The sequence below is a fragment of the Hypanus sabinus genome, chromosome 5, assembly GCF_030144855.1.
Source record: "Hypanus sabinus isolate sHypSab1 chromosome 5, sHypSab1.hap1, whole genome shotgun sequence".
NCBI classification, from domain to species: Eukaryota; Metazoa; Chordata; class Chondrichthyes; order Myliobatiformes; family Dasyatidae; genus Hypanus; species Hypanus sabinus.
The window spans coordinates 179137816-179209347 of record NC_082710.1 but is presented as its reverse complement, the minus strand read 5'-3'; the positions used below and the strand labels follow the sequence as shown (position 1 = coordinate 179209347).

Sequence of the window (71532 nt, the reverse complement as noted above, 5' to 3'; positions counted from 1 at the left end):
AAAAGTGGGTGCTGTTACTATTACAAGAGAGAAGGTGCTCAAAAAGCTGAAAGACCTAAAGGTACATAAGTCACCTGGACCACAGGAACTGCACCCTAGGTTTCTGAAAGATGTAGCATTAGAGATTATGGTGGCATTAGAAATGACCTTTCAAAAATTATTGGAGTCTGGCATGGTGTCAAAGGAGTGGAAAATTCTTTAAGAAAGGAGGAAGGCAGCGGAAAGGAAATTATAGACCAGTTAGCCTGACCTCAGTGGCTGAGATGTTTGAGTCAGTTGTTAAGGATGAGGTGATGGAGCACATGGTGACACAGGACAAGATGGTATAAAGTCAGCATGGTTTCCTTCAGGGAAAATCCTGCCTGACGAACCTGGTGGAATTCTTTGAGCAGATTACAAGTAGGATAGATAAAGGGGATGTAGTGGATGTTGTATATTTGGACTTTCTGAAGGCCTTTGATAAGGTGCCACACATGAGGCTGTTTCCCAAGTTAAGAGCCCGTGGTATTATAGGGAAGTTGCTGAGGTTAGACAGTTGGAGGCACGGCTTCAGGGAGCCCAGATGCAGCACACGTAATTGTTAACAAGTACTGATGACCAGCTGCAGTTTTTGGCAATGGACCTACACAATCCAGTATGACCCTGGAAAATGGTTCACCAAACGCAGGTATCAGCCGAAGTGGTGCCTTAGGGATGGCCTGATTAGGTTTTCCCACCGCCTGGCACGTATGACACCCTCTACAGTAATTAACAATATCTTTCCTCACGTTACACCAATAAAATTCCCTCATCATCCTGTGCAGTTTCCTTTACTCCGAAATGTCCACCGAAAGGCATCTTATGGGCCAGGTTTAAAACTTAAGCCCTGTAAACTTTTGGAACCACTACCTGATGCACAATAGCCCAATCCTCACTTGCAGGCACAGTGGCTGATCTCCACTTCCTCATCAACACCCCATCTTTAAGGTAATATCCCACTGACTCTTTCTGAATTTCATCCTCAGAGAGAGCTCTCTCTTTTAAAGCCACAATTTCAGGATCTTTATTTAGTTCTTCTATAAATTCCCTCCTCAGTAAAGACGTCTTTCTCATCCTCCTTACTCTCCTCAGCCTTACTACCCTCTAAGTCCTGTTGGTTTAGGGACAGTAGGAAAGTCTAGATAAATCAATATTAGCATCAGCAGCCTTTTCCGACATGCTTCTAGTGACTACGCAGGCGGGATACACATCAGCATCTATGGGCGGGCTGTCAGCAGCAGCAGGCTCACTGGCTAGCTGAACTGCTGGGTAAACATCCCCACCTGCAAGGTCATTTCCGAGTACGAGATCAACATTGTCTATCGGTAGTTCAGACCGCACCCCTATTGTGACTGGTCCAGACACCAAGTCGCATTTCAGAATTATCTTATGCAAAGGCACGGTCTCAGTTCCGTTTCCAATACCTTTGATAATATTCACCACCATATAACCATATAACAATTACAGCACGGAAACAGGCCATCTCGGCCCTTCCAGTCTGTGCTGAACACTTACTCTCAACGCCGCCGACTCTCAAATCTCCATTTTAGCACCGAACTCCAAAACACTCTTTAATATCAGTGACTGAAAAGCTCCAGTATCTCTCCAGATTCTCACTGGAACCGGAGTTGATCCCTCCTTCACAGACACAAACCCATTTGAAATAAATCTCTCAAGTCCCTCTTGAACTAGGTCAGACCCCTCCTTCTTCAGCGGTGTTTTAACCGTCTGAACGCAGGCATTTGGGGTTTTCTCTCTCTCTGTCCCTTTTTCCCTTTTCATTGCAAAACAATTGGATGCCGCATGACCAGGCTTCCCACAAAAGTAACAAAAGGGGTTGCTGGGTGGTGGGGGTCATTGTAACTTGTCCCATGGTCAGGCTCGGATTAAATCGGGGGTTGCTGGGTGTTGGGGGTCATTGTAACTTGTCCCATGGTCAGGCTCGGATTGAATCGGGGGTTGCTGGGTGGTGGGGGTCATTGTAACTTGTTCCATGGTCAGGCTCAATTAAATCGGGTTTCTGGGTGGTGGGGGTCATTGTAACTTGTCCCATGGTCAGGCTCGGATTAAATCAGGGGTTGCTGGGTGGTGGGGGTCATTGTAACTTGTCCCATGGTCAGGCTCGGATTAAATCGGGGGTTGCTGGGTGTTGGGGGTCATTGTAACTTGTCCCATGGTCAGGCTCGGATTAAATCGGGGGTTGCTGGGTGTTGGGGGTCATTGTAACTGGTCCCATGGTCAGGCTCGGATTAAATCGGGGGTTGCTGGGTGGTGGGGGTCATTGTAACTTGTTCCATGGTCAGGCTCGATTAAATCGGGTTTCTGGGTGGTGGGGGTCATTGTAACTTGTCCCATGGTCAGGCTCGGATTAAATCAGGGGTTGCTGGGTGGTGGGGGTCATTGTAACTTGTCCCATGGTCAGGCTCGGATTAAATCGGGTTTCTGGGTGGTGGGGGTCATTGTAACTTGTCCCATGGTCAGGCTCGGATTAAATCAGGTTTCTGGGTGGTGGGGGTCAATGTAACTTGTCCCATGGTCAAGCTCGGATTAAATCAGGGGTTGCTGGGTGGTGGGGGTCATTGTAACTTGTTCCATGGTCAGGCTCGGATTAAATCAAGGGTTGCTGGGTGGTGGGGGTCATTGTAACTTGTCCCATGGTCAGGCTCGATTAAATCGGGTTTCTGGGTGGTGGGGGTCATTGTAACTTGTCCCATGGTCAGGCTCGGATTAAATCGGGGTGGCTGGGTGGTGGGGTCATTGTAACTTGTTCCATGGTCAGGCTTGATTAAATCGGGTTTCTGGGTGGTGGGGGTCATTGTAACTTATCCCATGGTCAGGCTCGGATTAAATCAGGTTTCTGGGTGGTGGGGGTCAATGTAACTTATCCCATGGTCAGGCTCGATTAAATCGGGTTTCTGGGTGGTGGGGTCATTGTAACTTGTTCCATGGTCAGGCTTGATTAAATCGGGTTTCTGGGTGGTGGGGGTCATTGTAACTTGTCCCATGGTCAGACTCGGATTAAATCGGGTTTCTGGGTGGTGGGGGTCATTGTAACTTGTCCCATGGTCAGGTTCGGATTAAATCGGGTTTCTGGGTGGTGGGGGTCATTGTAACTTGTCCCATGGTCAGGCTCGGATTAAATCGGGTTGCTGGGTGGTGGGGGTCAAAGGGCCGGAAGGGCCTATTCCGTGCTGTATCTCAATAAATAAATTACAGCTGATGAAAGTGCAGTAGATGTCGTCTCCATGGAGTTTAGCGAGGGATTTGACAAGGTCGCAGAGAGTTAGATCACATGGGATACAGTACGATCTGGAATAGGATGCAGAGTTGTCTGGGTGGAGTCCCGTGACCAGTGGTTGTTCTGCAGGGATCGGTGCTGGGTCCACTGTTTTACATCATTCATATGAATGATTTGGAGAGAATGTAGGTGACGTGTTTAGTAGGTTTGTGAAGGACTCTAAAATTGGTGGTTTCATGGACAGTGAAGAGGTTATTTATTTATTTAGAGACAGTGTGAAACAGGCTGTCCAGACCAATGACCCGCTCCACCCAGCACCCCAACTATTTAAAACCAGCCTAATCACGGGGCAATGTACAATGACCATTTAACCTACAAACCGTTATGTCTTTGTACGAGCGTCACAGAGTGATAGAAACTAACAGCACAGGCCCTTCAGCCCATCTGGTCTGTACCGAAGCATTTAAACTAGCTGCTCCCATCGACCTGCACCGGGACCATGGTCCTCCAACTCCGACCGTCCATGTACAGTCCAATCTTCTCTTAAATGCTTAAATCGAGCTGGCATGTACCACTTGGGCTGGCAGCTGGTTCCACACTCTCACAACCCTCTGAATGAAGCAGTTTCCCCTCATGTTCCCCTTAAACTTTTCATCTTTTACCTTTAACCCATGACCTCTGGTTGTAATCCCACACACCCTCTGTGGAAAAAGTCTGCTTGCATTTACCCTATCTATACCCCTCATAATTTTGTATACTATCAAATCTCCCCTCAGTCTTCTAAGTTACAGGAATAAAGTCCTAAACTATTCAATCTTTCCTCATGACTCAGGTCCTCCAGTCCCAGCTACATCCCTGGAAATTTTCTCCGTGCTCTTTCAAACTTGTTTACATCCTTCCTGTAGGTAGGTGACCAAAACTGTACACAATATCCCAAATTAGACGACCCCAGGTCTCATACTACTTCAACATAACATCCATCTACCTGTAACACCACTTTTGGTGTATTCTGGACCTGTGTTCCCAGATCTGCTGTGGAACAGAGTCCTCAGTGCCCGACCATTCACTGTGAAAGACCGACACTGGGGTCCTACCGAAGAGCAACAGCTCACACTTGTCTGCATTAAATTCCAGCTGACACTTTTCAGCCCATTTTCCCAGCTGCTCCAGATCCCACTGCAAGTAATGATGGTCTTCCTCGCTGTCCACTCCTCCCCAATGTGAGGGATGAATCGGGAGCACCCGGAGGAAATTTTAATTCAGAGAGATGAGGGTGTTGCATTTTGGAAGGTGAACCAGGACAGGATTTACACATCAATCGGGGGCCCTGGAGAGTGTTGTGGAACAGAGAGACCAGGAGCTGATTGTCTTCATCAGTCAGAATACTGAGTACAGGATCTGGGACGTCACGTTATGAGTGTACAAGACATTGGGAAGGCCACATTTGGAGCAGTGTAACACACACAAATTGCTGGAGGAACTCAGCAGGTCAGGCAGCATATATGGATTTGAATAAACAGTTGATGATTTGGGCCAGGGTTTTGTGTGTGTTGCTTTGGATTTCCAGCATCTGCAGACTTTCTTGTCTTTATGATTTTGATCACCCTGTACAGTTCTGGTTATCTTTCTACAGGAAGGATGTCATTAAACTGAGAGGGTATAAAACAGATTTACAAGGATGTTACTGGGACTGGAGAGTTTGGGTTATAAGGAGAGGCTGAATATTCTTGGTCTTTTTCCTGGAGCTCAGGAGGTTGCTAAAGGAAAATGTAGAGGTGGATACAGTTACAATGATTTAAAAGACATCTGGACAGGTACGTGGGTGGGAAAGGGTTAAAGGAACAATGGGCAAATACAGGTAAATGAAACTAGTTCATTCAAGCGAGTTGGTCGGCACGGATGAATTCTGCCTCTTTAAATGCCTCCAGTGTTTACTCACCCCATCCTCATCTGGATCCAGTTGTTGCTCCACCCCTTCCTCATACCTGTTTCCACTGCGATCTCCCGTCTTTCTTTCCGTTCGTGAGGTAATGTCTTGGCTTGACACACCGACTGGACATCTCCCTTATCACACGCTGCTTGACCGCTGAGATCCTCCAGAATTTTGTGTTTGTTGATCCTCCAGGTCGAGGAAAAACATCGAGAAGATGCCCGAGTCTCCCCCCGATCCCGGGGCCGCGCTGTCCGAGTCATTCCCCCCGATCCCGGGGCCGCGCTGCCCGAGTCTCCCCCCGATCCCCGGGGCCGCGCTGCCCGAGTCTCCCCCCGATCCCGGCGCCGCGCTGCCCGAGTCTCCCCCCGATCCCCGGGGCCGCGCTGCCCGAGTCTCCCCCCGATCCCGGGGCCGCGCTGCCCGAGTCTCCCCCGGTCCCGGGGCCGCGCAGCCCGAGTCTCCCCCCGATCCCCGGGGCCGCGCTGTCCGAGTCTTCCCGCCCCCCCCCCGATCCCCGGGGCTGCGCTGCCCTAGTCTCCCCCCGATCCCGGGGCCGCGCTGCCCGAGTCTCCCCCGATCCCCGGGGCTGCGCTGCCCATGTCTCCCCCCGGTCCCGGGGCCGCGCTGCCCGAGTCTCCCCCCCGATCCCCGGGGCCGCGCTGCCCGAGTCTCCCCCCGGTCCCGGGGCCGCGCTGCCCGAGTCTCCCCCCGATCCCGGGGCCGCGCTGCCCGAGTCTCCCCCCCCGGTAACCGGGGCCGCGCTGCCCGAGTCTCCCCCCGAACCCGGGGCCGCGCTGCCCGAGTCTCCCCCCGATCCCGGGGCCGCCCTGTCCGAGTCTCCCCCCGATCTCCGGGGACTCTCTAATTCTCTGCTTCTCCCCCCAGTCTCTGTCACCCTGGATGTGGAAACGGCGAATCCGTGGCTCGAGGTGTCTGAGGATCGGAAGAGTGTGAGACGGACCGGGACCCGGAGGAATCTCCCTGACACCGGGAAGAGGTTCACATACTGGGCTTGTGTGCTGGGATCGGAGGGATTCACATCGGGGAGACATTACTGGGAGGTGGAGGTGACGGGGAATCGGTGTTGGGATCTGGGAGTCGCCGCAGAGTCTGTGGAGAGGAAGGGAGCGGTCACACTGAGTCCGGAGACCGGATGCTGGACCATCGGGCGGTTTTATGACGGGATGTGGGTTTACACCTCCCCTGTGTCCCGTCTCCCTGCCGGTCCCATCCCCGGGAGGGTGGGAGTTTATCTCAGTTACGAGTCCGGGACAGTTTCATTTTACAACGCGGAGACCAAGTACCATCTCCACACCTTCACTGGGAATAAAGTCACGGAGAAACTTTATCCTTACTTCGGGTTTGGATATAAAAACCAGTGGCTGAGAATCTGTTCCGGTTCCGCTGCGGGTCTGTAAACGGGTCGGGTCCCGGGACCGGTGTCAGGAGTCAGTCAGTGTAAATATAAATGTGCGGAGAGTGAAATAAACACGATGTGAAAATTATCGATCCATTAATTTTAACTGGTTTACCGCATCCGTCAACGGAACAGAAACACTGCGGATTCAGCAGCAGCCGCGGGCGGCGGGTCCTGAGCTCCCCGGCTCCCCCGGGTGCTAAAGCCCACCGGGACTGACAGGGTAACTGGGGCAAGTGGGGGTGATACTGACTGGGAGAGGGAGGGCAGGGTGAAACTTGGTAACACGGGACTCCCAGAGCCTGGGTCTCCCAGCGTGTCCGGTAACATTTATGGAGGGAAATGGGCAGGTGAGGGGTGGATCCAGGTGAGGGGTAATAGCTGAGGGAGGGGTGACAGATGAGGGACGGGTGGAAATGTGTCAGAAATTGGGAGGTGAGAGGTGTCAGTAACAAAGGGCAGAAGATTTTGGAATCTGACAGGAGGGGAAAGTGACCCCAGAGTAAAGGGAGGGAGGTGGGGAGGAGTGTGTGGGTGATGGGCAGATGGAGAGGGTGGGGAGGAGTGTGTGGGTGATGGGCAGATGGAGAGGGTGGGGGAGGAGTGTGTGGGTGATGGGCAGATGGAGATGGTGGGGAGGAGTGTGTGGGTGATGGTCAGATGGAGAGGGTGGGGAGGAGTGTGTGGGTGATGGGCAGATGGAGAGGGTGGGGAGGAGTGTGTGGGTGATGTGCAGATGGAGAGGGTGGGGAGGAGTGTGTGGGTGATGGTCAGATGGAGAGGGTGGGGAGGAGTGTGTGGGTGATGGGCAGATGGAGAGGGTGGGGAGGAGTGTGTGAGTGATGGTCAGATGGAGAGGGTGGGGAGGAGTGTGTGGGTGATGGGCAGATGGAGGGTGGGGAGGAGTGTGTGGGTGATGGGCAGAAGGAGAGGGTGGGGAGGAGTGTGTGGGTGATGAGAAGATGGAGAGGGTGGGGAGGAGTGTGTGGGTGATGGGCAGATGGAGAGGGTGGGGAGGAGTGTGTGAGTGATGGTCAGATGGAGAGGGTGGGGAGGAGTGTGTGGGTGATGGGCAGATGGAGGGTGGGGAGGAGTGTGTGGGTGATGGGCAGAAGGAGAGGGTGGGGAGGAGTGTGTGGGTGATGAGAAGATGGAGAGGGTGGAGAGGAGTGTGTGGGTGATGGTCAGATGGAGAGGGTGGGGAGGAGTGTGTGGGTGATGGTCAGATGGAGAGGGTGGGGAGGAGTGTGTGGGTGATGGGCAGATGGAGAGGGTGGGGAGGAGTGTGTGAGTGATGGTCAGATGGAGAGGGTGGGGAGGAGTGTGTGGGTGATGGGCAGATGGAGGGTGGGGAGGAGTGTGTGGGTGATGGGCAGAAGGAGAGGGTGGGGAGGAGTGTGTGGGTGATGAGAAGATGGAGAGGGTGGAGAGGAGTGTGTGGGTGATGGTCAGATGGAGAGGGTGGGGAGGAGTGTGTGGGTGATGGTCAGATGGAGAGGGTGGGGAGGAGTGTGTGGGTGATGGACAGAAGGAGAGGGTGGGGAAGGAGGGGAAAGAGAGAGGGCGATGGGGCTGGTGGATCAGGAGGAAAGAGACAATTAAACAGGAAAAGTGACAGGGAACGATTTCCAGAAGTTTGAAAGTTCGATGTTGATGCTGCCAGGTTGCCGATCACCCTGACAGAAAATGGGGAGCTGTTCCTCTAACTTACGAGGCAAATAGAGTCGGGATCTCTACTTTGAATCAGATATTCAGTTTTGGACCCAGTTTATATGCAGGAAATGTGGGGAAAAACACAACAGGTTGGTCATGATCTGTGGAGAGAGGAACAGGCTTCATGTTCCACGTTGGTGACCTCTCCCGGAATTGATTCAAACACTGCCTGCTCTGTTGTGGGTTTCAAGTAATTTCAGTTTTGTTTTAGTTCTTCCAGCATCTGATTGAAGAAAAAACGGGAGTGCAGTGTAATTTCCTCCGGAAAGGGGGATAAAGAAGGAGGAATGTGAGAGGAGAGGGGAGTGGACCATTAGAGAAATCGATGCTCAGGTTGGAACTACCCGGAGAGGTACGGTGAAGGTTAGAGAGACGGGGACACGATATTTTGGAGCCGGAAGTTTGGCAACACAAGCAGGCTGATCGCAGCACAATCCTCCGGCAGACTGTGTTGGTCATTGACGCAATGGAGAAATGTAAATGGTGAAGCCCCCTGTGTGTATTTGTATATGGCAGAGACACAGAGAGAGTCTGAGATTTACTCCAGGCTCCCCAGGTAGATGCAAGGATGAAGTTTCTGGTAATGGGGGTGTCAGGATGAGGAGACACAGTGAGGGGACGACCATTCAGAGGCGAATAAATGTATTTACACAGCTCACAATCTAACAGGACTCTACACATTTACACATTAACTATGTTGAGGAGAGACGTGGATAGAGTTTTGGATACAAAGTGAATCAGTAGAAACAGCATGAGCACAGGGAAGTGGTATGGATCATGTCTAATGGGAGAGCAGGTGAGGGGCTGAATGGCCTCCCTGCTTCTGTTTCTGATGTTCTTCAGAGCAGTGCACAGACTGACCAGAGGGAGGATAGAAAGGTCCGGGGAATAAATAGAGGTGTAAAGCAGGAGGCTGAAAAGGTGATTAAATATCAATTATTTAAATTGTCAGGCAAATATCTTTGACACTGAAATGTGGGATCTTGATGTAAAGAAGATTGTGAGGTGTTGGATACACTGGGATTACTCAAACATGGATGCAGGAAAACTTCCTGACATCCCCCCTGTACAGCCCTCCTCTGATGTGAGGTCCCACTCTTCCAAATGAGACTAATGGAGGTGACAGCACACACACCGGCCCTTCGACGTAACATGTCCCTGACAACCAAGGTGGCTTCCTCAGCACGTCCAATTTGACCGCAATTGGCCAGCATTCCTCTAAACATTTTCAATCCAAATGTCCTAAAAATGTTTCAATTCTATCGGCCTCTACCATTTCCTCCGGCAGCTCATCCCATTTATCGACCACCGACTGTGTGGAAAATTTGCCACTCAGGTCCCCTGATAATCTTTACCCTCTGAGCTTGTCTATATCCTCTAGTTTTAGACTCCCCTCCCCTGAGGAAAGACTGTGACCATCGACCTCATCACGGCCCTGCAGGATTTCATTAATCACAATAATGTCCACCCTCAGTCTCCTTTGCTTCAGGAAAACAGTCCAGGTAGATCCAGATTCTCCTGAAGCCCTTGAGCCCCGGTAACATTCCTGTGAATCTTGTCTGCACACATTCCAGCTGAATATTATCCTTTCTACAGCTCGGTGACCAGAACTGCACCCAGTACTCTGAGTGTGGTCTCCCCAATGTCTTGTACAGCTGTAACACGACAAACCATCTCATGTATCCCCTGGGTATTTCTATTCTACAACACTCCCCAGGGCCCTGACATTCACTGTGTATATTCTGAAAATTTCAGTTTCTGTGCCTGTTCCTGTGCTGTACTGTTGTCACTTTGCCCAATTCCTACTTTGAACTCTTTCTGCCATTCCTTTGCCCATATTCCCAGTTGATTGAGGTCCTGTTGTAACTTTAGACAAACTTGACAGTCCACATCAGAAATTTCAGTTTCTGTGCCTGTTCCTGTGCTGTACTGTTGTATGTTCTCAGAGAACATAACATTCTCCTGAAGAATGAGAGGGGATCTCGGGGAAGCGCAAAATCGTTCAGGGCTCAACAGACAGGATGCAGGGAGGATGTGTCCCCTGTCTGAGGAGTTGAGTGTCGGGATCACTGTCACAGGATGGAGTGAACCCTCAGTGACTTCACACACTCTGGATCTTTCAATGATTTCACGTTCCCTGGCCCCGAGCATCTTATTTTCACTGTGGATGTCCAGTCCCTGTACACCTTCATCCACCAGCAGGAAGGCCTCAGAGCTCTCTCTTTCTTTCTGGACACTGTCCCAACCTGTTCCCTTCCACCACCACTCTCCTCCATCTAGCGGAACCTGTCCTCACTCTTAATAATTTCTGTAATTTCCACCGTCTCCAACAGGATCCCACCACCAAACACATCTTCCCCTCTCCCCCACTTTCTGCTTTCAGCAGGGATCACTCCCTACACGACTCACGTCCATTCGTCCCTTCCCACTGAACTCCCTCCTGGCACTTCCAGGTGAGGCGACACTTCACCTGTGTGTCAGGTGGGGTCATACACTGTGTTTGGTGCCTCTGGTGTGGCCTGTACATCGGTGAGACCCGACATAGATTGGGAGTCTGCTTCACCAGAAAAAGCAGGATCTCCCAGTAGCCGCCCATTTTAATTCCACTGCCTATTCCCACATGTCCATCGAGGGCCTCCTCTACTGTCGCGATGAGGCCACACTCAGTTGGAGGAGCAATATCTCACATTCTGTCTGGGTAGCCTCCAACCTGATGGCATGAACATCGATTTATCGAACTTCCAGTAATGGCCACCCCTCCTTCACCATTCCCCGTGCCCATTTTCCCTCCCTCACCATTCCCTGTGCCCATTTTCCCTCCTTCACCGTTCCCCGTGCCCATTTTCCCTCCTTCACCATTCCCCGTGACCATTTTCCCTCCCTCACCATTCCCCGTGCCCATTTTCCCTCCCAGAACAGTCAGTGTGATGTTTGATGGAAGAAGCTGCACTGGAGCCTGGGGTTTATGCTGCGGTACCACTTCCCGAATGGTGGCAGCTGGATTAGATTGTGCTCAGGGTGACTTGTGTCCCCAGTGATCCTACGGGCCCTTTTGACACACCTGTCCTTGTAAATGTCCTGAATCATGGGAAGTTCACAAGTACGGATGTGCTGGGCTGTCGGCACCACTCTCTGCCGAATCCTGCGATGAAGAGAGGTACAGTTCCCATATACCAGTCAGGATGCTCTCAATTGTGCCCCTATAGAAAGTTCTTAGGATTTGGGGACCCGTACCGAACTTCCTCAACCGTCTGAGGTGAAAGAGGCGCTGTTGTGTACAGACCACGTGAGGTCCTCGGTGATGTGGATGCTGAAGAACTTGAAGCTGTTTACCCTCTCAACCCCAGATCCAGTGATTCAATAGGGGTTAGCCCGTCTCCATCCCTCCTGTAATCCACGACCAGCTCCTTTGTTTTTGTGACATTGAGGGAGAGGTTGTTTTCTTGACACCATTGTATCAGAGAGATGACTTCTTCCCTGTAGGCCACCTCGCTATTGTTTGAGATTAGGCCAATCAATGTAGTGTCGTCAGCAAATTTAATCAGCAGATTGGAGCTGTGGGTGTCGACACAGCCCTGAGGAGCTCGTATGTTGAGAGTCGGAGGGGTGGAGGTGAGGGAGCCCACTCTCAACACCTGCTGGCCATCTGACAGGAAGTCCAGGATCCAGATGCACAAGGCAGAGGTTTCTGAGCTGTCTGTCGAGCCTGGAGGGAATTGTGTTGAATGCTGTAGTCCAAGAACATCATTCTGACATAAGCACCATTCTTCCCCAGATATGTAAGGACGGTATGTCGAGCAGTGGCTATTGCATCATCTGTTGATCGGTTGTGAATTGCAGGGGTCCGGTGTGGGTGGCAGCACGCTGCAGATGTAGTCCTTGACCAACCTCACAAAGCATTTGCTTATCATTGAGGTGAGTGCAACAGGACGTTAGTCGTTCAGGCATGTTACCTTGGTCTTGTTTGGTACAGGGACGATGGAGGATAATTTGAAGCAGGAAGGTGCTCCACACTGGGAGAGGGAGAGGTTAACAATTTCCAGCCCTGCAGATTTTCCCTCGTTTCTCGTTTCACGGTGCAGGATCCCCACCTGCTGCCGGGAACCGGTACTGCAGGAAGAGCAGAACACAATGCAATGTGGGCATTGGTAGCTAGGCCAACATTAACTGCCCACCGACTGCCCAGAAGAAAGTCGAAATGAGGAACTTGTGGCCCACTCATACACAGACAGATCGCAAAACCGAGGAAGGAATCAGAATCAAATCAGGTTTATTATCACCGACGTGTTGTGAAATTGTTAACTTAGCAGCAGCAGTTCAGTGCAATGGATAACAAAGAAGAACAATAAGTAAATAAATAAGTAAATCAATTACAATATATGTATAACCAAAAAACCGTATAACAATTATAGCATGGGAACCGGTCATCTCCGCCCTTCTAGACCGTGCCAACTCACCTGATCCCTCAGGCCCGCACTCAGCCCATAACCCTCCATTCCTTTCCTGTCCATATTCCTATCTAATTTTACTTTAAATGACAATAATGAACCTGCCTCTATCACTTCTACTGGAAGCTCGTTCCATACAACTACCACTCTCTGAGTAAAGAAATTCCCCCTCGTGTTACCCTTAAACTTTTGTCCCCTAATTCTCAGCTCATGTCCTCTTGTTTCAATCTCCCCTACTCTCAATGGAAAAAGCCTATCCCCATCAACTCTATCTATCCCCCTCATAATTTTAAATTCCTCTATCAAGTCCCCCCTCAACCTTCTACACTCCAAAGAATAAAGAACTGACTTGATCAGCCTTTCCCTGTAACTTAGGTGCTGAAACCCAGGTAACATTCTAGTAAATCTTCTCTGTACTCTCTCTATTTTGTTGATATCTTTCCTATAATTCGGTGATCAGAACTGTACACAATACTCCAAATTCAGCCTTACCACTGCCTTGTACAATTTTAAAATTATATCCCAACTCCTATACTCAATGCTCTGATTTACAAAGGCCAGCATACCAAAAGCTTTCTTCACCACCCTATCCACATGAGATTCCACCTTCAGGGAACTATGCACCATTATTCCTAGATCACTCTGTTCTACTGCATTCTTCAATGCCCTACCATTTATAATGTATGTCCTATTTGGATTATTCCTACCAAAATGTAGCACCTCACACTTATCAGCATTAAACTCCATCTGCCATCGTTCAGCCCACTCTTCTAACTGGCCTAAATCTCTCTGCAACCTTTGAAACACTACTTCATTATCCACAACTCCACAACTCCACCTATCTTAGTATCATCTGCATACTTACTAATCCACTTTACCACCCCATCATCGAGATCATTAATGTATATGACAAACAATATTGGACCCAGTACAGATCCCTGAGGCACACCACTAGTCACCGGCCTCCAACCTGACAAACAGTTATCCACCACTACTCTCTGGCATCACTCATCCAGCCACTGTTGAATCCATTTTGCCACTTCAATTTTAATACCTAATGATTGAACCTTCCTAAATAACCTTCCGTGTGGAACCTTGTCAAAGGCCTTACTGAAGTCCATATAGACAACATCCACAGCTTTACCCTCGTCAACTTTCTTCGTAACCTCTTCAAAAATTTCAATAAGATTAGTCAAACATGACCTTCCCCGGACAAATCCATGCTGACTATTCCTAATCAGACCCTGTCTATCCAGATAATATTGACTAGATTAAAAATTGTGCAAAAGGAATTATATTAAAAAGTTGAGGTAGTGTTCACAGGGTCAGTGTCCATTTAGGAATCGAATGGGAGAGGGGCAGAAACTGTTCCTGAATCACTGAGTGTGTGCCCTCATGCTTCTGTACCTCCTTCCTGATGGTAACAAGGAGAAGAGGACATGTCCTGGGTGATGGGGGTCCGTAATGATAGACGCTGCCTTTCTTAGGCACCGCTCCTTGAAAATGTTTTGAATACCATGGAGGCTAGTAGCCAAGATGGAGCTGACTAATTCTACAACTTTGTGTAGCTGCTTTTGATCCCATGCAATCACACCGTCCCCAAACCAGACAGTGATGTGGCCTGTCAGAATGCTCTCTGTGGTACATCTATAGAAGTTTTCAACTGGTTTAGGTGACAAACCAAATCTCCTCAAAATCCCAATGAAAAATAGCTCCTGTTCTGATTAGACCAGATTAGATCTTCAGAGATCTCGACACCCAGGAATCAATTGCTCACTCTCTCCACTTCTGATCCCTCTATGAGGATTGGTTCATGTTCCCTCGTCCTACCCTTTCTGAAGTCCACAATCAGTTCTTTGGTCTTACAGACGTTGAGTGCGAGGTTGTTGCTATAACTCCACTCAACTAGCTGGAATGTCTTTCCTCAGATTAGGGGACCAAAACTATACACAATATTCTAGGTGCGGTCTCACCGAGGCCTTGTACAACTGCAGTAGAACCTCCCTGCTCCTGTACTCAAATCCTTTTGCTATGAATGCTAACATACCATTTGCCTTTTTCACCGCCTGCTGTACCTGCATGCCCACCTTCAATGACTGGTGTACAATGACACCCAGGTCTCGTTGCATCTCCGCTTTTCCTAATTGGCCACCGTTCAGATAATAATCTGTTTTCCTGTTCTTGCAACCAAAGTGAATAACCTCACATTTCTCCACATTAAATTGCATCTGCCATGAATTTGCCCACTCACCTAACCTATCCAAGTCACCCTGCATCCTCTTAACATCCTCCTCACATCTAACACCGCCGCCCAGCTTCGTGACATCCGCAAACTTGGAGATGCTGCATTTAATTCCTTTGTCAAAATTATTAATATATATTGTAAACAACTGGGGTCCCAGCACTGAGCCTTGCGGTACCCCACTAGTCACTGCCTGCCATTCTGAAAAGGTCCCGTTTACTCCCACTCTTTGCTTCCTGTCTGCCAACCAATTCTCTATCCACATCAATACCATACCCCCAATACCATGTGCTTTAAGTTTGCAAACTAATCTCCTGTGTGGGACCTTGTCAAAAGCCTTTTGAAAATCTAAATATACCACATCCACTGGCTCTCCCCTATCCACTCTACTAGTTACATCTACAAAAAATTGTATTAGATTCGTCAGACATGATTTTCCTTTCACAAATCCATGCTGACTTTGTCTGATGATTTCATCTCTTTCCAAATGTGCTGTTATCACATCTTTGATAACCGACTCTAGCATTTTCCCTACCACTTATGTCAGACTAACTGGTCTATAATTCCCCGGTTTCTCTCTCCCTCCTTTTTTAAAAAGTGGGGTTGCATTTGCCACCCTCCAATCCTCAGGAACTAATCCAGAATCTAAGGAGTTTTGAAAAATTATCACTAATGCATCCACTATTTCTTGGGCTACTTCCTTAAGCATTCTGGGATGCAGACCATCTGGCCCTGGGATTTATCTGCCTTTAATCCCTTCAATTTACCTAACACCACTTCCCTACCAACATGTATTTCCCTAAGTTCCTCCATCTGTCTAAACCCTTGGTCCCTTACTATTTCCAGAAGATTATTTATGTCCTCCTTAGTGAAGACAGAACCAAAGTAGTTATTCAATTGGTCTGCCATGTCTTTGTTCCCTATTATCTATTCACCTGTTTCTGACTGTAAGGGACCTACATTTGTCTTGATCAATCTTTTTCTTTTCACGTATCTATAAAAGCTTTTACAGTCAGTTTTTATGTTCCCTTCCAGCTTTCTCTCATAATCTTTTTTCCCTTTCCTAATTAAGCCCTTTGTCCTCCTCTGCTGGTCTCTGAATTTCTCCCAGTACTCAGGTGTGCCGCTTTTTTTTGCTACTTTATATGTTTCTTCTTTGGACTTGATACTATCCCTAATTTCCCTTGTCAGCCACGGGTGCACTATCTTCCCTAGTTTATTCTTTTGCCAAACTGGGATGAACAATTGTTGTAGTCCTTCCATGCGATCTTTAAATGCTTGCCATTGCATATCCACCGTTAACCCTTTAAATATCATTTGCCAGTCTATCTTAGCTAATTCACGTCTCATACCTTCAAAGTTACCCTTCTTTAAGTTCAGAATCTTTGTTTCTGAATTAACTATGTCACTCTCCATCTTAATGAAGAATTCCACCATATTATGGTCACTCTTACCCAAGGGGCCTTGCACGACAAGATTGCTAACTAACCCTTCCTCATTGCTCAATACCCAATCTAGAATGGCCTGCTCTCAAGTTGGTTCTTCAACACGTTGGTTCAGAAAACCATCCTGCATACATTCCAAGAAATCCTCTTCCTCAGCACCCTTACCAATTTGGTTCACCCAATCTATATGTAGATTGAAGTCACCCATTATAACTACTGTTCCTTTATTGCACACATTTCTAATTTCCTCTTTAATGCCATCCCCAACCTCACTATTACTGTTAGATGGCCTGTACACAATTCCCACCAGTGTTTTCTGCCCCTTAGTGTTATGCAACTCTACCCATATCGACTCCACATCCTCCAGGCTAATGTCCTTCCTTTCTATTGCATTAATCTCCTCTCTAACCAGCAATGCTACCCCACCTCCTTTTCTTTCCTGTCTATCCCTCCTGAATATTGAATATCCCTGGATGTTGAGCTCCCATCCTTGGTCACCCTGGAGCCATGTCTCTGTGATCCCAACTATATCATATTCATTATTAACTATCTGCACATTCAATTCATCCACCTTGTTACGAATGCTCCTCGCATTGACACACAGATTCAGTCCTGGGGAGGAGGGCCATGCTTCAGGGAAAATGTGCAGGATGTAGAGAGAGTGCAGAAATGTTTGACCGGAATTAGTCCAGGGATGAGAGATGGTCGTTCCATGCATAGTCTGGAGACCCTGGGGTTATTCCACACGGAGCAGAAGTGGATCTGATAGGTAAGACCGTGAGGGATTGCGGGAAGGGTTTGGAGAGGATGCGGAAGAGGTTTACCAGGGTACTGCCTGGATTACACAACACGATAACAGGAGGCTGGGTTGTTTTCCCAGGAGCGGTGGAGTCTGAGGGGAGATCTGATAGAGATTATGAGAGGAACAGATAGAGTAGACAGACAGTATCTGTTGTCTAGGGTTGAAATCTCTAATACCAGAGGGCATGCAGTAAAGATGAGGGGGGTATTTTCAAAGGAGATGTGAGGGGTTAAGTTTTTTCTTACACAGGGAGTGCTGGGTGCCTGGGGTGGTGTGGGTACATATGGAGCTTTTAAAATATGTTCAGATAGGCTAATTTCTTTTCATTTCAAGATGGCTGGGGTCGTGTCAGTGGTCTACAGTTGCAGTTCAGACTATGGTTCTCCACGGGCAGTGGGTTCTCATCGTGTGGTCCCGCGTTTCAGTATCTCCAGGTGTGGCCTGGAAGACGCGCGCCATTGGACACGGCCCTGTGGGCCACCCGGTCCCTCGCTGATGTCACCGACTGCAGCGTTGCAGGATACTGAAACAGAGGGACGGTGGGCAGTGTGCACTGCTGTCGGAATGAAGAAAAATTACTTGTAAAGAGTTGTTGAAGGTGAGTCTAGGGTGTGGGAACGGTTCAGAGTTGTGGTGAGTGAGTTGTCTACGCCAGTTCAAGAGCCTGATGGTTGTAGGGTAACAGCTGTCCACGAACTTGGCAGTGTGGGACCTAAGGGATCTGAACGTCCTGTTCGATGGGAGTGGAGAGAAGAGAGCACGGTGTGGATGGTTGGAGTCCATGATGACAGTTGCTGCTTCCTTGTGGCAGGGCTCCGTGTAAATGGGCTCATTGCTGAAGATTAGAAAATTTGGACTGGAGATGGAATCTAGTGGGACAACTGTAAAATGTTGCACTTTGGTAGGGCCTACCTGAGTGAGGAGTGCAGCAGAACCAAGAGATCTGGGAATACAGGTCAAGTATTTTCAGTTTATTTTGAGTTATTTGAGCATCTGATTCAAATAAACAAACAAGCAAACAACAACAAATGGATCTGACAGACGAGAGTCTGCAGACACTGGAAATCCCGAGCAACACAAAATGCTGGAGGAACTCAGTGGGAACGGCTGCATTTATGGAAGAAATGTTTCGCTTCATCGGGACTGGGAAGGTGGGGGTTAAAGTCGGAATAAGACGGAGGAGGGTAAGGAGTACAAATGACATGTGATAGATACATCAGGTGAGTCTGGGGTGGGAAGAGGTGAAGGGCTGAAGAGAATCTGATTTTTTTTTTTCCCGGCACCCCCTGCAGTACCGGTGCCCAGCAGCAGGTGGGGATGTTCACCGTCAAACTGATCCTCGGACAGCTCACTATCCCCATCTCCTGGTTGAATGCGGTACTGCCATGAACTGAACGTCCAAACGTTAGGTCGCACAGGGAGGGGTGGGGAAGTGTTGGAGGCATGAGGTCTGAGGAAGGGTGCACAGAAGGTAAGGGGCAGGCGAAATCCTGAGGGAGAGGACAAGACGGATCAAAGTTGAGGCAGATTCAGAAGAAACTGGGTGTAAGTGTAAATGGAGACGAGCCTGTGGGTAAAGGTAAATGTCTGAGCTCACGCGTGTGTGTGTGTGTGTGTCTCACTCTCTCTCTGTCAGAGGCAGAGAAAGCGAGAGAGAGAGCCTGAGACATCTTCGCTGCTTTCCAGGTAGATGCAGGCTCTGCACTGGTCCAATTTTCCCATAACTATTTCAAAACAAATAGAAAGATGCTCACTGGGGCAAAGTGACACATTAACCACTTGGTCCCAGCCTCACTGACTGGGAGGCGGTCATCTGCACTCCCTTCTCTAGTCGAACTATCTACATATATCTTGTCAAAACATTATTCCCTCTGGGTAGCCTCCAATCTGATGGAAGGAACATCAATTACTCGAACTTCCGGTAATGGCCACACCCTCACCATTCCCCATTCCCATTTTGCTCTCTCACCTTGTCTCCTTTCCTGCCCATCACCTCCCTCTGCTGCTCCTCCACCCCCCCCCTTTCTTCCAAGGCCTTTGCTCCTCTCCTATCAGATTCCCCCTTCTCCAGCCCTTTATCGATTTCACCAATCTCTTTCCCAGCTCTTTACTTCACCACTCCCCCTCTCCCGGTTTCACCGGTCACCTACAAACTTATATTTCCTCTTTCCCTCCCCTCACCTTCTCACTCTGACTTCTCATCAGCTCGGGAGGGGAGTGGTCTGAAATCAATATTTCCCATCTCTGTTTCCCAGGGAAAACATCATGGAATCCATGGAATGAAGGAAACTGAACATTAACGTCTTGGAAAATCTCACATTACAAGAGAGTAGGTGCTGACGATCTTAAAGCCAATTAAGGTGGATAAATCCCCAGAGCCTGATCAGGGGCATGCAAAGACATCAGGACCAGGTCAAAATCGCAGGGGTCTTGGCAGAGAAATTAACCTCGTACTTAGCCACAGGTGAGGGGCCAGACGACTGGAGGATGGCTGAAGGACAGAAATTGAGGAGGGCAGGAAGGACAATCCAGGGAACTCCAGGCTGCTGAGCCGAACATCTGTGATGGGAAAATTTCTGAGAGACAGGATCGAACTGAGTTTGACCAGTAAAGCATAGAACATCGGAGCAGAATTACGCCATTCGGCCCATCAAGTCTATGCTGTCAACCCACCATGGTTGACCTATTTACCCTCTCAATCCTATTCTCCTGACTTCTCTCAACAATTTGATGGCCTTACTAATCAAGAACCCATTAACCTCAACTTTAAATGTACTCAATGACTTGGCTCCCACATCTCTCTGTGACAATGAATTCCAGTTTCACGAACTTCTGGCTAAAGAAATTCCCCATCACCACTGTACAAAAGGGATGTATTTGTATTATGGATCTGTGCGCCTTGGTCCTAGACTCTCCCACTGTTGGAGACATCCTCTCCAACTCCACTCTCTGTAGACATCCAATATTTGATTGGTCACAATGAGATAACTCCTTATTTTTCTAAACTCCTGCAAGTGCAGGCACAGAACCATCAAATACTTCTTCTCACTACCCCGTTCTTTACCAGGATCATTTTTCTGAACCACCTCTGGACCCTCTCCAATGTCACCACAACCTTTCTGATACGAGGAGCCAAAACTGCTCTCAATACTCCAGATGGAGTCTGACCAATGCCTTATCGAGGCTCAGCATTACATCTTTTACATTCTTGTCCCCTCAAAATTAATACCAACATTGCATTTGCCTTCCTGACCACTGACTCAGCCTGCATGTTAAGCTTTGGATAAAACTGCACCATAATTCCCAAGTTTCTCTGCTCCTCCGATTTCTGAATTTGCTGCATGTTTAATAGTCGATACCTTTATTCCCTCTACCAACGTGCATGAGCATGGACTTCCCTACACTATATTCCAGCTGCCAATTTTTTGCCATTCTGGAATCTAAGGCCTGCTGCAGACTCCCTGCTTCCAAAACACTCCCTACCCCTCCAGCTATCTTTGTATTATCCACAAAACCAGCAATTCTGCCACCCGTATCACTGACTGATCAAATAAAAAGAAGTGGTCCCAACACCAGCCCCTGCGGACACCACTCGTCACCAACACCAGTAAGGGAACTCTTTATTCCCCTCTTTGCCTCCTGAGAATCAGTCTATCTTCTATCCGTGCTAGTATCTTTCCTGTAATTCCATGGACTGTCATCTAGTTTCGCAGCCTCATGTGTGGCTCCTTGTCAAATGTCTTTTGAACATCCCAGTAAACAACATCTACAAACTCTCCTTTGTCTATCCTTCCTGTTATTTCCTCACAGAATGCAACAGATTGGTCAGGCAAGATTTCTCCACTGGGAAACCATGCTGATTTCACCCATCATGTCCTTCAATTACTCTGAAACCTCATCCTTAATAACAGACACTCGCCAACCAGTGAAGTTAGAAGTCACCTATAATTTCCTGTCATTTGCCTCCCTTTCTTTTTAAAGAGTGGAGTGGCATTTACAATTTTCCAGTCCCCCAAAACCCGCAGTGAAAACTGAACGATCAGCACTAATGTCTCCACAATCACTTCAGCTGCTTCTTTAAGAACCTCTGGGTCTCACTCATCTGCTCCGGGTGACTTGTCTACTTTCAGATCTTTCTGCTTTCCACGGTCCTTCTCCATAGTGAGTGACTCACTCCACACTCACTTCTGTACCCTGACACTCTCAAAATTCTGCCACACTGCTGGTGTCTTCCACAATGAAGACTGACACAATGTACTTCATGACTTTGTCCACCATTTCCAATGTAACTTTCTAGCGGACCGATATTCACTCTCACCCCTCCTTTACTCTTATATATCGGATAAAACTTTTGATATCCTCCTTTATATTACTGACCAGCTCATCTTCATATTTCATCTTTGTTAACCTGTCTTTTAGTTGCCTTTATTAGTTTTTAATACCCTCCCAATCCTCTGGCTCCAAACAGAGGGCCTGTTCCCTTCCTGTTTCTCACTTCCACCCACACTGACTCAGCAGACAATCCCTCCACCACGTTCTCCATTGAGGACAAGAGGAACCCTATCCCTGGTGGGGTGGCAGGTGAGGACAAGAGGAACCCTATCCCTGGTGGGGTGGCAGGTGAAGACAAGAGGAACCCTATCCCTGGTGGGGTGGCAGGTGAGGACCAGAGGAACCCTATCCCTGGTGGGGTGGCAGGTGAGGACCAGAGGAACCCTATCCCTGGTGGGGTGGCAGGTGAGGACAAGAGGAACCCTATCCCTGGTGGGGTGGCAGGTGAGGACAAGAGGAACCCTATCCCTGGTGGGGTGGGAGGTGAGGACAAGAGGAACCCTATCCCTGGTGGGGTGACAGGTGAGGACAAGAGGAACCCTATCCCTGGTGGGGTGGCAGGTGAGGACAAGAGGAACCCTGTCACTGGTGGGGTGGCAGGTGAGGACAAGAGGACCCCTATCCCTGGTGGGGTGGCAGCTGAGGACCAGAGGAACCCTATCCCTGGTGGGGTGGCAGGTGAAGACAAGAGGAACCCTGTCCCTGGTGGGGTTGAGAGAAGGGGATGTTGTTTTTACAAGTAACAGGGTGGGAAGAGGAATAGTCCAGGTAGCTGTGAGAGTCTGTGGGTTGATAATAGGCATCAGGAAATAAGCTGTCTCCAGAGATAGAGACAGTGAGATCGAGAATGAGGAGGGAGGTGTCGGAAATGGACCAGGTAAATTTGAGGGTGGGGTGAATGTTGCAGGCAAAGGTGATGAAATCGAGGAGCTCAGAATCAGTGCAGGAAACAACACCAATTCAGTCGTCGATGTAGTGTAGGAAAAGTGGGTGACGGACACTAGGGTTGGCTTGTAACATGAACTGTTTCACAAAGCTGAGAAAAAGATACCCTTGACAAAGCTGGGACCCTTGTGAGTGCCCATAGCTACACCTTTGGTTTGAAGGAAGTGCGAGGAGCCAAGGGAGAAATGAGTGAGAGTGAGGACCAGTTCTGCCAGACAGAGGAGAGTGGTGGTGGAGGGGAACTGGTTGGGTCTGCTGTTCAGTAGGAAATGGAGAGCTTTGAGGTCTTCCTGGTTGGGGGTGGAGGTGTATAGGCACAGGACATCCAGAGTGAAAATCAGATGATTGGGGCCAGGGATCGTGAAATCATTGAAAAGATCCAGAGAGTGTGAAGTGCCACTGTTGTAGGGAGGAAGGGACTGGATCAGGAGGGATAAAACAGAGTCGAGGTGTGTCGAGATGAGTTCAGGGGCAGGAACAAGCTGAAACAATGGGTCTGACTGGAGAGGCAGGTTTGTGGATCTTGGGTAGAAAGGGGAGGTACGGGAACTATGAGGTTGGAGGCAGTGGATGGGAGATCCCCAGAGCTTATAAAGTCGGTGATGGTGTGGGAGAGAGTGGCCTGGTTCTCCTCTGTGAGGTCCTGCTTGAGGGGTAAGTAAGTAGGAGGTGTCTGAGAATTGTCGCTGGGCCTCAGCGGTGGAGGTCAGTACGCCAGACTACTACAGCACCCCACTGATCCGCGGGTTTGAGGGTGAGGTAAGGATTAGTGCTGAGGGAGTGGAGAGCAGGGCGTTCAGAAGTAGTGAGTTTGGAATTGGAGGGAGGAGTGGGGAAGTGGATACGGTCGATGTCTCGTCGGCAGTTTGCAATGAAACGATCCAGAGCGGGGTGACCAGGGAGAGGAGGGGGGTTGAGGACGGCAGAACGGGTCATCGGTGCTTGTCCTCCCTCGCCCTTCAGTCTGTCGGATTGCACGGGAGAGAGGTGAGAGCACCAGAGATCCATCAGCAGCTCCGGTCTCCCAGCAGCAGGAGGCGGGTTCCCCGATCCCCGGCGGGGAAAGGCTGGTCACCCTCAGGCAGCTGTGGACAACAGGCCCCGATCCCCAGTGAGGAAAGGTCGGTCACACTCAGGCAGCTGCGGACAACAGGTCCCGATCCCCGGTGAGGAAAGGCCGGTCACCCTCAGGCAGCTGCGGACAACAGGCCCCGATCCCCGGTGAGGAAAGACCGGTCACACTCAGGCAGCTGCGGACAACAGGCCCCGATCGCCAGTGAGGAAAGGCCAGTCACCCTCAGGCAGCTGCGGACAACAGGCCCCGATCCCCAGTGAGGAAAGGCAGGTCACCCTCAGGCAGCTGCGGACAACAGGCCCCGATCCCCGGTGAGGAAAGGCCGGTCACCCTCAGGCAGCTGCAGACAACATGCCCCGATCCCCGGTGAGGAAAGGCCAGTCACCCTCAGGCAGCTGCGGACAACAGGCCCCGATCCCCGGCGGGGAAAGACCGGTCACCCTCAGGCAGCTGCGGACAACAGGCCCCGATCCCCAGTGAGGAAAGGCCGGTCACCCTCAGGCAGCTGCGGACAACAGGCCCCGATCCCTGGCGGGGAAAGGCCGGTCACCCTTAGGCAGCTGTGGACAATAGGCCCCGATCCCCGGTGAGGAAAGGCTGGTCACCCTCAGGCAGCTGCGGACAACAGGCCCCGATCCCCAGCGGGGAAGCTCCTGCCAGTAACTTTGTTTATCGCCTGTGCATGTAAACTTTGCGTTAATGAACTTGGGCACAGGTCCTCCAGACTAACACCACTGACCACAAGTCACCAGGAAGGACTCGATGTACACGGTGAACACACACAAAATGCTGGAGGAACTCAGCGGGCCAGGCAGCCTCTATAGAAATAAAGTACAATTGACACTTTGGACCGAAACGCTTCGGCAGGTCTGGGGGGAAAAAGGCTGAGGAGATTTAAAAGGTGGGGAGGGGAGAGAGAAACACTCGGTGAGAGGTGAAACCTGAAGGGGGAGAGGTGAAGTAAAGATCTGGGAAGTTGATTGGTGAAAGAGGTATAAGGCTGGAGAAGGGGGAGTCTGACAGAAGAGGACAGAAAGCCATGGAAGGAAAAAAGAGAGGAGGAGCACCGTAGGGAGGTGATGGGCGGCAAGGAGATAAGGTGGGAGAGGGAAAAGGGGGATGGGGAATGGTAGAGGAGAGGGATTGGGGGCATTACCAGAAGTTCGAGGGATCCAAGGAGACCTTGCTTTTTGGCTTGACCACAGAGAGCAAAGAGTGGTTGTAGATGGTTCCTATCTGTATGGAAGATGGTGACCAGTGGCTTTCAGCAGGGATCTGTTCTGGGATCCCTCCGCTTTGTGGTTTTAATTATTGACCTGGATGAGGAAGCAGAAGGATGGGTTGGTAAATTTGCTGAGGACACAAAGGTTGGGGTGTTGTGGATAGTCTGAAGGGTTGTCAGAGGTTACAGCAGACATCGACAGGATGCAGAACTGGGCTGAGAAGTGGCAGATGGACTTCAACTGAGGTAAGTGTGAGATGGTTCATTTTGGTGGGTCAAATTTGAAGACAGAATGTAATATGAATGGTAAGAATATTGGCAGTGTGGAGGATCAGCGAGACCTTGTCCAGGGGACACTCAAATCTGCTGCGCAGGTTGACAGTATGGTTAAGAAGGCGTATGTTGTGTTGGCCTTCATCAACTGTGGGATTCAGTTTAAGAGCCGTGGGGTAATGTTACAGGTATATAAGACCTTGGTCAGACCCCACTTGGAGTACTGTGTTCAGTTCTGGTCACCTCACTACAGGAAGATTGTGGATACTCTAGAGCAGTCGTTTCCAACGTCAGGCGTAGGCCCCATGGGGGGTAATTTGATTTTTAAGGGGGGCAATTCGAGAATGAGTTATTAGCAGTGAATTTTTTCCAGTGAGTCTGTGTGAGTATGAGTGTGTGTGCGAGTTAATACTTATGTGTATATACAGTATGCATACATAAAAATACTTGTGTGTATGTACATGTGTAATTGTGTATATAGTGTATCACCATCATTACAACCATCAAATGGCTTTCATAATTAAATTAATGAATTGACTGATGTAGGAAGGAAGGAATGAACAAGTCCAAACGCGTAAGAAACTCGTACGAGGTCGCGCCAACGCTGCTTTTTGCAGTAGCTTTCGGTTCTTGGTGTTGTGAAGGTGTGTACATTGCGTCATCTCTTTTAAACGGTGTATCTGTCTTTGTATGCTGTAGAAACGAATCGGCATTGTTTTATTTATTTGTTATTTTTATTATTTTAATATCACTTAATGTTCTTTATTTTACAATTTCTTAGTAATTTCTTCCTCAGAACTTTAACAGTCCTTTGGTTCTTTTATTTTTCTCTTTCATGAACGCCATGTTCTTTGGAAGCTTGTTTAACCCAAGTTAATGGTCTTTTAGGCTTCCTCCAGGTGAATAGGAGTTCACTTTTTGAATAATAAGAATTATATATCACCACAGGGGGCATCAGGATTTTAGAGGTGATTAGGTGGGGCATGGCTAAACAAAGGTTGGGAACCACTGCTCTAGAGAGAGTGCAGAGGAGATTTACAAAGATGTTGCCTGGATTGGAGGGTGTACCTTATGAGACAAGTTGAGTAAACTTGCCCTTGAAGTGACGGAGGATGAGAGGAGACGTGATAGAGGTGTATAAGATGATGTGAGGCATTGATCGTGTGGATGGCCAGTGGCTTTTACCCAGGGCTGAAATGGCTAACATGAGGGGGCATAGTTTTAAGGTGCTTGGAAGGAGGTACAAGGGGATGTCAGAGGTGAATTTTTCACATAAAGAGTGGTGGGTGCATTGAATGCAAAGTGAAGGTGGTAGAGCCGGATACAATAAAGGCTTTTTAGAGACTCTTAGATATGTACATGGAGCTTAGGGAAATAGAGGGCTGTGTGGTTGGGAAATTCTCGGCAGCTTCTGGAGCAGGATTCATGGCTGGCTCATCATTGTGGGCGGAAGGGCCTATAATGTGCCGTGGATTTTCCATGTTCTATGCTGGAGGAACCGGTCAGACAGCATCTATGGAAATGGGTTTCGGGCCGAGATCCTTCTTCAGAACTGGAAAGGAAGTGAGAAGTCCCCAGAATAGAAAGGTGGGGGACGGGAGGGAGGATAGCTGGAAAGGGATAGGTGAAGCCAGGTGGGTTGGAAAGGTAAATGGTTGGAGAAGAAGGAATCTGATACGAGAGCAGAATGGCCCATAGGGGAAATGGAAGGAGGAGGGTACGCACGGGGAGATGATAGTCAGGAATCTGAAGGTAAGGGACCAGAGTGGGGGATAGAAGAAGAAGGGAGAGGGAGGGAATTTTTTTTTCGGGAAGGAGAAATCAATATTTATGCCATCTGTTTGGAGGCTACCCAAACATACTACATGCTGTTTTTCCTTCGGCCTGAGGGTAGCTCCGTCGTGGCACAAGAGAAGGCCATGGAATGTCAGATCAGAATGGGAATGAGAATTGGAAGTAAAATGTTCCATCTTTGGCAGATGGAGCAGAGGTGCTTGATGAAGCAGAACCCCAGTTTACAACAGGTCTCACCAATGTCGAGGAGGCTGCATTGGGAGCGGCAGAGCAAATAAATGACCCAGCAGATGAAGTGTTGCCTCACCTGGAAGGACATTTTGGGTCCTCGAATGGAGGTGAGGGAGGAGGTGAATAGGTACTTTGGCCACTTGCAGGGTTAAGTATCAGGAGTGAGACTAGTGGGGAGAGTGAATGGACAAGGGAGTCATGGAGGGAGTGATCCCTGAGGAAAGTAGAGAAGGGAGGAGGTAAAGATGTGTTTGGTGATCGGATACCATGACTATGTGGCTAGGCACAGCTCAAATACCATCTATATACCTGCTGATGATACAACTATTGTTGGCAGAATCTCAGGTGGTGACGAGAGGGCGTACAGGAGTGAGATATACCAACTAGTGGAGTGGTGTCGCAGCAACAACCTGGCACTCAATGTCAGTAAGACAAAAGAGCTGATTGTGGACTTCAAGAAGGGTAAGACGAAGGAACACATAGAGTGAGCAGTTTGAAGTTCCTGAGTGTGAAGATCACTGATGACCTAACCTGGTCCCAACATATTGATGCAGTTATAAAGAAGGCAAGACAGCGATTATACTTCATGGCAACAAAAACATCTATAGATGTACCCTGGAGAACATTCTGACAGGCTGCATCACTGTCTGGCTTGGGCTGCTACTGCACAGGACCGAAAAAAGCTGCAGAGGGTCATAAATTTAGTTGGCTCTCTCTTGGGTACCAGCCTACAAAGTATCCAAGATGTCTTCAAGGAGCGATGTCTCTGAAAGGCAGCATCCTTTATTGAGGACCCCCAGCACCTAGGACATGCCCTTTTCTCACTGTTACCATCAGGGAGGAGGTACAGAAGCCTGAAGGCACATACTCTGCAATTCAGGAACAGCTTCTTCCCCTCTGCATCCGATTCCTAAATGGCCATTGAACCCATGAACACTACCACATGTTGTTTATATATATATGTATATAGTACTTCTATATTATGTATTGCATTGAACTGTTGCTGCTACGTTAACACAATACAGGACATGACACATGACACCTGCCGGTGAGAATAAACCTGATTCTTATTCTGAGATGGTGGAGGTTTATGGAGGATGAGGTGATGGATGTGGAAACTTACGTGCTGGAAGGTTAGGACAAGAGGAACTCTATCACTGTTGAGGCAGAGGGAAGATGAGGTGAGCACAGATGTTCGGGAAATGGAGGAGATGCAGGTAAGGGCAACATCAATAGCGGAGGAAAGGAAACCGTTCTTTACAGAGGACATACCTGATGTTCTGGAAGGGGAAACTGCATTCTGGGAACAGATTCAGTGGAAATGAAGGAGTTTAGAAAAGTTACAGGATACTGGGTGGGAAGAGGTATAGTCAAGGTACCTGTGGGAATCAGTAGCTTTATAAAGTATGTCAGTTGACAGTTTGTTTCCAAAAATATGGGCAAAGGGGAGGGAAGTGTTTGAAATGGACCAAGTGAATTCAAGTGCAGGGTGGAAGTTAGTGGCAAAGTTGATGAAATTGATAAACTCAGCATGGGTGCATGAAGCAGCACCAATGCAGTCATTAATGTTTCTGAGGAAGATTTGGGAGCATTACTGGGGAAGGCCTGGAACATGGACTGTTCTATGTAACCAACAAAGAGACAGTCATTACTGAGGCTCATGCAGATACTCATGGATAGCCCTCGAATCTGAAGAAGGTGGAGGAGCGGAAGGAAAATTGGTGAGGGTGAGCACCAGCCCTTCCAGCTGGAGGGGAACTGGTTTGTTCTTTTATTGAGAAAGGAACAGAGAGCTGTAAGGTCTTCTTGATGGGGGTAGAAGTTATAACTGGACATCCATGGTGAAGATGAGGCGGTCAGTGTCTGGGAATTGAAAATTGCTGAGGAGAATGAGGGCATGAGAAGTGTCGCGGATGTGGGTTGGGAGGGATTGACCTGAAGGGTTTAGAATGGAGACAATGTATGAGGACATGTTCAGTGGGGCTGGAGCAGGCAGGGACATAGGCCAACCGTCTATCTCGCTTTTCAGGAATTGTCCCTTTCAGTTGTACTTCACACTGAACCAGGCTCCGCGTTCCGGGTTCATTTATAGTCAGACCTCTCTAATGTGTTTCTGATCCCACCCTGACGTGGAAATTGCCGCGATTCCTGCCCAGAGAACACTTGGAGCAACGTTGTTCATTCCCGAGTCTGCAGCGCGCCTAGTGGACATTCCCGGTACTGCCGGGTTCAGCGGCTCCCGAACGTGAAAGGAAAGTGAATGGACCTTGAACCGGGAAGTACCGGGAGTTAACATGGCTTCGAAAGGACAGGTCGAGAGTTTAACCGAGGAGGCAATTTGTCCCATCTGCCTGGATTTCTTCACCGATCCGGTGTCACTGGAGTGTGGACACAACTTTTGCCGCTCCTGCATCACACAGTGTTGGGAAAGTGGGGAGAGAAACTCCTGCCCGGAATGTAGAGAGGAGTTTGCAGACCGCACCCTCAAGGTCAATCGGGTGTTAGCAAGACTGGCTGAAAAAGCTCGAAAACTGCACCTGAAGCCGAAAGGGAAGGAAAGTAAACTTCACTGCGAGGAACACGAGGAAGAACTGAAGCTGTTTTGTGAGACGGACAAGACACTGATCTGCCTGATCTGTAGAGATGCGCGGGAACACAAGTCTCACAACTTCATGCCGGTTAACGAAGCCGTTAACATTTACCAGGTAAAAATAACCCGCTTTCGATCGTCTGTTTATGTTGTGTCTTTTTTTGTCTAATCCATTCCTCCTTTAATTCCCAGGATCGAGTTAAATCTTCCTTGGACTCTCTCACAAAAAGACAAGCAGACTTCCAGGAAATGGAGCAGGAACAGAAAGAGAAGATTTCTGGAGTTCGGGTGAGGCTCCTGAGCAGAATTTCCAACATCGTTGTGCAGTCTTGTTCCCTTTAATGAAGAATAGCAGAGTATCGCAGCTCCAGTAACCTGGGATGATCTTCTTCTCTTCGGCGGTTGGCACCCAGCTTAATGGTGCATTACCGCCACCTTCTGCTCCGGAGTGCGGATCAGACGATAGACTTAACATATGAAATGCCTTCTCCCGTACACATACACATACACACACACATACACATACCCTAAACTACACTTTATCCTTCTTTCTTTGGCCATCCTAGTACCATAATCCTGCTTATTCATCATAATCCTATAAAAAAAACCTGTATCCCTTAAGAAAGCTAAAAGTACCCAGACCTGTACCCTCTCACCCATGCCCAGTAACCCTTTTAATGTGAATTCCTGCACCCCCAATTCCCTTAGATTAATTGTCATCATCTCTCTCTGTATCCTAAACTTCCTGCAACTCAGAATTACATGTTCTACTGGCTCCTCTTCCTGACATTCCTCACACAAACCTGTCTGGTGTGTCCCTATCATTTACAATGTTTTGTTTAGTGCACAGTGCCCCAACCTGAAACTAGTCCACACAGTTTCCTCTCTTCTGTATCCACTCTCTACCCTAGTACCTGTAACACTCTTTTGTATTTGATATAAATGCCTCCCTTTCCCCTCTCTGTCCCATCTTTCTTGCCACATTTGGATGATTTTTTCCAGATTACACACTTAGCCTCTGCTTTGCTGATACTAATGTGCATTTCTATATTTTCTTTCTTTAATGCTCTCTTTGCCAACTCATCCGCCCTCTCATTCCCCTTCACCCCTACATGAGCTGGAACCTGTAGAAATTTTACCTGACCTCCCTGATCTGTAACTCTTGTGACTGACTGAAGGACTTCATAACGTACATTTTGCCGGATGTTTGAGTGAGAAGATTTTAAACTTGCTGGAACCGAGGATGAATCTGAACATATCAGTTTGGGCTTTGGCTTTGGCTCAATCAGGGTTCGGCGAGAACAGGCAGAGGGGAGGTTGAACAGGGCACGACTGCGCAAGCACGTGAAGTACGGCCTCTGAGATCAGCGGGGGAATTTAAAAAGCGAGCAGAGGCTGAGTACGAGCTTCACTCCAGGTGAGGAAAGGCCGGGTAAGCTCCTTTAATTACTCTAATTAGATTAGGAGTAGGTAATGGAGGCAGCAGTTAGGGCAGTTGAGTGCTTCGTTTGCAGTATGTGGGAAGTCAGGGCGAGCACAGCTGTCCCTGATGACTACACCTGTGAAAGGTGCATCCAGCTGCAGCTCCTGACCAACAGTGACCAACAGTGGCAGAAAAAAATCAGGAGTTACAGGGAGATAGTCAACCCTAAGAGTCAAGAGACAGGTAGCTGAGTGACTGTCAGGAGAGGGAAGGGGAATAGACAGGAAGAGCAGAGCACCCCTGTGACCGTTCCCATCAACAATAAGTATACCGTTTTGGATACTGTTGGTGGGGACGACCTACCAGGGACAAGTTGCAGTGGTTGCGTCTCTGACACCGAGACTGGACCCTCAGCTCAGAAGGGAGGGAGGGAAAAGAGGAGAGCAGTGGTGTTAGGGGATTCATTAGTTAGGGGGACAGATTGGAGGTTCTGTGGAAGAGATCGAGAATCCCGGATGGTCTGTTGCCTCCCTGGTGCCTTGGGTCGACTTCTCAATATTCTCAAGAGGGAGGTTGAACAGCCGGTTGTCGTCGGCCATGTAGGGACCAATGATGTGGGTAGGAAGAGTGAGGTGGTCCTGAAAGGTGAGTTTAGGGAGCTAGGTGCCAAGTTAAAGGACAGGAACTCCAGGAGAGCAATCTCAGGATTTCTATCAGTGCCACGTGCAGGTGGGTTTAGAAATAGTAAGATAGTGCAGATCAACACGTGGCTGAAGACATGGTGCAGGAGGGAGGGCTTCAGATTTATAGATAATTGGGCAGTTTTCCAGGGAAGGTGGGACAGTTAATATCTGAACTGGAGGGGGAACAAATATTCTTGCAGGTAGGTTTGCTAGAGAGGCTCCAGTGGATTTAAACTAGATACGGGGGGGGGGGGGGGGGGGAGGGGAACCAGAGTGTAGGAATAGATGTATGGGAGAAGGAAGAAAAAGAAGATAGTAAAGTTGTTTGCACTGTCAGAGATAACTAGAGAGGAAGAGGTGGAGAATTTCTTAAATGCATCTATTTTAATGCTCGGAGCATTCTAAGAAAGGTGGATGAGCTTAGAGCATGGATTGATACCTGGAAATATGATGTTGTAGCTATTAGTGAAACATGGTGTCAGGAGGGGAGTGACTGGCAACTAAATATTCCTGGATTTCGTTGCTTCAGGTGTGATAGAATAGGAGGGACAAGAGGGGAAGGTGATGTATTGCTTGTCAGTGAAAATATTACAGCGGTGGTCTGGCAGGATAGATTAGAGGGCTCGTCTAGGGAGACCATTTGGTGAAATTGAAGAATGGGAAAGGTGTAGTAACACTTATAGGGGTGTATTATAGACCACCTAATGGGGAGTGAGAATTGGAGGAGCAAATTTGTAAGGAGATAGCAGATATTTGTAGGTTGTGATTGTGGGAGATTTTAATTTTCCACACATAGACTGAGATGCCCTTACTGCAAAAGGGCTGGATGCTTTGGAGTTTGTAAAATGTGTGCAGGATAGTTTTTTGCAGCAGTACATAGAGGTACCAACTAGAGAAGGGGCAGTATTGGATCTCCTGTTAGGGAATGAGATAGGTGAGGTGATGGAGGTATGTGTTGGGGAGCACTTTGGGTCCAGTGATCACAATGACATTAGTTTCAATATAATTATGGAGAAGGATAGGACTGGACCCAGGGTTGAGATTTTTGATTGGAGAAAGGCTAACTTTGAGGAGATGCGAAAGGATTTAGAAGGAGTGGATTGGGACAATTTGTTTTATGGGAAGGATGTAATAGAGAAATGGAGGTCATCTGAAGGTGAAATTTTGAGGGTACAGAATCTTTATGTTCCTGTTTGGTTGAAAGGATAGGTTAGAAGTTTGAGAGAGCCATGGTTTTCAAGGGATATTGGAAACTTGGTTCGGAAAAAGAGAGAGATCTGCAATAAATATAGGTAGCATGGAGTAAATGAGGTGCTCGAGGAATATAAAGAATGTAAAAAGAATCTTAAGAAAGAAATTAGAAAAGCTAAAAGAAGATATGAGGTTGCTTTGGTGAAAGTAAATCTAAAGGGTTTCTACAGCTATATTAATAGCAAAAGGATAGTGAGGGATAAAATTGGTCCCTTAGAGAATCTGAGTGGACAGCTATGTGTGGAGCCAAAAGAGATGGGGGAGATTTTGAACAATTTCTTTTCTTCGGTATTCACAAAGGAGAAGGATATTGAATTGCATAAGGTAAGGGAAATAAGCAGGGAAGCTATGGAAACTATGACAATTAAAGAGAAGGAAGTGCTGACGCTTTTAAGGAATATAACAGTGGATAAATCTCTGGGTCCTGACAGGTTATTCACTAGGACCTTGAGGGAAGTTAGTGTAGAAATAGCAAGGGCTCTGACAGAAATATTTTGTCATTAGAAACGGGAATGGTGCCGGAGGATTGGTGTATTGCTCATGTTGCTCCATTGTTTAAAAAGGGTTCTCAGGGTAAACCTAGGCCTGTAAGTTTGACGTCAGTGGTGGGTAAGTTAATGGAAAGTATTCTTAGAGATGGTATATATAATTATCTGTATAGACAGGGTCTGATTAGGAACAGTCAACATGGATTTGTGCGTGGAAGGTCATGTTTGACAAATCTTATTAAATTTTTTGAAGAGGTTACGAGGAAAATTGACGGGGGTAAAGCAGTGGACGTTGCCTATATGGACTTCAGTAAGGCCTTTGGCAAGGTTCCACACGGAAGGTTAGTTAGGAAGGTTCAATCGTTAGGTACTAATATTGAAGTAGTAAAATGGATTCAACAGTGGCTGGATGGGAGATGCCAGAGAGTAGTGGTGGATAACTGTTTGTCAGGTTGGAGGCCGGTGACTAGCGGGGTGCCTCAGGGATCTGTACTGGGTCCAATGTTGTTTGTCATATACATTAATGATCTGGATGATGGGGTGGTAAATTGGATTAGTAAGTGTGCAGATGATATGGTGTTGTGGATAATGAAGTAGATTTTCAAAGGTTGCAGAGAGATTTAGGCCAGTTAAAAGAGTGGGCTGAACAATGGCAGATGGAGTTTAATGCTGATAAGTGTGAGGTGCTACATTTTGGTAGGAATAATCAAAATAGGACATACATGGTGAATGGTAGGGCATTGAAGAATGCAGTAGAACAGAGTGATCTAGGAATAATGGTGCATAGTTCCCTGAAGGTGGAATCTCATGTGGATAGGGTGGGGAAGAAAGTTTTTGGTGTGCTGGCCTTCATAAATCAGGGCATTGAGTATAGGAGTTGGGATGTAATGTTAAAATTGTACAAGGCATTGGTGAGGCCAAATTTGGAGTATTGTGTACAGTTCTGGTCACCGAATTATAGGAAAGATATTAACTAAATAGAGTGAGTACAGAGAAGATTTACTAGAATGTTACCTGGATTTCAACACCTATGTTGCAGAGAAAGGTTGACCAAGTTAGGACTTTATTCTTTGGAATGTAGAAGGTTGAGGGGGGACTTGATAGAGGTATTTAAAATTATGAGGGGGCTAGATAGAGTTGATGTTGATAGGCTTTTTCCATTGAGAAAAGGGGAGATTCATACAAGAGGACGTGAGTTGAGAGTTAGGGGGCAACCCCAATCATAACTCCACTCCACCACGTCATCAATTAATCCTTGTAGCTTCCTAATTATATGCTCCATGTTCCTACCTCTTTTCCACAAGGCCCCATCATCCGCAAACAGTGACCTACCTATCTCCACTGGTACCTCTATGAAGACATAATGATGAAAAGTATCAGACTAATCACACTACCCTGAGGTGTGCCTATGTTATGCTAAAAAAGATCTAGGCTAAGGAGCGCTCTTGAAGTTGCTGCATCTTTACAACAGATTGTGGGAGGAGGTAAGATTACCAAGTGCGTGGAAAGAAGCAGTAGTCATTCCAATAAGGAAACCTGGCAAAGACCCGTCAAAACACACCAGCTACAGGCCAATAGCATTAACGTCAAATATATGCAAGATCATGGAAAATATGATAACAGAAAAGTTATCATATCAGCTTGAGAAGAGAGGAATGCTGGTAAGTTATCAGAGTGGTTTTAGGAAAGGAAGGAATTCCATAGACTCAGTGATAAGGTTAGAGACTGAAATAAGAAAGGCTCGGGCAAATAGAGTCAGTAGTTGCAGTGTATTTTGACATAGAAAAAGCCCATGACATGATGCACAAACTGCACAAGATGGGGGGTTGGTGGAAGAGTTTTTAATTGGATAAAAGATTTTTTGTTCGGTAAGAAAATTCAAGTTCAGATTCGGTCAGAATGATCAAATCAGTAACCTGGGATCGATCCTGACCTCCAGTGCTGTCTGCGTGGAGTTTGCATGTTCTCTCAGTAACCGGTACCTTCTTTTAGCCGACAATCAACTCAATGTGGGATTTACAGATACTGTAGTTGAAAACTGATTTAAACCAGACAGATGTTTTGACTGTTGTGACCCCACCAAGAGTCAAAGCAGAAAGCCCACATTCCAGCCAACAGAGTTCTTTGGGCCATTGAGGCACACAAGCCTCCAAACCCAACGGCAAGGTTGTGGTCCTCTTGGATGATAGTGGACTGGACAGACCCTTCCATATCATAAGGAAATACATCAGGGCCAAATAATAAACCAGCCTCTCCTTTCCTTCGACAGGAACAGTCACAAAGCGTTCAGTCCCAGATCACATCCCAGTTTGATGAACTGCGCCGGATTATCACTGAGAAAGAGCAGCGTGCCCTCCGAGATATCAGGGAAGAAGAGGAGAGGATTCTAAATCCAATGGAGAAAAATCTTCAAGTAATTCAAAAGAATTTAAATGCCATCTACAAGGAAATCTCAAAGTTACAGGAACAGATGGATCAACAAGACAATATCATATTCCTCATGGTGAGAGATTTCAGTTTGGTCCTGTAAAAGTACATAGTCACAAAATGATGTATTTTAACTCAGTGTGGGATTTACTGATACTGGAGTTGTAAACTGATTGAAACCAGATGGATGTTTTGACCATTCAGGGTTGTTGTCTCCAAACCGGCCTCTCACAACATCTGTACATCGCTGGACAGTCTGCATCCTTCTCGGGAATGTTTACTCTGATCGTCGCACTGAGCCAGTGATCACTTCTGTGATTCCCATGTATAATATCCCCTAAGACTCAGAGTAACATCCCATTGCAGTCACAGACTGTGAGTGTGTCTGGTGCAGTGGGTGTGAGGGTCTCTCTGTTGATCAGTGGGAACTGAGGTTGAATTCCAGAATGTGACCTACACATTGGATTTACCATCTATATCTGGTTTGTATCAGGTTCATTGTTTTGGAGAATTTTGCACTGTCTTTTGTTTTTCAGAAATATTCTTCATCAGATTATATCCCATTTTCATCAGAGACAGGACTTTCTGTCCATTCTCTCCTATCAGTTTCCCTGGTGCACAAGCCTCCTCCCACCTACTCACCACACCCAGTAACAGTGTCCCCAACTCCATGGTCCCTCATTACATTCAATCTCTGCTGTTCCACTTCAGCCATTCCTGTAGCAGTGAGTTCCACATTCTCTTCATGACATTTCTTGTGGGATCTATTAACGACCAACTGATGTTTTTATCTTTGACTTATTGTCTCCACACAAGCAGAAATATTTTTGATCAAATACATTCAGAATCTTAAAACCTGTCCAGTCTCTCCTGTGAGTTCCTTCTCTCAGTTATCGTATAATTCTCATAAATATTCCTTGTACTTTCTCCCATGGTTCAATGTCCCTCTTTCTCCGTTCATGTTAGTGGGAAAGTTAAGTGAGAATTTTCGGCAGTTTTTAATAACTTGTCTCAGATTCCTGCTGTTCGGATGCTGACGGTCAGTCTCAGTCAATTGAGATCTGTGTTTGATTTATTTCAGGAGGAAGCTCGTCGGAAGAGGAGGTAGGACATGGTCTTTACTGAAACTCTGTATGGATTTGTAAAATAGTTCAAGTATCACTGATGTTCAGTTTATAACCAGATGTATAATATTTACAGGATGAGTGATGATACCCAGACATTGTCAGTGACAGATGGTGCCCTATTGGTTGAAAAATTCGATCACCCCTATTTGCTCGACATAGCATCGGAAGAAGTGATTGGCGGCATTAAACACGGTAAAACATAAGATTCATTTGTGCTTGTTTATGAGACACTACTAAGTCATAATTAGATGCCAAATATGGCTTGTCAAAGTCCTTCTGAAAATCCAAGTACACAACATCAACTGATTCTCTTTTGTTTATCTGGCTTGTTATTTCTTCAAAGAATTCCAGCTGATTTGTCAGGCAGGATTTTCCCTTGAGGAAACCATGGCCTATTTTATCATGTGCCTCCAAGTTCCCTGATAACTCCTCCTTAATAATCAACTTCACCATCTTCCCAGCCACTGAGGTCAGACTAACTGGCCTAGAGTTTCCTTTATTCGCTCTCTCTTCTTGAACAGTGGAGTGACATTTTCAAATTTCCATTCTTCCAGAACCATTGAAGAATCTAGTGATCCTTGAAGGATCGTTACAAATGCCTCCACGATCTCTTCAGCCACCTCTTTCTGAACTCTGGCATGTACACTATCTAGTCCAGGTGACAGCTACCTAAAGATCTTCCCATTTCCCAAGAACCTGTTCTCTAGTAATGCTAACTTCACGTTGCCTGACACTTGGAACTTCCACCATACTGCTAGTGTCTTCCACAGTGAAGACCGATGCAAAATACGTCTTCAGTTCACCCACGCTTTCATTGTCCCCCATTACCACCTCTCCAGCATTGTTTTCCAGCAGTCCGATGTCCACTCTTGCCTCTCTCTAATCCAGAAATTAGGACCTCCTGGGTACCAATTCCTGGATTGCTGCCTGTGCCATGTGCCAGTGAGGGTAGAAACAGGGTGATCTGTCAGGTAAATGTGTGGCTGAGAAGCTGGTGCAGGGGGCAGGCTTCAGGTTCTTGGATCATTGGGATCTCTTCTGGGGGAGGTATGACCTGATCAGAAGTGATGGGCTGCACCTGAACCCGAGGGGGACCAATATTCTTGCGGGCAGGTTTGTTAGAGCTGTTGGGGAGGGTTTAAACTAATTTTGTAGGGGGGTGGGAACTGGAGTGAAGGGACTCGGGATAGGACGGATGGTAAAAATGGTAATGATAGCCTGCAGTCAGACTGTCAGGAAGGACAGGCAGGTGATGGAACTCAGTTGCAGCCAACAGGCTGAGTATCAAAACTTTAGGAATGCAGAATCAGAAAGGACAACAAATACGATACTCAAGCTGTTGTATCTAAATGCCTGTAGTATAAGAAATAAAGTGGATGATCTTGTTGCACGATTACCGATTGCCAGGTATGATGTTGTAGCCATCACTGAATTGCGGCTGAAGGATGGTTGTAGTTGGGATCTGAATGTCCAAGGTTATACATTATATCGGAGAGATAGGAAGGTAGGCAGAGGGGGTGATATGGCTCTACTGGTAAAGAATGGTATCAAATCAGTAGAACGATATGACATTGGATCGGAAGATATTGAATACTTGTGGGTTGAGTTCAGAAACAGCAAGGTTAAAAAGACCTTGATGGCAGTTATATACAGGCCTCCAACAGAGCTGGGTGGTGGACCACAGATTACAACAGGAGATAGAAAAGCTGTGTCAAAAGGGCAATGTTCTGGTAGTCATGGGAGATTTTAACATGCAGGTCCATTGGGAAAATCAGGCTGATAATGGATCTCAAGGGTGAGTCTGTTGAATCCCTAAGAGATGGCATTTAAAGCAGTTTGTCATTGAGCCCACGAGGGGATCAGCTATACTGGATTGGCTGTTATGTAATGAACCAGAGGCGATTAGGGAGCTGAAGGTAAAAAACCCTGAGGAACCAGTGATCAGAGTATGATTGAGTTTAACTTGAAATTTGATAGGGAGCAAGTAAAGTAGCGGTCGATCTTTGGGACTTTCCCAGTAGATCCCAAAAAAAATTCAAAAATAAATACACAAATACTGTTGAGAGATTGTTTCCGGGTTGCGGGGTTTTGTTCCGTTCTTTCTGCCCAGTGCGCGTGTGTGTAGCTCCCCCGCATTACACAGTGTAATTCAACATGTACAAACACACTGGATGAACTCAGCAGGTCGGGCAGCATCCGTTGAAACGAGCAGTCAACCTGCTGACTGCTGAGTTCATCCAGCTTGTTTGTACATGTTGATTTGACCACAGCATCTGTAGTGTACTTTGTGTTTGCACAGTGTAATTCAGTGGTCCCCAGCCACTGGGCCGCGAGGAAACGATATGAGTCAGCTGCACCTTTCCTCACTCCCTGTCACGCCCACTGTTGAACTTGAACGCACGCGAGGTCATCAGATGCCTAAACGCAGTGATACCCTCGCGCCAGGAATCACTGGTTCGCCTCACGCGGCCGGTGAGAAGTGCCGTTGGTACTGGCCTGGAGCGCGGAGAGGTGGGCGCCATCTCTAAACCTGTTCACCACACCGAATGTTCGTGGGGAACCCGGTGCTAAAATACTCACAGACGATCTAATTCGGGCTCAGGGTTCAGTAAGTAGCAGAGCAGCTACCTCGCTGCGATCTGCTGATACAAACTTTTGTTGGCCGATAGATCCTACAGGGGGGGCAGGCACCCTGTCACACTCCCCGCTCTGTCGCTTTCTCCGGACTGGAACCGGCACGGGGACCTCCGGACCTGACCTTGTCCTCTCACCCCACCCATGACCAACCGCACCCGGCCAGGGTGTCTGGCGGCGGGCGGGCAGGCGGAGGCTGCAGTTTGGGCCTGGAGGCTGACTAATGAGGCAATGAAATCCTCAAAACTGCTTCGGTACCTTGATTCCAAGCACCGTGCACTTAAAGACAAACCCACTGAGTTTTTTGAGTGGAGAAAACGTGAGCAAGTGGGACAAAAGCTAAGTGCCGAGAGCTGCAAAAACTAAATTGTGGAATGGACTGGACATAAGGAACCTGCTTTGAGTATCGCTGTATTCCGGTCGTGCTTAATCCCCAACCCCCACCCCCCCCACCCCATCGGCTGGTTGGCAAGAATATTGTCAATATTAAACCGGTCCATGGTGCAAAAAAGGGTGTGTACCCCTGGTGTTTATACATTATTTCTACTTCTGGGTTGCGGGGTTTTACTTCCGGTCTTTTCTGCCCCAGTGTGCATGTGTGTAACTAATCAATCTGGGGGTCAATGTCACCTTTGACTATGACCGAGGTAGGGGAGCTTGGCCTTAAAAAGGTTGGTGACCACTAGAGTAAAGGCTGATGTAGCAGTATTTCAGTGGAGTAAGGGAAATTACAGTGGTATGAGACAGGAGTTGGCCAAAGTAGATTGGAAAGAGCTGCTGGCAGGGATGTCAGCAGAGCAGCAATGGTGTGTGTTTCTGGGGAAATGAGGAAGCTGCAGGACGTGAGTATGTTTTCATTTCTTCCAACAGTGAAGAAATACTCAAATTGTAAAATAGTACAACCATGACTGACAAGGGATGTCAAAGCTATTGTAAAAGCAAAAGAAAGGACATATAACAAAGCAAAAATTAGTGGGATGATAGTGGATCGGGAAGTTTTTAAAAACCTACAGAGAGCAACTAAAAAAATCATTGGAAAGGAAAAGATGAAATGTGAAAGCAAGCTAGCAAATAACATCAAAGTGGATAGTAAAAGTTTTTTCACGTATGTTAAAAATAAAAGAGAAATGAGAGTGGATATGGGACCGCCAGAAAATGAGGCAGGGAAAATAATAACAGGGGACAAGGAGATGGCGGATGAACTAAATGACTATTTTGCATCAGTCTTCACTGTGGAAGACACTAACAGTATGCCTGATGTTGTGTGTGAAGGAAGAGAAGTGGGTGCAGTTACTATTACAAGAGAGAAGGTGCTCAAAAAGCTGAAAGACCTAAAGGTACATAAGTCACCTGGACCACAGGAACTGCACCCTAGGGTTCTGAAAGATGTAGCATTAGAGATTATGGTGGCATTAGAAATGACCTTTCAAAAATTATTGGAGTCTGGCATGGTGTCGAAGGAGTGGAAAATTCTTTAAGAAAGGAGGAAGGCAGCGGAAAGGAAATTATAGACCAGTTAGCCTGACCTCAGTGGCTGAGGTGTTTGAGTCAGTTGTTATGGATGAGGTGATGGAGCACATGGTGACACAGGACAAGATGGTATAAAGTCAGCATGGTTTCCTTCAGGGAAAATCCTGCCAGACGAACCTGGTGGAATTCTTTGAGCAGATTACAAGTGGGATAGATAAAGGGGATGTAGTGGATGTTGTATATTTGGACTTTCTGAAGGCCTTTGATAAGGTGCCACACATGAGGCTGTTTCCCAAGTTAAGAGCCCGTGGTATTATAGGGAAGTTGCTGACATGGTTAGACAATTGGAGGCATGGCTTCAGGGAGCCTAGATGCAGCACACGTAATTGTTAACAAGTACTGATGACCAGCTGCAGTTTTTGGCAATGGACCTACACAATCCACTATGACCCTGGAAAATGGTTCACCAAACGCAGGTATCGGCCGAAGTGGTGCCTTAGGGATGGCCTGATTAGGTTTTCCCACCGCCTGGCACCCTCTACAGTAATTAATAATATCTTTCCTCACGTTACACCAATAAAATTCCCTCATCATCCTGTGCACTGTTTCCTTTACTCCGAAATGTCCACCTAAAGGCATCTTATGGGCCAGGTTTAAAACTGAAGCCCTGTAAACTTTTGGAACCACTACCTGATGCACAATAGCCCAATCCTCACTTGCAGGCACGGTGGCTGATGTCCACTTCCTCATCAACACCCCATCTTTAAGGTAATATCCCACTGACTCTTTCTGAATTTCATCCTCAGAGAGAGCTCTCTCTTTTAAAGCCACAATTTCAGGATCTTTATTTAGTTCTTCTATAAATTCCCTCCTCAATAAAGACATCTTTCTCATCCTCCTTACTCTCCTCAGCCTTACTACCCTCTAAGTCCTGTTGGTTTAGGGACAGTAGGAAAGTCTAGATAAATCAATATTAGCATCAGCAGCCTTTTCCGACATGCTTCTAGTGACTACGCAGGCGGGATACACATCAGCGTCTATGGACGGGCCCTCAGCAGCAGCAGGCTCACTGGCTAGCTGAACTGCTGGGTAAACATCCCCACCTGCAAGGTCATTTCCGAGTACGAGATCAACATTGTCTATCGGTAGTTCAGACCGCACCCCTATTGTGACTGGTCCAGATACCAAGTCACATTTCAGAATTATCTTATGCAAAAGCACGGTCTCAGTTCCGTTTCCAATACCTTTGATAATATTCACCACCATATAACCATATAACAATTACAGCACGGAAACAGGCCATCTCGGCCCTTGCAGTCCGTGCTGAACACTTACTCTCAACGCCCCAGACTCTCAAATCTCCATCTCAGCACCGAACTCCAAAACACTCTTTAATATCAGTGACTGAAAAGCTCCAGTATCTCTCCAGATTCTCACTGGAACCGGAGTTGATCCCTCCTTCACAGACACAAACCCATTTGAAATAAATCTCTCAAGTCCCTCTTGAACTAGGTCAGACCCCTCCTTCTTCAGCGGTGTTTTAACCGTCTGAACGCAGGCATTTGGGGTTTTCTCTCTCTCTGTCCCTTTTTCCCTTTTCATAGCAAAACAATTGGATGCCGCATGACCAGGCTTCCCACAAAAGTAACAAAAGGGGTTGCTGGGTGGTGGGGGTCATTGTAACTTGTCCCATGGTCAGGCTCGGATTAAATCGGGTTTCTGGGTGGTGGGGGTCATTGTAACTTGTCCCATGGTCAGGCTCGGATTAAATCGGGTTTCTGGGTGGTGGGGGGTCAAAGGGCCGGAAGGGCCTATTCCGTGCTGTATCTCAATAAAAAAATTACAGCTGATGAAAGTGCAGTAGACGTCGTCTCCATGGAGTTTAGCGAGGGATTTGACAAGGTAGCAGAGAGTTAGATCACATGGGATACAGTACGATCTGCAATAGGATGCAGAGTTGTCTGGGTGGAGTCCCGTGACCAGTGGTTGTTCTGCAGGGATCGGTGCTGGGTCCACTGTTTTACATCATTCATATGAATGATTTGGAGAGAATGTAGGTGACGTGTTTAGTAGGTTTGTGAAGGACTCTAAAATTGGTGGTTTCATGGACAGTGAAGAGGTTATTTATTTATTTAGAGACAGTGTGAAACAGGCCGTCCCAGACCAACGACCCGCTCCACCCAGCACCCCAACTATTTAAAACCAGCCTAATCACGGGGCAATGTACAATGACCATTTAACCTACAAACCGTTATGTCTTTGTACGAGCGTCACAGAGTGATAGAAACTAACAGCACAGGCCCTTCAGCCTACCTGGTCTGTACTGAAGCATTTAAACTACCTGCTCCCATCGACCTGCACCGGGACCATGGTCCTCCAACTCCGACTGTCCATGTACCATCCAAACTTCTCTTAAATGTTTAAATCGAGCTTGCTTGTACCACTTGGGCTGGCAGCTGGTTCCACACTCTCACAACCCTCTGAATGAAGCAGTTTCCCCTCATGTTCCCCTTAAACTTTTCATCTTTCACCTTTAACCCATGACCTCTGGTTGTAATCCCACACACCCTCTGTGGAAAAAGTCTGCTTGCATTTACCCTATCCATACCCCGCATAATTTTGTATACTATCAAATCTCCCCTCAGTCTTCTAAGTTACAGGAATAAAGTCCTAAACTATTCAATCTTTCCTTATGACTCAGGTCCTCCAGTCCCAGCAACATCCCTGGAAATCTTCTCCGTGCTCTTTCAAACTTCTTTACATCCTTCCTGTAGGTAGGTGACCAAAACTGTACACAATATCCCAAATTAGACGGCCCCAGGTCTCATACTACTTCAACATAACATCCATCTACCTGTAACACCACTTTCGGTGTATTCTGGACCTGTGTTCCCAGATCTGCTGTGGAACAGAGTCCTCAGTGCCCGACCATTCACTGTGAAAGACCGACACTGGGGTCCTACCGAAGAGCAACAGCTCACACTTGTCTGCATTAAATTCCAGCTGACACCTTTCAGCCCATTTTCCCAGCTGCCCCAGATCCCACTGCAAGTAATGATGGTCTTCCTCGCTGTCCACTCCTCCCCAATGTGAGGGATGAATCGGGAGCACCTGGAGGAAATGCACAAGGTCCCGGGGAGAAAGTACAAACTCTTTACCGATGGTGTTGGAATTGAACTCTAAACTCTGGAATGCCCCGAGGTGCAACAGTAATGTGTTATCCACTACATAACCATCTTGCTCGTCGTTTATCCAAGATTACAACGAGATCTTGATTAATTTGGACTCTGGGCCATTGGATGGAAACTGATTTTAATTCAGAGAGATGAGGGTGTTGCATTTTGGAGGGCAAACCAGGACAGGATTTACACAGCAATCGGGGGCCCTGGAGAGTGTTGTGGAACAGAGAGACCAGGAGGTGATTGTCTTCTTCAGTCGGAATACTGAGTACAGGATCTGGGACGTCACGTTATGAGTGTACAAGACATTGGGAAGGCCACATTTGGAACAGAGTAACACACACAAACTGCTGGAGGAACTCAGCAGGTCAGGCAGCATCTATGGATATGAATAAACAGTTGATGATTTGGGCCAGGGTTTTGTGTGTGTTGCTTTGGATTTCCAGCATCTGCAGACTTTCTTGTCTTTATGATTTTGATCACCCTGTACAGTTCTGGTTATCTTTCTACAGGAAGGATGTCATTAAACTGAGAGGGTATAAAACAGATTTACGAGGATGTTACTGGGACTGGAGAGTTTGGGTTATAAGGAGAGGCTGAATATTCTTGGTCTTTTTCCTGGAGCTCAGGAGGTTGCTAAAGGAAAATGTAGAGGTGGATACAGTTACAATGATTTAAAAGACATCTGGACAGGTACGTGGGTGGGAAAGGGTTAAAGGAACAATGGGCAAATACAGGTAAATGAAACTAGTTCATTCAAGCGAGTTGGTCGGCACGGATGAATTCTGCCTCTTTAAATGCCTCCAGTGTTTACTCACCCCATCCTCATCTGGATCCAGTTGTTGCTCCACCCCTTCCTCATACCCGTTTCCACTGCTATCTCCCATCTTTCTTTCCGATCTTGAGGTAATGTCTTGGCTTGACACACCGACTGGACATCTCCCTTATCACACGCTGCTTGACCGCTGAGATCCTCCAGAATTTTGTGTTTGTTGATCCTCCAGGTCGAGGAAAAACCTCGGGAAAATGCCCGAGTCTCCCCCCGATCCCGGGGCCGCGCTGTCCGAGTCTCCCCCCGATCCCCGGGGCCGCGCTGCCCGAGTCTCCCCCCGATCCCCGGGGCCGCGCTGCCCGAGTCTCCCCCCGATCCCCGGGGTCGCGCTGCCCGAATCTCCCCCCGATCCCCGGGGCCGCGCTGCCCGAGTCTCCCCCCGATCCCCGGGGCCGCGCTGTCCGAGTCTCCCCCCGATCCCCGGGGCCGCGCTGCCCGAGTCTCCCCCCGATCCCCGGGGCCGCGCTGCCCGACTCTCCCCCCGATCCCCGGGGTCGCGCTGCCCGAGTCTCCCCCCGATCCCCGGAGCCGCGCTGACCGAGTCTCCCCCCGAACCCCGGGGCCGCGCTGCCCGAGTCTCCCCCCGAACCCCGGGGCCGCGCTGTCCGAGTCTCCCCCCGATCCCCGGGGCCGCGCTGCCCGAGTCTCCCCCCGATCCCCGGGGCCGCGCTGCCCGAGTCTTCCCCCGATCCCGTGGCCGCGCTGCCCGAGTCTCCCCCCGATCCCCGGGGCCGCGCTTCCCGAGTCTCCCCCGGTCCCGGGGCCGCGCTGCCCGAGTCTTCCCCCGATCCCGTGGCCGCGCTGCCCGAGTCTCCCCCCGATCCCCGGGGCCGCGCTGCCCGAGTCTCCCCCGATCCCCGGGGCCGCGCTGCCCGAGTCTCCCCCGGTCCCGGGGCCGCGCTGCCCGAGTCTCCCCCCGTACCCCGGGGCCGCGCTGCCCGAGTCTCCCGCCGATCCCGGGGCCGCGCTGCCCGAGTCTCCCCCCGATCCCCGGGGCCGCGCTGCCCGAGTCTTCCCCCGATCCCGTGGCCGCGCTGCCCGAGTCTCCCCCCGATCCCCGGGGCCGCGCTGCCCGAGTCTCCCCCGGTCCCGGGGCCGCGCTGCCCGAGTCTTCCCCCGATCCCCGGGGCCGCGCTGCCCGAGTCTCCCCCCGATCCCCGGGGCCGCGCTGCCCGAGTCTCCCCCGATCCCCGGGGCCGCGCTGCCCGAGTCTCCCCCGGTCCCGGGGCCGCGCTGCCCGAGTCTCCCCCCGTACCCCGGGGCCGCGCTGCCCGAGTCTCCCGCCGATCCCGGAGCCGCGCTGCCCGAGTCTCCCCCCGATCCCCGGGGCCGCGCTGCCCGAGTCTCCCCCCGACCCCCGGGGTCGCGCTGCCCGAGTCTCCCCCCGATCCCCGGGGACGCGCTGCCCGAGCCTCCCCCCGATCCCCGGGGCCGCGCTGCCCGAGTCTCCCCCCGAACCCCGGCGCCGCGCTGCCCGAGTCTCCCCCCGATCCCCGGGGCCGCGCTGCCCGAGTCTCCCCCCGATCCCCGGGGCCGCGCTGTCCGAGTCGCCCACCCGATCCCGGGGCCGCGCTGCCCGAGTCTCCCCCCGATCCCGGGGCCGCGCTGTCCGAGTCTCCCCCCGATCCCCGGGGCCGCGCTGCCCGAGTCTCCCCCCGATCCCCGGGGCCGCGCTGCCCGAGTCTTCCCCCGATCCCGGGGCCGCGCTGCCCGAGTCTCCCCCCGATCCCCGGGGCCGCGCTGCCCGAGTCTCCCCCGATCCCCGGGGCCGCGCTGCCCGAGTCTCCCCCCGTACCCCGGGGCCGCGCTGCCCGAGTCTCCCCCGATCCCCGGGGCCGCGCTGCCCGAGTCTCCCCCCGATCCCGGGGCCGCGCTGCCCGAGTCTCCCCCGATCCCGTGGCCGCGCTGCCCGAGTCTCCCCCCGATCCCCGGGGCCGCGCTGCCCGAGTCTCCCCCGGTCCCGGGGCCGCGCTGCCCGAGTCTTCCCCCGATCCCCGGGGCCGCGCTGCCCGAGTCTCCCCCCGATCCCCGGGGCCGCGCTGCCCGAGTCTCCCCCGATCCCCGGGGCCGCGCTGCCCGAGTCTCCCCCGGTCCCGGGGCCGCGCTGCCCGAGTCTCCCCCCGTACCCCGGGGCCGCGCTGCCCGAGTCTCCCGCCGATCCCGGAGCCGCGCTGCCCGAGTCTCCCCCCGATCCCCGGGGCCGCGCTGCCCGAGTCTCCCCCCGACCCCCGGGGTCGCGCTGCCCGAGTCTCCCCCCGATCCCCGGGGACGCGCTGCCCGAGCCTCCCCCCGATCCCCGGGGCCGCGCTGCCCGAGTCTCCCCCCGAACCCCGGCGCCGCGCTGCCCGAGTCTCCCCCCGATCCCCGGGGCCGCGCTGCCCGAGTCTCCCCCCGATCCCCGGGGCCGCGCTGTCCGAGTCGCCCACCCGATCCCGGGGCCGCGCTGCCCGAGTCTCCCCCCGATCCCGGGGCCGCGCTGTCCGAGTCTCCCCCCGATCCCCGGGGCCGCGCTGCCCGAGTCTCCCCCCGATCCCCGGGGCCGCGCTGCCCGAGTCTTCCCCCGATCCCGGGGCCGCGCTGCCCGAGTCTCCCCCCGATCCCCGGGGCCGCGCTGCCCGAGTCTCCCCCGATCCCCGGGGCCGCGCTGCCCGAGTCTCCCCCCGTACCCCGGGGCCGCGCTGCCCGAGTCTCCCCCGATCCCCGGGGCCGCGCTGCCCGAGTCTCCCCCCGATCCCGGGGCCGCGCTGCCCGAGTCTCCCCCGATCCCGGGGACGCGCTGCCCGAGTCTCCCCCCGATCCCGGGGACGCGCTGCCCGAGACTCCCCCTGATCCCCGGGGCCGCGCTGCCCGAGTCTCCCCCCGATCCCGGGGACGCGCTGCCCGAGTCTCCCCCCAATCCCCGGGGCCGCGCTGCCCGAGTCTCCCCCCGATCCCCGGGGACTCTCTAATTCTCTGCTTCTCCCCCCAGTCTCTGTCACCCTGGATGTGGAAACGGCGGGTCCGCGGCTCGAGGTGTCTGAGGATCGGAAGAGTGTGAGCTACACCGGGACCCGGAGGAATCTCCCTGACACCGGGAAGAGGTTCACATACTGGCGTTGTGTGCTGGGATCGGAGGGATTCACATCGGGGAGACATTACTGGGAGGTGGAGGTGATGGGGAATCGGTGGTGGTATCTGGGAGTCGCCGCAGAGTCTGTGGACAGGAAGGGAAAGTTCACGCTGAGTCCGGAGACCGGATTCTGGACCATCGGGCGGCGTGATGACGTGTTCGGGGTTTACACCTCCCCTGAGTCCCGTCTCCCTGCCGATCCCATCCCCGGGAGGGTGGGAGTTTATCTCAGTTACGAGTCCGGGACAGTTTCATTTTACAACGCGGAGACCAAGTCCCATCTCCACACCTTCACTGGGAATAAATTCACGGAGAAACTTTCTCCTTTCTTCTGGACTGGGTATGAAAACGAGTGGCTGAGAATCTGCTCCGGTTCCGCTCCGGGTCTGTAAACGGGTCGGGTCCCGGGATGTGCGGAGAGTGAAATAAACATGATGTGAGAATTATCGATCCATTAATTTTAACTCGTTCACCGCGTCCGTCAACGGAACAGAAACACTGCGGATTCAGCAGCAGCCGCGGACGGCGGGTCCTGAGCTCCCCGGCTCCTCCGGGTGCTAAAGGCCACCGGGACTGTCAGGGTAACTGGGGCAAGTGGGGGTGATACTGACTGGGAGAGGGAGGTCAGGGTGAATCTTGGTAACACGGGACTCCCAGCGCCTGGGTCTCCCAGCGTGTCCGGTAACATTTATGGAGGGAAATGGGCAGGTGAGGGTGGATCCAGGTGAGGGGTAATAGCTGAGGGAGGGGTGATAGATGAGGGACGGGTGGAAATGTGTCAGAAATTGGGAGGTGAGAGGTGTCAGTAACAAAGGGCAGAAGATTTTGGAATCTGACAGGAGGGGAAAGTGACCCCTGAGTAAAGGGAGGGAGGTGGGGAGGAGTGTGTGGGTGATGGGCAGATGGAGAGGGTGGGGAGGAGTGTGTGGGTGATGGTCAGATGGAGAGGGTGGGGAGGAGTGTGTGGGTGATGGTCAGATGGAGAGGGTGGGGAGGAGTGTGTGGGTGATGTGCAGATGGAGAGGGTGGGGAAGAGTGTGTGGGTGATGGGCAGATGGAGAGGGTGGGGAGGAGTGTGTGGGTGATGGGCAGATGGAGAGAGTGGGGGAGGAGTGTGGGTGATGGGCAGATGGAGAGGGTGGGGAGGAGTGTGTGGGTGATGGGCAGATGGAGAGAGTGGGGGAGGAGTGTGGGTGATGGGCAGATGGAGAGGGTGGGGAGGAGTGTGTGGGTGATGGGCAGATGGAGAGGGTGGTTCAGGAGTGTGTGGGTGATGGGCAGATGGAGAGGGTGGGAAGGAATGTGTGGGTGATGAGAAGATGGAGAGGGTGGGGAGGAGTGTGTGTGGGATGGACAGATGCAGGGTGTGGGGAGGAGTGTGTGGGTGATGGGCAGATGGAGAGGGTGGGGAGGAGTGTGTGGGTGATGGTCAGATGGAGAGGGTGGTTCAGGAGTGTGTGGGTGATGGGCAGATGGAGAGGGTGGGGAGGAGTGTGTGGGTGATGGGCAGATGGAGAGGGTGGGAAGGAGTGTGTGGGTGATGAGAAGATGGAGAGGGTGGGGAGGAGTGTGTGGGTGATGGACAGATGGAGAGTGGGGGAGGTGTGTGGGTGATGGACAGATGGAGGGTGGGGGAGAAGTGTGTGGGTGATGGGCAGATGGAGAGGGTGGTTCAGGAGTGTGTGGGGGATGGGCAGAAGGAGAGGGTGGGGAAGGAGGGGAAAGAGAGAGGGCGATGGGGCTGGTGGATCAGGAGGAGAGAGACAATTAAACATGAAAAGTGACAGGGAACGATTTCCAGAAGTTTGAAAGTTCGATGTTGATGCTGCCAGGTTGCCGATCACCCTGACGGAAAATGGGGAGCTGTTCCTCTAACTTACGAGGCAAATAGAGTCGGGATCTCTACTTTGAATCAGATATTCAGTTTTGGACCCAGTTTATATGCAAGAAATGTGGGGAAAAACACAACAGGTTGGTCATGATCTGTGGAGAGAGGAACAGGCTTCATGTTCCACGTTGGTGACCTCTCCTGGAATTGATTCAAACACTGCCTGCTCTGTTGTGGGTTTCAAGTAATTTCAGTTTTGTTTTAGTTCTTCCAGCATCTGATTGAAGAAAAAACGGGAGTGCAGTGTAATTTCCTCCGGAAAGGGGGATAAAGAAGGAGGAATGTGAGAGGAGAGGGGAGTGGACCATTAGAGAAACTGATGCTCAGGTTGGAACTACCCGGAGAGGTACGGTGAAGGTTAGAGAGACGGGGACACGATATTTTGGAGCCGGAAGTGTGGCAACACAAGCCGGCTGATCCCAGCACAATCCTCGGGCAGACTGTGTTGGTCATTGACGCAATGGAGAAATGTAAATGGTGAAGCCCCCTGTGTGTATTTGTGTATGGCGGAGACACAGAGAGAGTCTGAGATTTACTCCAGGCTCTCCAGGTAGATGCAGGGATGATGTTTCTGGTAACGGGGATGTCAGCATGAGGAGACACAGTGAGGGGACGACCATTCAGAGGTGAATAAATGTATTTACACAGCTCACAATCTAACAGGGCTCTGCACATTTACACATTAACTATGTTGAGGAGAGATGTGGATAGAGTTTTGGATGTAAAGTGAATCAGTAGAAACAGCATGAGCACAGGGAAGTGGTATGGATCATGTCTAATGGGAGAGCAGGTGTGAGGGGCTGAATGGCCTCCCTGCTTCTGTTTCTGATGTTCTTCAGAGCAGTGTACAGACTGACCAGAGGGAGGATGGAAAGGTCCGGGGAATAAATAGAGGTGTAAAGCAGGAGGCTGAAAAGGTGATTAAATATCAATTATTTAAATTGTCAGGCAAATATCTTTGACACTGAAATGTGGGATCTTGATGTAAAGAAGATTGTGAGGTGTTGGATACACTGGGATTACTCAAACACGGATGCAGGAAAACTTCCTGACTTCCCCCCTGTACAGCCCTTCTCTGATGTGAGGTCCCACTCTTCCAAATGAGACTAATGGAGGTGACAGCACACACACCGGCCCTTTGACGTAACATGTCCCTGACAACCAAGCTGGCTTCCTCAGCACATCTCATTTGACAGCAATTGGCCAGCATTCCTCTAAACATTTTCAATCCAAATGTCCTAAAAATGTTTCAATTCTATCGGCCTCTACCATTTCCTCCGGCAGCTCATCCCATTTATCGACCACCGACTGTGTGGAAAATTTGCCACTCAGGTCCCCTGATAATCTTTACCCTCTGAGCTTGTCTATATCCTCTAGTTTTAGACTCCCCTCCCCTGAGGAAAGACTGTGACCATCGACCTCATCACGGCCCTGCAGGATTTCATTAATCACAATAATGTCCACCCTCAGTCTCCTTTGCTTCAGGAAAACAGTCCAGGTTGATCCAGATTCTCCTGAAGCCCTTGAGCCCCGGTAACATTCCTGTGAATCTTGTCTGCACACATTCCAGCTGAATATCATCCTTTCTACAGCTCGGTGACCAGAACTGCACCCAGTACTCTGAGTGTGGTCTCCCCAATGTCTTGTACAGCTGTAACACGACAAACCATCTCATGTATCCCCTGGGTATTTCTATTCTACAACACTCCCCAGGGCCCTGACATTCACTGTGTATATTCTGAAAATTTCAGTTTCTGTGCCTGTTCCTGTGCTGTACTGTTGTCACTTTGCCCAATTCCTACTTTGAACTCTTTCTGCCATTCCTTTGCCCATATTCCCAGTTGATTGAGGTCCTGTTGTAACTTTAGACAAACTTGACAGTCCACATCAGAAATTTCAGTTTCTGTGCCTGTTCCTGTGCTGTACTGTTGTATGTTCTCAGAGAACATAACATTCTCCTGTTTAGAAGAATGAGAGGAGATCTCGGGGAAGCGCAAAATCGTTCAGGGCTCAACAGACAGGATGCAGGGACGATGTGTCCCCTGTCTGAGGAGTTGAGTGTCGGGATCACTGTCACAGGATGGAGTGAACCCTCAGTGACTTCACACACTCTGGATCTTTCAATGATTTCACGTTCCCTGGCCCCGAGCATCTTATTTTCACTGTGGATGTCCAGTCCCTGTACACCTTCATCCACCAGCAGGAAGGCCTCAGAGCTCTCTCTTTCTTTCTGGACACCCGTCCCAACCTGTTCCCTTCCACCACCACTCTCCTGCATCTAGCGGAACCTGTCCTCACTCTTAATAATTTCTGTAATTTCCACCGTCTCCAACAGGATCCCACCACCAAGCACATCTTTCCCTCTCCCCCACTTTCTGCTTTCAGCAGGGATCACTCCCTACACGACTCACGTCCATTCGTCCCTTCCCACTGAACTCCCTCCTGGCACTTCCAGGTGAGGCGACACTTCACCTGTGTGTCAGGTGGGGTCATACACTGTGTTTGGTGCCTCTGGTGTGGCCTGTACATCGGTGAGACCCGACGTAGATTGGGAGTCTGCTTCACCAGAAAAAGCAGGATCTCCCAGTAGCCGCCCATTTTAATTCCACTGCCTATTCCCACATGTCCATCGAGGGCCTCCTCTACTGTCGCGATGAGGCCACACTCAGTTGGAGGAGCAATATCTCATATTCCGTCTGGGTAGCCTCCAACCTGATGGCATGAACATCAATTTATCGAACTTCCAGTAATGGCCACCCCTCCTTCACCATTCCCCGTGCCCATTTTCCCTCCTTCACCATTCCCCGTGCCCATTTTCCCTCCCTCACTTCATCTCCTCGCCTGCCCATCGCCTCCCTCTGGTGCTCCTCCCACTTTTCTTCCATGGCCTCCTGTTCTCTCCTATAGAACTCACCCTTCTCCAGTCCTGTGTCTCTTTCACCCAATCAACTTCCCAGCTTCCGGTTTCACCCATCACCTCGTGTTTCTCCCCCCCCCCCACCTTTTGACTGCGATTCCTCATGTTTTTTTCTCCAGTCCTGCTGAAGAGTCTCGGCCCGAAATGTCGACTGTACTTTTTTCCGTAGATGCTGCCTGCCCTGCTGAGTTTCTCCAGCATTTTGTGTGTGTTGCTCGGATTGAATTGAATTGACTTTATTTCTTACATCCTTCACATACATGTGGAGTAAAAATCTTCACGTTACCTCTCTGTCTAAATGTGCAATCATAGTAATTTATAATAAACAGAACATTCAGTGTGATGTTTGATGTAAGAAGCTGCACTGGAGCCTGTTGGTCCTGGGGTTTATGCTGCGGTACCACTTCCCGAATGGTAGCAGCTGGATTAGATTATGGTCAGGGTGACTTGTGTCCCCAGTGATCCTACGGGCCCTTTTGACACACCTGTCCTTGTAAATGTCCTGAATCATGGGAAGTTCACAAGTACGGATGTGCTGGGCTGTCGGCACCACTCTCTGCTGAATCCTGCGATGAAGAGAGGTACAGTTCCCATATACCAGTCAGGATGCTCTCAATTGTGCCCCTATAGACAGTTCTTAGGATTTGGGGACCCATACCGAACTTCCTCAACCGTCTGAGGTGAAAGAGGCGCTGTTGTGTACAGACCACGTGAGGTCCTCGGTGATGTGGATGCTGAAGAACTTGAAGCTGTTTACCCTCTCAACCCCAGATCCTGTGATTCAATAGGGGTTAGCCCGTCTCCATCCCTCCTGTAATCCACGACCAGCTCCTTTGTTTTTCTGACATTGAGGGAGAGGTTGTTTTCTTGACACCATTGTATCAGAGAGATGACTTCTTCCCTGTAGGCCACCTCGCTATTGTTTGAGATTAGGCCAAATCAATGTAGTGTCGTCAGCAAATTTAATCAGCAGATTGGAGCTGTGGGTGTCGACACAGCCCTGAGGAGCTCGTGTGTTGAGAGTCGGAGGGGTGGAGGTGAGGGAGCCCACTCTCAACACCTGCTGGCCATCTGACAGGAAGTCCAGGATCCAGATGCACAAAGGAGAGGTTTCTGAGCTGTCTGTCGAGCCTGGAGGGAATTGTGTTGAATGCTGTAGTCCAAGAACATCATTCTGACATAAGCACCATTCTTCCCCAGATATGTAAGGACGGTATGTCGAGCAGTGGCTATTGCATCATCTGTTGATCGGTTGTGAATTGCAGGGGTCCGGTGTGGGTGGCAGCACGCTGCAGATGTAGTCCTTGACCAACCTCACAAAGCAGTTGCTTATCATTGAGGTGAGTGCAACAGAACGTTAGTCGTTCGGGCATGTTACCTTGGTCTTGTTTGGTACAGGGACGATGGAGGATAGTTTGAAGCAGGAAGGTGCTCCACCCTGGGAGAGGGAGAGGTTAACAATTTCCAGCACTGCAGATTTTCCCTCGTTTCTCGTTTCACGGTGCAGGATCCCCACCTGCTGCCGGGAACCGGTACTGCAGGAAGAGCAGAACACAGTGCAATGTGGGCATTAACTGCCCACCGACTGCCCAGAAGAAAGTCGAAATGAGGAACTTGTGGCCCACTCATACACAGACAGATCGCAAAACCGAGGAAGCAATCAGAATCAAATCAGGTTTATTATCACCGACGTGTTGTGAAATTGTTAACTTAGCAGCAGCAGTTCAGTGCAATGGATAACAAAGAAGAACAATAAGTAAATAAATAAGTAAATCAATTACAATATATGTATAACCAAAAAACCGTATAACAATTATAGCATGGGAACCGGTCATCTCCGCCCTTCTAGACCGTGCCAACTCACCTGATCCCTCAGGCCCGCACTCAGCCCATAACCCTCCATTCCTTTCCTGTCCATATTCCTATCTAATTTTACTTTAAATGACAATAATGAACCTGCCTCTATCACTTCTACTGGAAGCTCGTTCCACACAGCTACCACTCTCTGAGTAAAGAAATTTCCCTTTGTGTTACCCTTAAACTTTTGCCCCCTAATTCTCAAATCATGTCGTCTTGTTTGAATCTCCCCTACTCTCGATGGAAAAAGCCTATCCACATTAACTCTATCTATCCCCCCTCATAATTTTAAATACCTCTATCAAGTCTCCCCTCAACATTCTATGCTCCAAAGAATAAAGAACTAATTTGCTCAATCTTTCCCTGTAACTTAGGTGCTGAAACCCAGGTAACATTCTAGTAAATCTTCTCTGTACTGTCTCTATTTTGTTGATATCTTTCCTATAATTCGGTGACCAGAACTGTATACAATACTCCAAATTCGGCCTTACCACTGCCTTGTACAATTTTAACATTATATCCCAACTCCTATACTCAATGCTCTAATTTATAAATGCCAGCATACCAAAAGCTTTTGTCTCCACCCTATCCACATGAGATTCCACCTTCAGGGAACTATACACCATTATTCCTAGATCACTCTGTTCTTCTGCATTCTTCAATGCTCTACCATTTACCATGTATGTCCTATTTGGATTATTCCGACCAAAATGTAGCACCTCAAACTTATCAGCATTAAACTCCATCTGCCATCGTTCAGCCCACTCTTCTAACTGGCCTAAATCTCTCTGCAACCTTTGAAAACCTACTTCATTATCCACAATGCCACCTACCTTAGTATCATCTGCATACTTACTAATCCAATTTACCACCCCATCATCCAGATCATTAATGTAAATGACAAACAACATTGGACCCAGTACAGATCCCTAAGGTATACCACTAGTCACCGGCCTCCAACCTGACAGTTATTCACCACTACTTTCTGGCATCTCCCATCCAGCCACTGTTGAATCCATTTTACAATAGACAATAGGTGCAGAAGTAGACCATTCGGCCCCTCGAGTCTGCACCGCCATTCTGAGATCATGGCTGATCATTCACTATCAATACCCAGTCCCTGCCTTGTCCCCATATCCCTTGATTCCCCTATCCATCAGATATCTATCCAGCTCCTTCTTGAAAGCATCCAGAGAATTGGCCTCCACCGTCTTCCGAGGCAGTGCATTCCACACCTCCACAACTCTCTGGGAGAAGAAGCTCTTCCTCAACTCTGTTTTAAATAACTGACCTCTTATTCTCAATCCATGCCCTCTGGTACTGGACTCTCCCAACATCTGGAACATATTTCCTGCCTCAATCCTATCAAATCCTTTAATTATCTTAAATGTTTCAATCAGATCCCCTCTCAATCTCCTCAATTCCAGCGTGTACAAGCCCAATCTCTCCAATCTCTCTGCGTAAGACAGCCCTGCCATCCCAGGAATCAACCTAGTGAATCTACGCTGCACTTCCTCAATTGCCAGAATGTCCTTCCTTAAACCTGGAGACCAAAACTGTACACAATATTCCAGGTGTGGTCTCACCAGGGCCCTGTACAAATGCAAAAGGACATCCTTGCTCTTGTATTCAATTCCCCTTGTAACAAAAGCCAACATTCCATTTGCCCTCTTCACTGCCTGTTGCACTTGCTCATTCACCTTCATTGACTGGTGAACTAGGACTCCTAGGTCTCTTTGCATTTCTCCCTTACCTAACTTGACACCGTTCAGACAATACTCTGCCCTCTTGTTCCTGCTTCCAAAGTGGATAACTTCACATTTATTCACATTGAATGACATCTGCCAAGTATCTGCCCACTCACTCAGCCTATCCAAGTCTCCCTGTATTCTCCTAACGTCCTCTTTGCATGTCACAATGCCACCCAGTTTAGTATCGTCAGCAAACTTGCTGATATAGTTTTCAATGCCCTCATCTAAATCATTGACATAAATCGTAAAGAGCTGTGGTCCCAATACAGAGCCCTGTGGTACCCCACTAGTCACCTCCAGCCAGTCCGAGAAACACCCATTCACTGCTACCCTTTGCTTTCTATCTGCCAACCAGTTTTCTATCCATGTTGAAACCCTGCCCCCAATGCCATGAGCTCTGATTTTACTCACCAATCTCCTATGTGGCACCTTATCAAATGCCTTCTGAAAATCTAGGTACACTACATCCACTGGCTTACCCTCGTCTAACATCCTCGTTACACCCTCAAAAAACTCCAACAGATTAGTCAAGCATGATTTGCCCTTGGTCAATCCATGCTGGCTCGGCCTAATCCTATTTCTGCCATCTAGATGTGCCACTATTTCGTCCTTAATAATGGACTCAAGCATCTTCCCCACGACTGACGTTAGGCTAATAGTTCTCCGTTTTCTCCTTCCCTCCCTTCTTGAAAAGTGGGACAACATTAGCCACTCTCCAATCTTCAGGAACTGATCCTGAATCTAAGGAACATTGGAAAATGATCACCAATGCATCCGCAATTTCCTGAGCCACCTCTTTTAGAACCCTCGGATGCAGACCATCTGGACCCGGGGATTTATTAGCCTTCAGTCCTACCAGTCTACTCATCACAGTTTCTTTCCTAATGTCAATCTGTCTCAATTCCTCTGATATCTTACGACCCTGGCCCATCCATACATCTGGGAGATTGCTTGTGTCCTCCCTGGTGAAGACAGATCTAAAGTATGCATTAAATTCTGTTGCCATTTCCCTGTTTCCCATAACAATTTCTCCCAATTCATTCTTCAAGGGGCCAACATTGTTCTTAACTATCTTCTTTCTCTTCACATAGCTAAAAAAGCTTTTGCTATCCCCTTTTATATTCCTGGCTAGACTGAGCTCATACCTGATTTTTTCTCTCCGTATTGCTTTTTTAGTTAAGATCTGCTGTTCCTTAAAACTTTCCCAATCATCTGTATTCCCACTCATCTTAGCCCTGTCATACTTCTTTTTCTTTAATGCTATACAATCTCTGACTTCCTTTGGCAACCACTGTGGCCCCTTCCCACTCTTTGAATCCTTCCTTCTCATTGGAATGAACTGCATTTGCATCTTTTGTATTATGCCCAAGAATATCTGCCACTGCTGATCCACTGTCTTTCCTGCCAGGGCATCCGCCCATTTAACTTTGGCCAGCTCTTCCCTCATGGCTCTGTAGTCTCCTTTATTTAATTGCAACACTGACACCTCTGATCTGCCCCTATCCCTCTCAAATTGTAGATAAAAACTTATCATGTTATGATCACTACTTGCTAATGGCTCCTTTACTTCAAGATCACTTATCAATTCCTGTTCATTACACATCACCAAGTCCAAAATAGCCTCGTTCCTGGTTGGCTCAAGCACAAGCTGTTCCAAAAATACATCCCTTAGACACTCCACAAACTCCCTATCCTGGGGTCCAGCACCTACCTGATTCTCCCAGTTCACCTGCATGTTGAAATCTCCCATAACGACTGCATTGCCTTTAGCACATGCCAATGTTAACTCCCTAATCAACTTGTACCCAATATCCACGCTGCTGTTTGGGGGCCTGTACACAACACCCATTAGGATCTTTTTACCCTTACTGTTCCTCAGCTCAATCCACACAGACTCTACTTCCCCTGTTCCCAAGTCACCTCTTGCTAAGGACTGAATCTCATTCCTCACCAACAGGGCCACCCCACCCCCTCTTCCCATATTTCTGTCTCTACGATAGCACGTATACCCTGGTACACTCAATTCCCAGGCCTGATCCCCTTGCAGCCATGTCTCCGTTATCCCAACAATATGGTAGTTCCCCATTTTCATCTGAGCTTCAAGCTCATCTGCCTTATTTCTGACACTACGCGCATTCAAGTATAGAATTCTTAGCCCATTCCTCCTCTCTTTGCTTAAAACACTGTCTACCGTACCTAACCCAGCTCCTTGAACTTCCATTGGGCAAATTGCACCCTGAATTTTGATGACCTTCTCAAGATCACCCAAACCTTCTACACATTTAACCCCATGCACCTTCTGACCAACTCTCTGGATCTGGATCCCTGCCCCCTGCACATCTAGTTTAAACTCCCCCGAGCAGCACTGGCAAATACTCCTGCAAGAATGTTAGTACCCCTCCGGTACAGATGTAGACCATCCCTTCGAAACAGATCCCAATGTCCCTGGAACAAAGACCAATTCTCCAAAAATCTGAACCCTTCCTTCCTGCACCATGCTCTCAGCCTCACTACTTTACTTTACTTTACTTTACTACTTCAATATCAATACCTAACGATTGAATCTTCCTAACTAACCTTCTGTGCGGAACCTTGTCAAAGGTCTTACTGAAGTCCATATAGACAACATCCACTGCTTTACTCTCGTCAACTTACCTCGTAAACTCTTCAAAAAATTCAATAAGATTAGTTAAGCATGACCTTCCACGCACAAATCCATGCTGACTATTCCTAATCAGACCCCGTATATCCAGATAATATTGACTAGATTAAAAATTGTGCAAAAGCGATTACAATCAAAAAGTGAGGTAGTGTTCACAGGGTCAGTGTTCATTTAGGAATCGAATGGGAGAGGGTCAGAAACTGTTCCTGAATCACTGAGTGTGTGCCCTCAAGCTTCCGTACCTCCTTCCTGATGGTAACAAGGAGAAGAGGACATGTCCTGGGTGATGGGGGTCCATAATGACGTGGGTAGGATGAGTGAGGGGGTCCTGCGTAGTGAGTTCAGGGAGTTAGGTGCGAAGCTGAAGAGCAGGACCTCCAGGGTAACAATCTCAGGATTGCTACCTGTGCCATGTGCGAGTGAGGCAAGGAACAGAAGGATTACACAGATGAATACGTGGCTGAGAGGATGGTGCAGGAGGGAGGGCTTCAGGTTTGTAGATAATTGTGCTTTGTTCCAGGGAAGGTGGGATCTGTTCCGAAGGGACGGTTTACACCTGAACTGAAGTGTTACTAACATTCTTGCAGGAAAGTTTGCTAGTGCTTCCTGGGGGGGGGGGGGTTTAAACTAAATTTGCAGGGGGCGGGGATCCAGAATGTGAGAGAGGATAGCGAGATGAAGAATAAAGGACAGGTGGGGACTAACACGGTTCCGGAATATTAAGTGTGTAGTAGAGGAAGATGGGGCGGAACAAGTGATAAGGAGGACAGGTGTACAGAGGGATGGTCTGATGGAACATGGAGTTAAATGTGTTGAAAGAATAAGTAAACTTAGGAAGGACAACAAATTTCTAGGGCCGTATCACCCAATGGGAGTTCGGGGAGCTGGGTTAAGCACAATAGGCAGCGATTCAAACAGAGAGAAGAAATGGGTTAAAAATTCTATATCTGAATGCACGAAGTGTCAGAAATAAGGCGGATGAGCTTGAAGCTCAGGTGCAAATGGGTAACTATAACGTTGCTGGGATAACGAAGAGATGGCTGCAGGGAGATCAGACCTGGGAAATGAACGTACAAGGGTATACGTGCTATCGTAGGGACAGAAATGTGGGCAGAGGGGGTGGGGTGGCCCTGTTGGTGAGGAATGAGATTCAGTCCTTTGCAAGGGGGGACATAGGGTCAGGAGAAGTAGAGTCTGTGTGGATAGAACTGAGGAACAGTAAGGGCAAAAGGACCCAAATGGGTGTTGTCTACAGGCCACCAAACAGTAGCATGGATATTGGGTGCAAGTTGAATAGGGAGTTAACATTGGCAAAGGTAATGTCTCAGTAGTTATGGGGGATTTCAACATGCAGGTGAACTGGGAGAATCAGGTTGGTGCTGGACCACAGGATAGGGAGTTTGTAGAGTGCCTACAGGATGCATTCTTGGAACAGCTTGTACGAGAGCCGACCAGGGACAAGACTATTCTGGATTTTGTGTTATGTCATGAACAGGATTTGATAAGCGATCTCGCAGTAAAGGAGCCATTAGGAGGTAGTGATCACAATATGATAAGCTTTTATCTGCAATTTGAGAAGGATAAGGGCAGCTCGGAGGTGTCAGTGTTGCAGATGAACAGGGGAAACTATGGAACCTTGAGGGAGGAGCTGGCCAAAGTTGACTGGACGGATAGCCTAGCAGAAAAGACAGTGGAACAGCAATGGCAGTTATTCTTGGGAATAATGCACAAGGTGCAAAATCAGTTCATCCCCCAGAGAAGGAAGGATTCAAAGGGGGGAAAGGGGCCATAGTGGTTGACAAAGGAAGTCAGCATTAAAAAAAAGGAAATATGATAGAGCTAAGGTGAGTGGGAGGACAGATGATTGGGAAGTTTTTAAGGAACAACAGAACTTAACTAAAAAGACAATACGGGGAGAAAAAATGAGGTACGAACGCAAGCTAGCCAGGAATATAAAGGAAGATAGCAAAAGCTTTTTTAGGTATGTGAAGATAAAGAAGATAGTTAAGAACAATGTTGGGCCCTTGAAGAATGAATTGGGTGAAATTATTATGGGAAACAGAGAAATGGCAGAAGAATTTAATGAGTACTTTAGATCTGTTTTCACTAAGGAAGACACAAGCAATCTCCCAGATGTATGGATGGGCCAAGGACATAGGGTAACAAAGGAAATGAAACAGATTGACATTCGGAAGGAAACGGTGATGAGAAGACTGATGGGACTGAAGGCTGACAAATCCCCAGGTCCAGATGGTCTGCACCCTAGGGTACTAAAGGAGGTGGCCCTGGAAATTGCGGATGCATTGGTAATCATTTTCCAATGTTCCTTAGATTCAGGATCAGTTCCTGAGGATTGGAGAATGGCTAATGTTATCCCACTTTTTAAGAAAGGAGGGAGGGAGAAAACAGAGAACTATCGTCCTGTCAGCCTGACATCAGTAGTGGGGAAGATGCTAGAGTCCATCATTAAGGATGAAATAGTGGCATATCTAGATAGCAGTGATAGGATTGGGCCAAGCCAGCATGGATTTACCAAGGGCAAGTCATGCTTGACTAATCTGTTGGAGTTTTTCGAGGATGTAACCAGGAAGTTAGACGGGGGAGATCCAGTGGATGTAGTGTACCTCGATTTTCAGAAGGCATTTGATAAGGTCCCACATAGGAGATTGGTGGGTAAAATCAAAGCTCAGAGCATCGGGGGGAAGGCATTGACATGGATAGAAAACTGGTTGGCAGATAGAAAGCAAAGGGTAGCGGTGAATGGGTGTTTCTCGGAATGGCAGGTGGTGACTAGTGGGGTGCCACAGGGCTCGGTATTGGGACCACAGCTGTTTATGATTTACATCAACGATTTAGATGAAGGCATTGAGAATAACATCAGCAAGTTTGCTGATGATACTAAGCTGGTTGGCAGTGTGACATGTGATGAGGATGTTAGGAGAATTCAGGGTGACTTTGATAAGCTGGGTGAGTGGGCAGATACTTGGAAGATGGTGCTTAATGTGAATAAGTGTGAGGTTATCCACTTTGGGAGTAAGAACAGGAAGGCAGATTATTATCTGAACGGTGTAGGTTGGGTAAGGGAGAAATACAAAGAGATCTCGGAGTCCTTGTTCATCAGTGACTGAAGGTGAATGAGCAAGTGCAGCAGGCAGTGAAGAAGGCTAATGGAATGTTGGCCTTTATTATAAAGGGAATTGAGTACAAGAGCAAGGAAATCCTCTTGCATTTGTACAGAGCCCTGGTGAGACCACACATGGAGTATTGTGTAGAGTTTTGGTCTCCAGGGTTAAGGAAGGATATCCTGGCTGTAGAGGAAGTGCAGCGTAGATTCACGAGGTTAATTCCTGGGATGTCTGGACTGTCTTACGCAGAAAGGTTAGAGAGACTGGGCTTGTACACGCTGGAATTAAGGAGATTGAGAGGGGATCTGATTGAAACATATAAGATTATTAAGAGATTGGACAAGATAGAGGCAGGAAATATGTTCCAGATGCTGGGAGAGTCCAGTACCAGAGGGCATCGTTTGAGAATAAGGGGTAGGTCATTTAGGACAGAGTTAAGGAAAAACTTCTTCTTCCAGAGAGTTGTGGGGGTTTGGAATGCATTGCCTCGGAAGGTAGTGGACGCCAAATCTCTGGATGCTTTCAAGAAGGAGCTAGATAGGTATCTTATGGATAGGGGAATCAAGGGATATGGGGACACGGCAGGAACCAGGTATTGATAGGAATTGATCAGCCATGATCTCAAAATGGTGGTGCAGGCTCGAAAGGCCGAATGGTCTACTTCTGCACCTATTGTCTATTGTCTATAATGATGGAGGCTGCCTTTCTGAGGCACCGCTCCTTGAAAATGTTTTGAATACCATGGAGGCTAGTAGCCAAGATGGAGCTGACTAATTCTACAACTTTATGTAGCTGCTTTTGATCCCATGCAATCACACCGTCCCCAAACCAGACAGTGATGTGGCCTGTCAGAATGCTCTCTGTGGTAAATCTATAGAAGTTTTCAACTGGTTTAGGTGACAAACCAAATCTCCTCAAAATCCCAATGAAAAATAGCTCCTATTCTGCTTAGACCAGATTAGATCTTCAGAGATCTTGACACCCAGGAATCAACTGCTCACTCTCTCCACTTCTGATCCCTCTATAAGGATTGGTTCATGTTCCCTCATCCTACCCTTTCTGAAGTCCACAATCAGTTCTTTGGTCTTACTGACGTTGAGTGCAAGGTTGTTGCTATAACTCCACTCAACGAGCTGGAATATCTCACTCCTGTACTCCCTCTCGTCACCGCCTGAGATCCTACCAACAATGGTTCTATCTTCAGCAAATTCACAGATGGCATTTGAGCTTTACCCAGCCACACAGAGAAAGCAGAGCTGTGGGTTGAGCACACATCCCTGGTGTGTGCCAGCGTTGATCGTCAGCGAGGTGGGGATATTATTACCAATCCGCACATATTGTGGTCTTACAGTTTGGAAGTCAATGATCCAGATGCAGAGGGAGATACAGAGACTCAGGTTCTGTAGCTTATTGATCAGGACTGTAGGAATGATGGTGTTAAACGCTGAGCTACAGTGAATGAACAGCATCCTGACGGAGGTATTTGTATTGTCCTGGTGATCCAAGGCCATGTGGAGAGCCATTGAGATTGTGTGTGCTCTGGACCTATTGTGGCGATAGGCAAATTACAGCAGGTCCAGGTCCTTGCTAAGGCAGGAGCTGAATCTAGCCTCGACCAACCACTCAGTCACTGTCGATGTGAGTCATTAAGGCAGCTCACACTACTCTTCTTGGGCACTGGTATAATTGTTGCCCTTTTGAAGCAGGTGGAAACTTCGCACCATAGCAACGAGAGGTTGAAAATGTACCTGCCAGTTGGTTGGCACAAGTTTTCAGAGCATGACCAGGTAGTCCAACATGGTCTACTGCCTGGCGAGGGTTCTCCCTCCGGAAAGACAGCCTGACATCGGCCTCCGAGACAGAGATCACAGAGTCACCAGGTGCAGCATGGGTCTTCACAATTGTGGTTCTATTCTCCCTTTCAAAGCGGGCATAGAAGGCGTTGAGCTCATCTGGTAGTGAAGCATCGGTGCCAGTCATACTATGGGGTTTCGCTTTGCAGGAAGTAATGTCCTGCGAACCCTGCCAGAGTTCCCATGCATCCGATGTTGCCGACAACTTTGCTGGGAATTGTTTGGTCACTCTTGAAACAGCCCTCCACAAGTCTGACTGGCTTTCTGGTTCAGACCTGGGTTGCCAAGACTCAAATACCACAGATCCAGCCCTCAGCAGACGACATAGCTCCTGGTTCATCCACGGCTTTTGGTTTGGAAATGTACGGCAAATTTTAATAGGCACACACTCATCCACACAGGTTTTAATGAAGCCGGCATTAAACAACTGCGGCATACTCATCTGGATTCGAAGATGGATCCCTGAATACAGTCCAGTCCACCGATTCAAAGCAGTCCTGTAGGCGCTCCTGTGCTTCCCTTGTCCAAACCTTCTTGGTCCTCACTGCTGGTGATCCAGTCTTCAGTCTCTGCCTATACTCCGGGAGTAGAAGTACAGACAGGTGATCAGACTTCCCGAAGTGAGGTTCTGCTGTTTCGTGTTTAGCACAGAATTCATTTCCTTCACTTCCACCATTCCCCCCACCCCCCATTAAACTGTTTGCTGCCTGGTCTTCTGTTCAACTGTCCTCTGTTAAACCGTTCATGATGTGAAACTCCTCCGTTCACTCTCCCCTTGTCCTTTCTAGCTCATTTCCTTCACTGCTTTGTAAACCTGATGCAGAATTTAAGTTTTCTGCCGTTGTCTGTGCCTGTATTGCTGCTGAAAGTGTTTCATTGCAACACATGAGCTGCTGGAGATGATGGGGTGTCTGATTCCTCAGCGGGGTTAGGGGTCAGGCAGCATCTATGGAGGGAGATGGACAGTCATCATTTCCCCTCGAGACACTTCCTCTGAACAGAACTGGACTGCCTGTTTCCCTCCACAGATACCGCCTGGCCCACTGACACTCCTCCAGCATTTTGTGTGTTGCTCTGGATTCCAGCATCTGCAGCCTGTCGTGCCTCCAGACCGTAACGATGCCTTGTACACACCACAATAAATTCAGCAGGACTTCACCTGATCTCTCTTTGTTTGGAGGACAGCCCTCTTCCCTCCTCCCCAGTCTTTTTGCACAATCAAAATCCCTCACTCAAGTAAACTTCCACACACGTCCTGTAGGGAGCATTCATTCCAGTCACAGACCGACAGTGTGAGGTACCATTGCACGGGATCGGAAACCATCACAAAGGTTTGAAAGCTCAGCCGCCTCCATCGTGGCACGAGCCTCCCCACCATTCTGGATATCTTCAAATGAGGCTGCCTCAAGAGTGTGGAGTCCATCATTAAAATCCTCACCACCCAGGACAAGTTCTCTGATGCCATCAAGGGAAGGTACAGGAGCCTGAAGACACATTTACTGTTTTCGGGACACTTTGTTCTTCCCGCCATCATATTTCTGAATGGACCATCAGCAGTCTCACTACTCTGCACCACGGATTTATTTCTTATTGTAACGTACAGTTAAATTATTTACTTCGCTCTCCTGCTGTCACAGACCAATAAATTTCACAGCATATGTCAGCGATAATAAACCTGATTCTGATTCTAGTTCTTGACCCACACTGGGAAATCCTGTCTTCCTAAAGTGCGGTGAGCAGAATTGGAACCAAGTCTCTATCGCTCAGCTGCGGAGACGTTCCCATTGTTTGTCATTTCCCTGCCAGAGTTTCTGTTCACAGCTTTTGCAATAGAGGAGGCCATGGATAACCTGGCATTCCATTTGTTAATCATTGCAGCGCCTTGTGTGGGTTAAGTCTGGTAACACACGACTGTAATTCTATCCCGTTGCCTTCTCATTCTGAAACTTGACTTCCTCCAAAACCTGTTGACCTAAATTTGCTCTTCACTCTGACAGCCAGTTTCAAGTCAGCTGCTTTTCAAAGTGTCTTACTGTTGTACTCCAGGGACGATCGGTTCCCTTCCCTGGCCCATTTTGTCCCTCATCCTTCACTCCTGGGTCGGGTGGCTTGACGATCAGCTTAGCGGGGGAGAATCTGGGACGGTGATATTGCCAAGAATCTGAAGTCTTGTCCAGTCCGGAGGGGGTAAGGAAGGCAGCTGTCCTCCCTGAGCAGCATTTGTGAATTTAAATTGGCTTTGCCTGTCACACTGAAACATACAGTGAAATGGGTCGTTTTGTGTCGGTTACCAACGCATTCTGAGACTGTGCTCCGGGCGAGAGTCACCACTCTTCTGGCCCCAACACAGCACATCCACAACTTACTGACCCCAACCTATACATCGTTGGGATGTGGGAGGAAACCGGAGCATCCGGAGGAAACACACGGTCACAGGAAGAATCTACTGACCTGCTGAGTTCCTCCATTTTGTGAGTGTTACTCTGGATTTCCAGGTTCTGCAGAATCTTGTGTGTTCATGCATAACAAGCTGAAAACATCCAAAATGGCTCTTTAGTTTGGTGTTTGTGTGGTAAACACTGTCCAGGATGTTGGGGTTGGCTCTGTGTTGCCCTCAGTTCCAGTACTCAAAGTTCAGTAACATTCATTGTCAAAGTACCTGTACGTTACCGTATACCACCTTGAAATTCATTTTCATGCTGGCATTTACAGAAAAATAATAAAGAAATCAATAAGAGGTACAGAACCCCGAGGATCCACACTCAATGATTCAGAAAAAGCTTCTTCCCCTCCTCCATCTGATCTTTGAACGGCCCTATAGGGACACAATGTCCGTGAGCCCATGAACGATTCCGATTCTTGTTATCACACCTACATCAAAACGTACAGACATGTGTCCTTTGTTTAAAGACCAACACAGGCAAGGATTTGCTGAGGCAGCTCGAAAGTATCAGCACACATTCTGCTATAGGGTGCCCAGAACAGTCAGAACAACAACACAACAAAAACAAGACCACAACAGCAGAACAAACCTCTTTCACACCCTCTCTCTCATACACACTTCCAACCACAGGACAGGGCACCTCTGGGCCTTCAGTCCTTGGCTCTGTCAGGCTCCCTCTAGGCCTTCAGTCCTTGGCTCTGTCAGGCTCCCTCTAGGCCTTCAGTCCTTGGCTCTGTCAGGCTCCCTCTAGGCCTTCAGTCCTTGGCTCTGTCAGGCTCCCTCTAGGCCTTCAGTCCTTGGCGTTGGACAGGCTGCCTCTAGGCCTTCAGTCCTTGGCTCTGTCAGGCTCCCTCTAGGCCTTCAGTCCTTGGCTCTGTCAGGCTCCCTCTAGGCCTTCAGTCCTTGGCTCTGTCAGGCTCCCTCTAGGCCTTCAGTCCTTGGCTCTGTCAGGCTCCCTCTGGGCCTTCAGTCCTTGGCGTTGGACAGGCTCCCTCTGGACCTTCAGTCCTTGGCGTTGGACACGCTCCCTCTGGGCCTTCAGTCCTTGGCTCTGTCAGGCTCCCTCTAGGCTTTCAGTCCTTGGCACTGTCAGGCTCCCTCTAGGCCTTCAGTCCTTGGCTCTGTCAGGCTCCCTCTAGGCCTTCAGTCCTTGGCTCTGTCAGGCTCCCTCTGGGCCTTCAGTCCTTGGCGTTGGACAGGCTCCCTCTGGACCTTCAGTCCTTGGCGTTGGACAGGCTCCCTCTGGGCCTTCAGTCCTTGGCTCTGTCAGGCTCCCTCTAGGCTTTCAGTCCTTGGCTCTGTCAGGCTCCCTCTAGGCCTTCAGTCCTTGGCTCTGTCAGGCGCCCTCTAGGCCTTCAGTCCTTGGCTCTGTCAGGCTCCCTCTAGGCCTTCAGTCCTTGGCTCTGTCAGGCTCCCTCTAGGCCTTTAGTCCTTGGCGTTGGACAGGCTCCCTCTGGGCCTTCAGTCCTTGGCTCTGTCAGGCTCCCTCTAGGCCTTGTCCTTGGCTCTGTCAGGCTCCCTCTGGGCCTTCAGTCCTTGGCGTTGGACAGGCTCCCTCTGGACCTTCAGTCCTTGGCGTTGGACAGGCTGCCTCTAGGCCTTCAGTCCTTGGCTCTGTCAGGCTCCCTCTAGGCCTTCAGTCCTTGGCGTTGGACTGGCTGCCTCTAGGCCTTCAGTCCTTGGCTCTGTCAGGCTCCCTCTAGGCCTTCAGTCCTTGGCTCTGTCAGGCTCCCTCTAGGCCTTCAGTCCTTGGCTCTGTCAGGCTCCCTCTAGGCCTTCAGTCCTTGGCTCTGTCAGGCTCCCTCTAGGCCTTTGGTCCTTTGCGTTGGACAGGCTGCCTCTAGGCCAAACACAGGACTGTCTGCCTCTAGGCCTTCAGTCCTTGGCTCTCAGGCTCCCTCTAGGCCTTCGGTCTTTGGCGTTGTACAGGCCACCTCTAGGCCTTCAGTCCATGGCGTTGGACTGGCTGCCTCTAGGCCTTCAGTCCTTGGCGTTGGACAGGCTGCCTCTAGGCCAAACACAGGATAGAGATTATGAGAGGAACAGATAGAGTAGACAGACAGTATCTGTTGTCTAGGGTTGAAATCTCCAATACCAGAGGGCATGCAGTAAAGATGAGGGGGGTATTTTCAAAGGAGATGTGGGGGGTTAAGTTTTTTCTTACACAGGGAGTGCTCTTTACTTCACCACTCCCCCTCTCCCGGTTTCACCGGTCACCTACAAACTTATATTTCCTCTTTCCCTCCCCTCACCTTCTCACTCTGACTTCTCATCAGCTCGGGAGTGGTCTGAAATCAATATTTCCCATCTCTGTTTCCCAGGGAAAACATCATGGAATCCATGGAATGAAGGAAACTGAACATTAACGTCTTGGAAAATCTCACATTACAAGAGAGTAGGTGCTGACGATCTTAAAGCCAATTAAGGTGGATAAATCCCCAGAGCCTGATCAGGGGCATGCAAAGACATCAGGACCAGGTCAAAATTGCAGGGGTCTTGGCAGAGAAATTTACTTCGTACTTAGCCACAGGTGAGGGGCCAGACGACTGGAGGGTGGCTGAAGGACAGAAATTGAGGAGGGCAGGAAGGACAATCCAGGCCGCTGAGCCGAACATCTGTGATGGGAAAATTTCTGAGAGACAGGATCGAACTGAGTTTGAGCAGAAGACCATAGAACATAGGAGCAGAATTACGCCATTCGGCCCATCAAGTCTATGCTGTCAACCCACCATGGCTGACTTATTTACCGTCTCAATCCTATTCTCCTGACTTTCCCTACAATTTAATGCCCTTACTAATCAAGAACCCATCAACCTCAGCTTTAAATGTACTCAATGACTTGGCTCCCACATCTCTCTGTGACAATGAATTCCAGTTTCACAATCTTCTGGCTAAAGAAATTCCCCATCAACAATATACAAAAGGGATGTATATTATGGGTCTGTGCGCCTTGGTCCTAGACTCTCCCACTGTTGGAGACTTCCTCTCCAACTCCACTCTCTGTGGGCATCCAATATTTGATTGGTCACAATGAGATAACTCCTTGTTTATCTAAACTCCTGCAAGTGCAGGCACAGAACCATCAAATACTTCTTCTCACTACCCCGTTCTTTACCAGGATCATTTTTCTGAACCACCTCTGGACCCTCTCCAATGTCACCACATCCTTTCTGATACGAGGAGCCAAAACTGCTCTCAATACTCCAGATGGAGTCTGACCAATGCCTTATCGAGGCTCAGCATTATATCTTTTTCATTCTTGTCCCCTCAAAATTAATGCTAATATTGCATTTGCCTTCCTGACCACTGACTCAGCCTGCATGTTAAGCTTTAGATAAAACTGCACCGTAACGGGATGACAGGTGAGGACCAGAGGAACCCTATCCCTGGTGGGGTGGCAGGTGAGGACCAGAGGAACCCTATCCCTGGTGGGGGGACAGGTGAGGACCAGAGGAACCCTATCCCTGGTGAGGTGGCAGGTGAGGACAAGAGGAACCCTATCCCTGGTGGGGTGGCAGGTGAGAACCTACAAGTAACAGGGTGGGAAGAGGAATATTCCAAGTAGCTGTGAGAGTCTGTGGGTTGATAATAGGCATCAGTAAATAAGCTGTCTCCAGAGATAGAGACAGTGAGATCGAGAATGGGGAGGGAGGTGTCAGAAATGGACCAGGTAACGTTGAGTGCAGGGTGGACGACGGTGGCCATGTTGATGAAATCGAAGAGCTCAGAATCAGTGCAGGAAACAACACCAATTCAGTCGTCGATGTAGTGTAGGAAAAGTGCGCGAAGGACACTAGGGTTGGCTTGTAACACAAAGCTGACAAAAAGGTACCCTTGACAAAGCTGGGACCCTTGTGAGTGCCCAAAGCTACACCTTTGGTTTGAAGGAAGTGGGAGGAGCCAAAGGAGAAATGAGTGAGAGTGAGGACCAGTTCTGCCAGACAGAGGAGAGTGGTGGTGGAGGGGAACTGGTTGGGTCTGCTGTTCAGTAGGAAATGGAGAACTTTGAGGCCTTCCTGGTTGGGGGTGGAGGTGTATAGGCACAGGACATCCAGAGTGAAAATCAGATGACTGGGGCCAGGGATCGTGAAATTATTGAAAAGATCCAGAGAGTGTGAAGTGCCACTGTTGTAGGGAGGAAGGGACTGAACCAGGAGGAATAAAACAGAGTCGAGGTGTGTCGAGATGAGTTCAGGGGCAGGAACAAGCTGAAACAATGGGTCTGCCTGGAGAGGCCGGTTTGTGGATCTTGGGTAGAAAGGGGAGGTACGGGAACTATGAGGTTGGAGGCAGTGGATGGGAGATCCCCAGAGCTTATAAAGTCGGTGATGGTGTGGGAGACAGTGGCCTGGTTCTCCTCTGTGAGGGTCTGTTCGAGGGGTAAGTAAGTAGGAGGTGCTTGAGAATTGTCGCTGGGCCTCAGCGGTGGAGGTCAGTACGCCAGACTACTACAGCACCCCACTGATCCGCGGGTTTGAGGGTGAGGTGAGGAATAGTGCTGAGGGAGTGGAGAGCAGGGCGTTCGGAAGTAGTGAGTTTGCAATTGGAGGGAGGAGTGGGGAAGTGGAGACGGTCGATGTTTCGTCGGCAGTTTGCAATGAAACGATCCAGAGCGGGGTGACCAGGGAGAGGAGGGGGGTTGAGGACGGCAGAACGGGTCATCGGTGCTTGTCCTCCCTCACCCTTCAGTCTGTC

General features: G+C 49.1%; 2 protein-coding genes across 2 annotated transcripts in view; both read left to right on the top strand.

Moving 5' to 3' along the window:
* Positions 1-6673, top strand: part of LOC132394843 (E3 ubiquitin-protein ligase TRIM39-like) — a 10806-nt gene extending 4133 nt beyond the window's left edge. The window contains exon 4 of the mRNA XM_059971249.1: positions 6075-6673. Within this exon, the coding sequence (XP_059827232.1) occupies positions 6075-6607 (533 nt within the window). The 3' untranslated portion in view covers positions 6608-6673. The remainder of the gene's footprint in view (positions 1-6074) is intronic.
* A 22726-nt stretch (positions 6674-29399) lies between these two features.
* LOC132394676 (zinc-binding protein A33-like) lies at positions 29400-48752 on the top strand. The gene is made up of 6 exons (XM_059971045.1): positions 29400-29833; positions 29911-30006; positions 35833-36066; positions 37072-37094; positions 37191-37309; positions 48201-48752. The coding sequence occupies exons 1-6, from the start codon at positions 29423-29425 to the stop codon at positions 48731-48733; spliced, it is 1416 nt and encodes a 471-aa protein (XP_059827028.1). The 5' UTR covers positions 29400-29422; the 3' UTR covers positions 48734-48752.
* Positions 48753-71532: the final 22780 nt, after the last annotated feature.

Excerpts from the sequence above, each read along its gene's own strand:
- LOC132394676 (XM_059971045.1), top strand. The coding sequence starts at position 29,423 with ATGGCTTCGAAAGGACAGGTCGAGAGTTTAACCGAGGAGGCAATTTGT. Across the intron at positions 29,834-29,910 it reads AAGCCGTTAACATTTACCAG|GATCGAGTTAAATCTTCCTT; the intron begins GTAAAAATAACC and ends TTTAATTCCCAG. Across the intron at positions 36,067-37,071 it reads ACAATATCATATTCCTCATG|GAGGAAGCTCGTCGGAAGAG; the intron begins GTGAGAGATTTC and ends GATTTATTTCAG.